The 60,919-nt window shown below is 37.7% G+C and overlaps 4 protein-coding genes across 4 annotated transcripts; 2 read left to right on the plus strand and 2 right to left on the minus strand.

Annotated features, from left to right (window-relative positions):
- Positions 1 to 3,156: 3,156 nt before the first annotated feature.
- On the minus strand, positions 3,157 to 6,068 carry LOC121737609 (golgin subfamily A member 7). The gene is made up of 3 exons (XM_042129269.1): positions 5,728 to 6,068; positions 4,557 to 4,709; positions 3,157 to 3,415 (listed from the first exon to the last, which is right to left on the minus strand). Exons 1-3 carry the CDS (start codon positions 5,878 to 5,880, stop codon positions 3,239 to 3,241), a joined length of 483 nt encoding a protein of 160 aa, XP_041985203.1. The 5' UTR covers positions 5,881 to 6,068; the 3' UTR covers positions 3,157 to 3,238.
- Positions 6,069 to 9,451: 3,383 nt separating this feature from the next.
- LOC121737535 lies at positions 9,452 to 10,896 on the plus strand. Its single transcript, XM_042129189.1, has 3 exons — positions 9,452 to 9,966; positions 10,092 to 10,238; positions 10,663 to 10,896. Exons 1-3 carry the CDS (start codon positions 9,486 to 9,488, stop codon positions 10,842 to 10,844), a joined length of 810 nt encoding a protein of 269 aa, XP_041985123.1. The 5' UTR covers positions 9,452 to 9,485; the 3' UTR covers positions 10,845 to 10,896.
- Positions 10,897 to 15,311: 4,415 nt separating this feature from the next.
- On the plus strand, positions 15,312 to 21,860 carry LOC121737534. Its single transcript, XM_042129188.1, has 9 exons — positions 15,312 to 15,418; positions 16,178 to 16,357; positions 16,507 to 16,624; positions 17,538 to 17,677; positions 18,890 to 18,995; positions 19,551 to 19,693; positions 20,180 to 20,321; positions 20,750 to 20,850; positions 21,533 to 21,860. The coding sequence occupies exons 1-9, from the start codon at positions 15,399 to 15,401 to the stop codon at positions 21,792 to 21,794; spliced, it is 1,212 nt and encodes a 403-aa protein (XP_041985122.1). The 5' UTR covers positions 15,312 to 15,398; the 3' UTR covers positions 21,795 to 21,860.
- A 2,555-nt stretch (positions 21,861 to 24,415) lies between these two features.
- Positions 24,416 to 50,800, minus strand: LOC121737862. Its single transcript, XM_042129593.1, has 10 exons — positions 50,383 to 50,800; positions 28,760 to 28,975; positions 28,208 to 28,458; positions 27,705 to 27,865; positions 27,003 to 27,100; positions 26,574 to 26,673; positions 26,195 to 26,270; positions 25,735 to 25,890; positions 25,155 to 25,327; positions 24,416 to 24,582 (listed from the first exon to the last, which is right to left on the minus strand). Exons 1-10 carry the CDS (start codon positions 50,798 to 50,800, stop codon positions 24,444 to 24,446), a joined length of 1,788 nt encoding a protein of 595 aa, XP_041985527.1. The 3' UTR covers positions 24,416 to 24,443.
- Between the last annotated feature and the right edge of the window lie 10,119 nt (positions 50,801 to 60,919).

Here is a 60,919-nt window from a genome sequence, read left to right on the forward strand (position 1 = left end):
ATTGGACCATCGTATTTGATAAACGGAGATCAAAATACAAAAAAACCATTACGAGCATTTAACATCTATGTATTGCAGTTATCTGGTTTAAAATTGCTATTTGATTGAATGACTAGTGAATTCATTGAATGAAACCATTTCATTTACAGTAAATACTTGACGAGTTGGCCTTTAGTAATTTTAAATGGTTTCATTCAATGAATTGACTAGTCATTTAAATTAAATAGCAGATTCAACCAGATGCCTGCGATGCGATATTATAATACATTTTATCATCACAACACAAACAAAAGCACACTCGTGATATTAATAGAATATTGACAAATATAAAATAGCAACTAGAAACGAATCCAATCATAGACATTTCATAGTAAAGACGTTAAGAATTTATTATAGTAAGTATAAAAGTGCCAGTTGGCAGCGGGTGACATGAAGCAACCGCGGACGACGTGTCGTCGCGACACTACTGGTTTGTATGTATTTCTATGAAACACCCTCCGCAGCTAGCGACACGAAGCTAGCGACACTTATACATAGTAACCGGCTACATGACGTTGCAGCAGACACGTCGTCTGCTGCAACTTCATGTAGCCGGCTTCCAACTTGTACCTTAAGGGTGAAGCCAAGCGAGCGTAATTTGTGAGTTGTGAGTCGCAGAATTTCTGCAGCGTAAATATCTTTTCATACAAATCATGACAAATTTACGAACCAAAATTACGCTCGTGTGAATCAAACAGGACTTTTGTATGAAACCGAATGCAGCAGGATTTCTGCCAGCCGAAATTCTGCGACTCACAAATTACGGTTGGCTTCACCCTAAGGCTGGATTTATATATGCGTCCGCGCGAACGTGCGGTTTGGCCGATACATCGCGAGATCACAAGCAGATGTATGTAACGATTTATTTAAACTAGAGATCGCCCAATGGTCGAAATCCGACCTTAAATTTAATTATCTTCTTCTTTTGGCTCCCCGTTTACAGTATTTTTTTTATTTTATTTTTATGAAATAAGGGGGCAAACGAGCAAACGGGTCACCTGATGGAAAGCAACTTCCATCGCCCATGGACACTCGCAGCATCAGAAGAGCTGCAAGTGCGTTGCCGACCTTTTAAGAGGGAATAGGGTAATAGGGGAGGGTAGGGAAGGGAAGGGAAGGGAATAGTTGAGGGTAGGGAAGGGAATAGGGTAGGGGTTAGGGGATTGGGCCTCCAGTAAACTCACTCACTCGGCGAAACACAGCGCAAGCGCTGTTTCACGCCGGTTTTCTGTGAGAACGTGGTATTTATCCGGTCGAGCCGGCCCATTCGTGCCGAAGCATGACTCTCCCACGTATAAAAGTATTAACTATTATTAAGTATTAACTATTTCAGATTTAATAAAAAAACAATCCATTTTTATTTTACAACAGACTTCAACCATAAACAAAAGAGTATAATTCGTATGTACAAGCTTGTCATTCAAAAATATGGTAGTGTGCACATTGTAGTGTGTGTGATATTTATTTGTTAAAAAAATGTATGATAAAAGCATAATTTCAAAATAATATTAGCTCGATGCACTCCTTCACCATATTATAAACTATTATTGTGCGAAATTTCATTCACCTATGTTTCCCCATTTTTTGTAAAAAGGGTTACAAAATTTTTCGCTCGCATCCATAAAATGGCTTTTCAAATTTGCTAGTCGCGCTAAAACTCGAAAACGGCTGAACAGATTGGGTTGATTTTAGTCTTAAAACATTCGTAGAAGTCCAGGGAAGGTTTTAAAGTGACACGAAGTTCACCGGGACAGCTAGTAATCTTATATATTTAAACGAGCAATTCTTGTATATATATAATTGGAATCTCGAAATCGGCTCCAACGATTTTCATGAAATTTAGTATATAGGGGGTTTTGGGGCCGATAAATCGATCTAGCTAGGAATCATATTTATAAAATGTCATTGTATTCGTGTTTTATCGAATACCGAGCAAAGCTCGGTCAAATAGCTAGTAGTATATTAATAGCGACGCAGTCACACTGTCATTTACATACAATTGCTTGTGATTTCGCGGTTTAGCCGCCAAACCGCGCGTTTAGGCGGACACATATAAATCAAACCTAATAATATTTTTTATGAAAATATCTAGATCTAGATTACATAGCATAGTAAGTATAAAGATTGAAAATTGTTCATAGATTAAACTCAGTCACTTTGAGCAACTTCTATTTCTAGTATTTTATTTTATATCCTATAATTATAATTTTATTAACATATTTATATACGACATATTAAGTATTGGGGCTTGTTTGTATTTACAATTTTAGAAATAGCATTTACTCGCTAGCTTTATTCTACAATTTATACAATATTTAAACTTAGAACTATGAAAAAGTAACGCCATTTCTATTTTCTATTGATGCGAGACAAAATCGAAGACATGTACTTCCACTCACAAACAAAGGGATTGTTTGTGAGTGGAAGTACATGTCTTAAGGCCGGCCGCAAATTGTCCGAAATTTCTGATAATCGCTAGATGATAAAATGTTAAAAATTCATATCTGGTCATTGGGCCCACTGGGCCTAAAAACCTTGGGACGAAACACCAGAGTACTCGTCCGATCGACGTCATCTGACACATAATGTCAGATGCCTGCCGGAACGCACTCTGCTCATATATTTTGTATCTGACGTTCGGTCCGGGTGAGTTGTCAGATGCCGTCTATCGGATGGCAGAAATTTTTAATTGCGTTCCGGCGGGCGTCTGACATTATGTGTCAGATGACTCAGGTGATGTTGATCGGATGTCAGTTCAAATGTTTCTGACGGATCGCGCTCTCTCTTACATTTTGTACTGAGCCGAGTGAGCTCGAACTCGCCGGAAGGAAATTTCGGATAGTGTGCGGTGTGGCGGTCCGGCCGGCGTTCAAATGTTTCGTATCAGAAATTTCGGACAATGTGCGGCCGGGCAAAATTGTCTATAATATACTATACATACGTACAGTCGGAATGAGGATGATGGAGGATTTCACCATTTTACCTACGGCTTCTTATCTCATTCACTCCCACTCAAATAGATTCCGATTTTCACAATATCCCACACATTCAAGTGGATCATTTACATGCCAAAAACTATCATAATGCGGACATGACCACGGGATATAGCTACACATATTCAAGGCCCAATACATTATATGTTCAGTATATAAATATTTTTTAACTGTTACATAAAAAACTCCCTGTTTTCGTATGGTGGTCAAGTCTGTCTGATCTGTGTGGAGTTGCCAGTCGGACTCTGACAGTTTGGTACGTCGATTATTGTTATCTCGATGACCCTTAACCCTCTGAGAATAGGGTCTGTTATGTGTATACCCCGTGGGTTGTACACTCTCTCATTTTGGGTAGCGATGAACTTGGAAATTTTCCTTAAATGCTGAAATGGAAGAGATTATTATAAGTATGTGGTTACTATGTATAATTATTTATTATAATTTATGTGATTACCATACATTGTTTCAATTCATTTGGATTTAAATGTAAACAGCTCAGTAGCTTTAAATTATAACGCTATCAATTTAAATGTCACATTTTAAGACAAGAAATAATATTAAAATTTTAAGTAACAGAATATCAGTGTATCTGTATTGAAAATAGTAATTACAAAAAAAATATGCACTGTTCTTATTTTGTAACCACTTAGGTACAATTATTATTATCATGTTGAAGATTTATTTTCAAATATGACAGTAATAATATTGCTATAATATTATGATCAACGAAAATATTACAACTTAATTTAGAAACCAGAGTGAACAAAACTATCATTAAGAATTTGTGTCACAACTAGCAAGTGCAACTTGAAATCAATTAAATAAAAATGTATGCATTGTTTTGACAATAAACAACTATTTACACACAAAAAAAAATTGGGGTCCACTTGTACTTATTATCAAATAAATACTCTTAGTATAATTATGAAGCCTGATTGGGATAAAACGGACTAGGACATGAACAGACAGATCCGATCTTATAGTCTCATCTCTGTGGTAAGTGATATAAACTGCTACTGCAGGTTGTTTAATCATATACCCTTATCACCTTTGCCGTCACACACACGCATTCCTGATAAAAATAAAGGTCTACAAGAATCTGATGGCAAAAAATGGAAAAAAGAAATTGACGCTGCCAATACTGGGAAAATTGGAGCAAAACATTTGATGCTTTTTTTCACATAGCGGCTGATTCTGTGTGTGATACATGCAAATGTAAAAAATATCCAATGATTAAGGATATTTTTTGAAAATCTCCCATCCAAATTTGCCATGAGATTCTGGTAGACCTATACCTATTACCTATACTGTACTAGGCGAAACAATAACGCGTAGTGCTCATTGACTCCCTGTCAAAAATTTGTCATTTTCTATATAAACCGTGACTGACAACATCTGACACTTCATTGTCAATCACGGTTTATATAGAAAATGACAAAATTTTGACATGGAGTCAATGACCACTACCGCCATGTTTTGCCGAGTACAGTATATAACTTAAAATATAGTATGGTTACTTCTTACCTTTTCATAGTGTGTTTCTGTGCAAATGTATATGAAGTATGCCGTGAGACACGCAAGACATCCCTCGCAGTATGTGCTACAGTCCGCCGTCTCTGCCATTTCAAAATGTTCGTTCAACCTCTCCATTGTGTATTCAAATGTTTGTCTGTCTATCTGTAATTTTAAGGTTAAGATTTAGGACACAAAATATTATAATAATTATAATATGTTAGTTTAATTAAATTTAAGAAAGTGTACATTGTGGTACAAGAATGATTCTAATTATCAATAATCTACAAATCTTAATATTTAAGCAATAATCAATTCATAATAGTTTTATAGAAATTAGTGAGAATATATAAAATACAACAACCAACCACTACAAAATATGTGGATGAACTAGACACATCAGTATTAAATATTTTCACAATAAGGAATTTAACCCATCAATCCTCAAGCGGCAGCCGGCTGCCGCATAACAGTTTAAAATCTATTGTGTCTGAGATAAACACGATCGAGGTGTTAACAAGGAAAACTATGATAATAACACAGACATATTATATCAAGATAGATACCACATGTGTATGTACTTCGCGTGCCATATCGCGTTCCCAAACAACGAACCATGCTCGTCTTTTGAAAGTCTGTTCTTTAGTCTGCTAGCAGAATCTGACGTCAATCGGAATTTTAAAAATGCCTAAATGTGTAAAAGTGCCGTACTGAGCTGCATAAATTAAAATAAAAATGTTGGCCTAGATAATGGACACATTTCTTATCGTTGGTACGTCACAGTGTTAGGAAAAAAGTGACACACTCGTTTTAATACAAAAGGAACGACATGCCGTATCTATAGATCTATTTTTGTGATGTGATAATGAGCATGTGATGATGAGTATGAAGTCCACTTGTTAAGTAATCTACCTATGGTTTTATTGTTTACACTTTATGTAACAACAAATCACGATAATAAAGTAACGCCCGCCTTTATCGCGCGGCAACCGTAAATTTTTCCTCAACACAAATTTCTATACACTTTCCTGTCTTTTGAAGTATTTCTATACCAAATTTCATTTAAATCGGTTTGGCCTTTTTAGACGTGAAGAACAGACAGACATACTTTTGCATATAATAATGGTAAGGAATTAAATTACAATCAAGGACGTTAGGGCGTGTTGACATAGCTTTCACTCACTCTGTCCTCCAACTCCGATGGAAACCGCGTTTGGAACTTCACTGCTGTCCCTTCTGAGTAATCCCTCTGGATGAATATCTTTATGCCCTGCTGGGTAGGAGTTTGTTGGCTTCCAGGAGTGTTAGGGCCTGAGGGAATCCGATTGTTTGCCATGGTCAATAGTTCTCACGAGCGACAATCACACACACATTTGCTTTCACAGAACACCGTATTAGCTTCAGGCGTATAACATTTTAGGACGGATAATTCGGTAAAAACTAAAGAAATTCTCAGAAACGGGAATTAAATTGCAATTTGTAGAAAATTCGTTCAGAATTTCGGGCTGTTTCTATCGGCGATGACGTTTATGTGCATTTTGATGTGCATGACGTTTGTTTGACGTTATATTTTTTATTGTCTTTACTAAAGGCGAATAACTTGAGGCAATACAGCCAATACAATAAAAAGTTAAAAAATATAAAAATTCACCAATAATTATAACCTATTTCCAACCTATTTACGCCATCCACCGTCCAACACACAAATAAATTTGATTAAAACTAAAAAAGTATTATCTGTCAAACTGTTCAAGCGCGCGAAATTTAAAATTTGCTCTCGGCACTATGTTAAATATATTTTAGTCCTTGTCTACGGTTGTGTATAAGTAGGTAATTCTCATATTTTAAGTGAGACATAATAATATTTAATTATAATAATATTATCACAATATGTATAATCAATAATAATTAAGTACTTTTCATACCTTTAGTACCTACATCTTTGTTGCATAGATTCGAAGGTATCAGCTAGATATAATTTTGTATTCATGCTGCGATTCAGGCGAAATCGTCCTAAATAGTTGTCTACAATCAAACACAAATCAATAGATAACAATTCATCATCTTATCGTTATTGTGTCATCAAGCGGTAGGTAATTAAAAAAAATCTTATTCATCAACAGCAGGTTACAGCAAGCCTAGCCAGTAGGGGGGATGGGGGGATAAAAAGGGACGCCAAATTTTGTCAGCACTATCAGCACCCTGGGCGCCTTGCCGAAGAAATCTCGCCCAGGGCGCTGGTAGTGCTAAAACCGGCCCTGAGCCCAGCAAAGAAGTAGTTAATGTCGACTGAAGCACAAAGAAGATAGATCCAGACTGTAGAACTTCTTTTATTGCCGCTTTTATTTAAGTTAGGATGAAACCGCACCAAAGGTGATCTTCCGAACCTCGCGGTAAGCGACCGCGACTGACAAAAAATAAAATGCCACTTTACAGTTTACGACCTAGGCTAGTTTTCATTTTACTCTACGTTATAATGACGTACGTATTTTGTAGTGGACCTATTAAGAAAATGAATCCTATTAAGTATAGCCCAGTACATGTAGCATTTTAGCTGATTTTTTTTTTAAATGTTTTATAAATCAGTGTCGTTTTTAGCCATAAAGCTCATAATAATATACTAGCGGAAAAGAGCAACAATCTCGAGCTGTGAAACGAAACCGAAATTTATTTACATCTGTGCGTAAAAATATGTGTAGGTACGTATACACTTGTCACTTACACAAGCATCTGTGTAAGTGACAAATGAGATTTCATGAAGCCCTAAGCGGCCGCATCCGGCCGCGATAACAATAGATAAGCTATTGTGTCTCGTTATTCCACGATCGATGGGTTCGTGCCGACGTTTGTCAACGTGCCGACAAGTGCCGACTGGACGTCAAAAAAAGAGTTCTGCTGTCATGTATCACACGTCTCTTTTTACCACGCAGTGTTACTGATAGTGACATCTCGCTTGCTCAGGCCTTTGTTTCTCTATTCCGCTAGGTATATTAACTTTATGGTTTTAGCACAACCAGCGCCCTGGACGACATTTCTTTGGCGCCCAGGGTGCTGGAAGAAGTAAGAAGTGGGTGCCTTAGGCGCCCCTTTTATACGGTGCCCTGGGCGGTCGCCTACCGTCGCCCCTCCTTACGCCGATACTGCTTTGCAGTTGCCACTTACCAGAAAAAAATCGAACCTTTTTGCCTAAACTCCTCTCCATAATCATAAGCCCTACCGTCCATAAGAATTTTTAATGATAGACCTATCCCTATTCCTTACATAAAAGAAAGTGATCGTATTTACGTAATGCGTGGTTTTCATATGAATTGTTGATTCAAATCATACGTCCAGAGTGAAAGATAGACGCTGAACGGATGCGACTTCGTGACTAGACTCTTAATTGAACAGCTGATAATAAATCATAAAGTTTTGGGTTAATGGTCACCGAATTGGGATGTAGTTTTGGTCTAGATTTTGTGGAGAGCTTGTCCTGAAAAAAAAAACACTAGTGCCCGCACTACACATTCCTACAATAGCTGCTTGAAATACTGTTTGCGTTTTTGGGTAATTTTTTTGCATGGTCCTCGTACAGGACAAGGACTGTGCAAAAAACTAGATCGAAAGTGGTAACCAACCACGAAAAGTTATTGATATAAGTATCATTTTGTGGTACACTTTACGGAAAAACTATCACGCCTATTGATTCGTACTTTAACAAACCTAGAAATTTTTATTTATATGTAGATTGTTATCATTTGTCAGTCAAGGGTGACGACGCGAGCCCTCCCAAAGCTCGGCTTTTAGCTAGTTATTAATTAATATTATTGTGAGTGAAAATATGCAGGCTAGTTTATACAATGTTGTGGTACCTAAGCTTAATCTATAGAATAGTTCCAAAAAAAAAACATTTCATTCAATTTAGAGATCTTAAAAATTCATTCATAAAATGAGCGAAACTAATACTCGTAGCGACAACTGAAATAAATAAGGAAGAAAGAGAAAACTCTTTCATATTGAAAGCATAATATTATGTTGATTTACAACACTAACATAATATTATGTTGATTTGAACCTATAGCTTACGTATAAAACCTGTCTAGGTTTTATGTAAAATATCATCTTATAATAAACAGTTTCCTCTTATTTAAATATCGCCAAAAAAGTTAAGCACCACTTAGAAAAATTGGCGAAATCGTGAACCTTTTGACCTTATACTTAAAGTAAAATTGACCATAACTCGAATAATTTAAATAATTTATCGTTACTATTAAACATATTTTTTGCGTACATACACTACGATTACAAAGTATAAATAGGATTATTTATATTTACAAGTATTAGTCGGTCTTCGGTCCGTAGAGGCTGCCAAGAAAGTATTAAAATTCGAGTCGGTGCCTTATTGTTATTCTTAAAATGTGCAATCAATATTTTGCACTAAAGAGGCTTATTTTCATAAAGACCTAGAATTTTAAAAGTGCAACATTTTTTTAGACATGTACTTAATATTATGTTATTGATCTTTAAAGAAACATAATAATTTTTAATCCCTCTGCTTAAAAGTACTTGGGAGTCTACGAATAATTGGGAGTGCGTTTTGGATCAAATTAGGTTACTTCACGTGTCGCGTCTATTCTATTATATAGTCGGTTATAAAGTTCATAACAAGATACAACTTGAAGCCTAGTAATTAGCTGGTTCATTTGCTTATTTTCTTTAAGTTTCTTAGCGTGAATATTCAAAATGCCTCCTGATAATGAACGAAAGAAATTCTTTATTAGTGAGGCGATAGTTTTCTAATTCCATAGCACCTTTGATTAAAATATCGGCCTTAGCAGCACCATGACAATGAAAGCACGTCACGTATTAATGCTGGTATATATAGCGAAGGCTGGACATCCTTGACAAACAGTGCCAGCGTTACGGCAGGAGGATACGCACTGCCGTCAGTGAAAAGTGAAAATGGTCAAACTTGTGGTTTTGTTGTACATAGCCGGGTGCGCTAGCGCGTACACGGCTTCAAACCTCGCGAGGAACATCTACAGCGAATGCCTCAGCCAATATTCCATCGAGTGCGTCAAGCCGAGAACACTGGAATGGATTAGCAGGGTCTCCAACGATGATGAAATCAAAATCACGGATAACCTCTCCATAGTCAAGACAGCTGTGCTCGAAGAGGACAATGATGTGGACCCCAGAATGGCGAAGGACGCCACTTACGCGATTTTCGACAAAGTTGACAGATTCCTCCAAACTCATTCGGTGAAAGTGAAGGTTCCTGCAGAAATCGTCAGCAGTGCGGCTTCGGAATACGTGCCGAGGTCTCTTCTCACCGACTTGCCTTCCGAACTAGATATGCCTTTGGATGGTGAAGAGGAGGTCGAGACCTTTGAGGGCAGGAAGAAGAAGATCAAGCTCCCCAAACCCTTGAGGATCAAGAGCAGTATGTGTTCTACTTATTTGGATTGATCATCATTGTTTTTATTCAGGATTTTTTGAGATATATCAGATTAAAAGTGTTTTTAGCAATTTTAGCGGAATAAATCTAATTTTATTCTCTTCTTTCAGAAAAAGGTTTTATCAAGAAGGTGCTCCTGCCTTTCCTCCTGGGTCTTAAGTTCAAGGCTTCCGTGCTGGTACCTCTGGCGCTCTCTCTCATCGCTCTGAAGACGTGGAAGGCTCTGACCTTGGGTCTTATCTCCTTGGTCCTCTCTGGTAAGAATTATTTAGCTCAAAATTTCAGACACTAAATGCCTCCACAGGATTATTATTTTTAAATAAGCTTCTTAGTTAAGTGACCTCAATTTTAGACATTACTAGTAGGTGATAAATAGACAAATTAAACCTTAAGTAACCTTTAAACCTCAATGATTCTACTTACCATTTCATTGACTACTTATTATTACTAACCTTATCTTTTACTGAGCTGGTTTTCTAAGACCTAAGACTAGATCTCTTACAACATGAAAATCTTCCTTTCGTTCTAGCTTTAAGGACACAAAACTTATTTCTTATGTTATCATGTTAACCATAACGAGTATTATCTAGTACATTTGCTGACCTTTTTAGCACCTGTTTCAGCTACAAGGACATTAAAATCTCTTCTTTTACCTTCACCTAACCTGTCCATCTCTTCCAGGGGCCATGGTCATCTTCAAGTTCACCAAGCCAAAGGTGGTCAACTACGAAGTGATCCACTACCCACAGCATCACGTGGAGCATCATGTAGATCATCACGCACCAGCGTGGGACGCCCACGGACCTTACCAGGCCAGGTCCTACGAGGACGCCCACGATATCGCCTACGCTGGCCAAATCTAGACCACGGACCGACTAATTTATTTATTTATTTATTCTCGCTTCTGTAAATAAATCTTTATCATATAAGTGTCAAGTAGAGGGGTCTTTCAATGCTCCTTGTCCTACTCCTTACCCTAAATAACAAAATTGATGCTGTGCTGATTTTTTTGTTTGTCTGATAACGATAAACGTATCAGACACAAACACAGCAGTTTTCTAATGGTTGAAAAGTTGCTTGGCAAAAAAAAAACATTTTCTTAAGAGCCTATGCCGTCCCACTTCTGTGCAAAGGCCTCCCCAAAATCTTCCTCCCGATCAAACGCAATCGTAGCCTAGTATGGATCATATCTATTGTTCAACTATTATTTTATTTTCTGTAAAGTGTGTGTGGCTTTAAATTAACGTGGGTGGGTGGGGGTGCTGATGGTAAAGGAGAACTTTCAAAAATTGCGTTTTTGTATGATGACAGCGTTAGTTATTTTTTTCGCCACGTTCATTTAAAGCTTTGTCGGGCTCTATTATAAACAGATGTTGGAGCCTATGATTAAACCGTCTATTATAAGCTTCCAAATGCTTGATAATAAGCTGAAAGTTATGTATTAAACTTAGCAAGTCTCGCTTTATTCTGTGTAGTAGCCCAAATTATTGTTACTTAATGATGAATCAATCTAGTAAGAAGCCTCTGCATGTGCTGCTGATGACGAATGATAAACAGGGCTATCGAATTCCTAAAACGATTCACTTTCTATCACATCCGCATTTTCTCTGCGTGCACTATGCATACAAATTTCCTGGCATACATAACCCTGATTTAGGGTGGCTAGCAGGACATTACATGCTTAATAAGTAATGTAAGAATGTTATTAAGGAGTCTAGATTTAATAGAGGCTTCAAAAATGTATGCTTGTCCGTAGTACCTTATAGAAATGATACCTTTTAGATTTAAATGCGGCAAACCCTAAATATAACCGAGTAAGTGTGTGTACTTGTTTACGCAAAAACTACTGAATGGATTCACGACTTGGACATGGTAGTCGTTTTTGCTCTGGATTTAATAGATCACTTTTTATTCTTTTACAGTGCGGTGTTCTAAATATAAATTTGAATTCAGTAGCTTAGTAAAAAATAAAGATACTCAAAAAATGTAACGACTGAGAATTCTTCTCTTCTAGCTTAGTCGTTTAAAATTTTAGCACAGTTATTTACTACAGCAGTGTTTCCCAAACTTGTCGGGACCGCGATCCATCTACAAGAAAGACCCATCCCATCCACCTTGCGTCATGAAGACAAAAAGCAGCGGTATGTTGCTGCTGCAGCATTCACCCATTTATTCTTATCGTAGTTCACCACCATATTGTCATCATCGTCAGCCTTACTTACTTACAATTACGTTTGCGTTCGAATGCCCCGCCCCTGTCCCGCACGCAGCCATGACGACGAACGAACGAGTAAATGACAATCGAACGAGTACGACAATCGTCCTATAGTTTCAGAGCCCACCCAAAATCTACCAGCGACCCACCAGTGGGTCGCGAACCACACTTTGGGAAATACTGTACTACAGTATTAAAATAAAGATAAATGAATTAAAGTATATTTTCACCCTAGTTTTAAAATATAACAACTTCAGCATTCACATATTTGTCCTTATCGGTGATTTCATTGTCCTGTACCTTATAAGCGCGATCATTATCAAAGTCTTCATCATAAAAAATCGTGTTTCTTAAATATTCTTCAGAATAAATCTTCAGTTCAGGAGCAGAAGCAGGATTTGTGGCTTTATTTCTATTGGGCATATTGTTTTCTCCTACTTTTCCATTATGATCTAAACTTGGATTTTTTAATCGGTTACCAGGAATATAATTCAAGGAGTCTAGGCTAGTTTTATTTAAATTCTGTGTTTTATATTGCGTTACATTTTTATTTCGAAATATATCGTTCTCTTGTATAATATTTGCATTTTGAGCTAAATTTTTAGACTTATCGTTCCTAACAGCTTTCACATTAGTCTTATTTTCAACATTTTCATATCGACCATTATTGTCATTCATAATTTCATCTCTTTCAGTTTGTGTTTTATTATTCCCAAGCAAATTTAATATATTCATAATCTCTGCACTCATAGTATCTAATTTCAAATTTAGATCGTAAATTAAAGAATCATTTCTAATCTTATCTTTTAGAATAGATAAAGTATTCTTATTATCATCTTTTCTGTTATCTACCACATTTGTTGTGGGTTTGATTTCTTTAGTTGTATTTACTTTCTTTTCTTCGGCACTTTCTTTTCCGTTATTATTCGAGTCAGGACTCGGCCTTGGTAAAAGTATTCGATCGGAGAATGATTTGAATACGTTCGACTGCTTCAAAGGATTCATTTTATAGAGATTGAGTAGAACGTTAAAATTATCATCGTAACCTCTTTTCTGTCGTATTAGATATGCCTGGACTACCTGGATGAGAAAAAAAAACTTTCAAATTATATTTGTTTTTTGTAGGTCACAAATATTTCTATATTATTTACCACAAGTATAAGTTAACTTTTTTCAGATCAAAAATGACTGTAACAGTCCCCACTATCTGTAAAAACCTAGGCTTTCTAAGAAATTATAGTAATTTTAAATTCTTACACAAAAAATAGCGACCAAACACATGAGCTCACTACATCGTCTCATGTTTAACAAACATCTACCATACACAATGGGTAATCGCTGTTCTGACCGATTCCAAAAAGAGGAATATATTTTACGTCATCTACTACGTTTTCTTAAAACACAGAACTACAAACATTATAATAATTATTACGTTTATTTAAAAACTTAATTAATTTAATCAATGAGTTTTTTTTATTGCGTCCCAAAGTATTTTCGAATACCAAGTTTCATTCAAATCGGTTGGGCGGTTTGAGAGACGTAACAAAAGACAGGCACACTTTTGCATTTATAACAAATCTACATGGTAGAGCCATGCTTCGGCACGAATGGGCCGGCTCGACCGTAGAAATACCACGGGCTCACAGAAAACCGGCGTGAAACAGAGCTTGTTTCGCCGAGTGAGTGAGTTTACGCGGAGGCCCAATCTCCTACCCTATTCCCTTCCCTACCCTTCCCTGTTCCCTTCCTTACCCTCACCTATTCTCTCTTAGAAGGCCGGCAGCTGCAGCTCTTCTGATGTTGCGTGTGTCCATGGGCGACGGAAGTTGCTTTCCATCAGGTGACCCGTTTGCTCGTTTGCCCCTTTATTGTATATATAAAAGAATATTGCATTGTCATAAATCGATCAAGCGAGAGTCCGAAATTCTTGGCAACATCTTCACTTGAAAAATTTTCAGAGACAAATATTTTGCAGAAACAAAATTCTTTTCGAACAATGGCAGTGTTGCAAGGTTTTGTTACTTTATTTCCCTACTAGATGACGCCCGCAACTCCGTTGCACCAAAATTCATTTATCGCGGAGGAACTGTACATTTTTCCAGGATAAAGAGTATCTTATGTCCATTCTCGGGTGTCAAAATATCCCCATACCAAATTTCATCATAATCGGTTCAGCGGTTTGGGCGTGAAGAGGTAACAGACAGACAGATAATATTAGTATGGAAGTATGGAAATGGATATTTGAGGATACCGAGATTTAAACCTATTTAAATGTATGCTTGTATTAATCTTTGCTACTGTAAATATAACCTTTAAGACCAAAAAGGGTAAGTATATAATAAGTACATTAACTAAGATACAGCGGACAATCTAAACACTAAAAAATACAATCTAAAATATACAAATATATATAAACTTAAAGTATAAAGCTACAAAAAGAAAAACTTGCTTGTATTAAATTCAAAATCTACTGATTGGGTTTGCAATAATCTAACACAACCTGCAGTTTTAATATTTTAGTTATCAAAAGTGGAAGGCCCATAATGTTTTCCACGTGCATACAATACATATTTTAAAAACCTTATGAAAACAGGCGCAGTCGCAGCCTGAAATTTGGGGGGGGGGGGGGGGGGGGGGTCACTCACTAATCACTACACTAATATATTTTTTTTATCTGCGCCCTCGGACGGTTCTGGGTTGACAGCTGTCTAAGGTCTAAGGATGCAGTGGTGGTCTGGGGTTAGCTAGCAATTTCCTTTTATTATTTGGTAAGATTTTGAGATTTTTCAATTTGAACTTAGATTTGGGGAGGGGGGTCATGTCCTCTGTGACCCCCCCTTCGGACCGCGCCTGGTTTAAAGGGCATACCTTAATTTTAGCTCTTTACTCTATATTTTTTTGTTCAGTTAAATAACTTGCTATCTACAAGTTGTACGAAAACTAAGTGATTATACTTTAGGGTGTGTATGTGTGCCTTGTATAGAGTTCACTGTGAAAGTAGCAGCGCTGAATGAGTATTTTTTTTGTGTCACAGTGAACTCTATATAGAGAACCCATACACACTCTTAAGTATTATCACTTAATTTCGTAACACTCTGTATTAAAATTGGGACAATTTCTTAGCTGACAACACTTGAATATTCTGCGAATTCTTTTAAGAGATTTTAAGGTTTCCCTACAGTCTGTGAATATCTTGGCAACCATGAGGACATTTGTCTGTTGGTATGTTTTAGACTTTAGTTTACACATTTACGATGATTTATATAGTATTTTTCAGAGCGAAGTAACCACTCCTCAAATACTATAGTGCATGGGACAAGATTTTTAAATGTCCGTATGGTATGCCCAAGCGCATACGGCATTCTCGCATCATAGTCGGCCTAGTCCAGAGGAAAGAACTAGTCGATACGTCTGGGACCAACTATGTGCGGGTTTCCTCACGATGTTTTCTTTCACCGTACGAGCGTCCGTATTATGTACTTGAGATCAGAAAATGTCTCATAGGTACACGCCTCCACCCGGGTTCGAACCTGCACCCTCTAGGAGTGCGAACCGAAGGTCTACCCATTAGGCCACGGACGCTCTACATTTATACAGAGTGTAACAAAACTAAGTGACAATACTTTAGGGTGTGTATGTGTAGTGTGTACTCTATATTATCGAGCTCGGTGTGAAAGTTAAAGTAGCAGCGCTGAAAGAGCATTTTTTTGTGATTTGTATGGGCAAGCACCCTCATGTCATGAATTTTTCCATACAAAGGTGAAAACAAAGTTTATCTTTCAGCGCTGCTACTTTCACAGTGAACTCAATACAAGGGACTTATGGAACACAACTTAAAGTATTATCATTTAGTTTTGTTACACCATGTATAAGACCAATAAGTAAATAAAGAGCTAATGATAGGTATAGATACCTATAACTAGATTGTTAAAAGTTGTGAAGCTTTTTTTAAAAATATCCTCCCAAATTAAATTCTTCCAGGTTCCTTCTTCTCCACGAGACCCTGGCCTACAGCGATTACTATCCTCTCCCGGAGCTGAAGGAGAAATTCCCTGAAGAGTACGAGCACAACTGGTTCTTCCACCAGCCCACTCTCTCTCCTTACCAGCCTGGCGCCGATGAGCCGCTGAAGGATAAGTTCTGGGAGAGTCCGGACTATAGGTATGATATAAATCTCCTTACAAGTCGATAAGAATTAATTAGTGTAGGTTATGTAAAACTTTAAGATCTGTGAGCAAAACTGGAGAAAAATGATGCGATGTTGCTGCAAATTGCGCATCGTATGGATATAAATTATAATCTTATTCCAGAATAGAGGAACCAGTATGGGTGCCCTGGTCAGATGGTACCAGAAGGGAGGAGAACCGACCCTACCGCATCTCCCCCAACTACAAGACCCTGTCGTGGCTGCATAGCAGAGCATCTGATGTAAGGAATCGCATATTATTTACATTCAATGAAAAATCCCAATTCCTCTTACTTAATCCCACAAACAAAATGCCTTCAAATCCGGATCTTACGAAACTGCAACATTTTTGGAGGTTTGATCGCAACGGACGTTGTATTGTTGCGTTGCATGTTGCTGTTTGCGCTCCGATGTACGTTTTACCATTCGTTATGACGTCATACCATATTGATGCATTGCATCGGACGCGGTGTATTGATGAAACGAAAGGCATATGGGAGGATGCTGATGAGTCGCAACGGTGCGACATGCGTTGCAACGCAACAGAAATACGCTCCCTCTTTAACTGGTTAGGGTGGGTCTGCTTAGGGTTGGTTATTGGTGAGAACTCTAAAAATCAATTTACTTGACGATTGGTTTACGTATGGTTTTTATTTTTATTTTGGGTAAACCAGCAACCGGGTCACTTGATGGAAAGCAACTACCGTCGCCCATGGACACTCGCAACATCCATGGGCGTATATAAGGGGGGTGTCCTGGGGGTCCGGACCCCCCCCATTACTATCCATCTTACTTGTCCAATTTCAACAATAACATATGTACCTCGCCGATTAAAATCGGTGCGGTACATGTATAAAAAAATATTTTTGATTTCCTAAACACGTTGCCTATTTGCTGCAGCGGAACCCTTGATAGGCGATTCCAACTCGCACTTGGCCGCTATTTACGTTAGGGACGCCATATATACGTCCGTGGCAACAATCATAAGAGTTGCAGGGTCGTTGCTGGCCTTTTAAGATGCGCTCTCTTCTTGAAGGTCGTATTGGTTCGGAAATACTGCTGGCGACAATCAGTTCCAGAGTTTTACCGTGCGTAGCAGTAACGCACAGTAAAACTTACAGTGGCTTTGCTCTTAATCGTGAAGGTTTCTTGCAGGAGAACATCCGGAACCTGGCATGCTACTGCGTCACGGTATACAAGCGGCTCACTCCGTTGGCGACTGGCGCGCTGATCACCACGCGACATTTGCTGACCACTGCTTCATCAACGTGGCTCGTATTGAAGGATAGAATAGGGTATGTCATATGAGTAGGAAATTAAAGAATACCTGGAAAGGTGGGCTACTTGGTAAGCCAGTATTCTGTATGACTAAAGATGTGTGGCGATACCCACGATTCGCCTATCAGTCCTGCATCGCGCTATCGAAGTTTTCTAAGTGTGTCGGTAAATATACGACAGCTGAAATATATCACGTGGGCTTCGGCCTGACCGAGCATACCACCTCGCTCGGTCGGAAGATCTTCCTTTGGCCATCACACACATATCCCACATTGGTGAGCCGCGACAAAACACGCCTCCTTCATCATCATCACTCCCCGCCCCTCCGCACTGCGCCAGCCAGCATCGCCTCATCGGGTACCTCGTCTACTAGCCGCAATGTACCGCGGCCTGAGCGACTCCGCATTGGCATCATCGGGCTTTCTCACTACACCGACCGGTCAGCAAGCAGAGCACATCTCTCCTGGTCAGCATGTAGCATCGGCCGCGCACGGCAGCTGGATCCTGTGCAGCAGCTTATAGTTCCGACTCACTGGGACTCACTGCAACAGTACCGACTCACTGGAACTCTCTGGCACTGGCGACTCAAGCGACCAGACTTCAAGATTCGACCTCTGGTCTTCGGGGGAGTGATGTGGCGATACCCACAATTCGCCTATCATTCCTGCATCGCGCTATCGAAGTTTTCTAAGTGTGTCGTTATATATACGACAGCTGAAATATATCACGTGGGCTTCTGCCTGACCGGGCATACCACCTCGCTCGGTCGGAAGATCTTCCTTTTGCCACCACACACATATCCCACAGATGCTTAGGCCATACGCATATTCACCAGTTGTAGCTGTCATTAAGCCTTTGTTTTTCATAGTCACATAAGCCATTCAATCTGTACAGACGCATTATTATTGGTCAACTTTAACAGTATCGTATTCTATTAATATAAGGCAAAAAAACTATTAAAAAGTGCATTTCGGCCTTACTGTTATGATTTCCTTAAAATACCTAAACCGATTACAACCAGCTTCATACATAAATGTACGTGCGTAACGTTGGAGGACCCCAAGGGCCAGGGGCCTCGTATAATTGATACAGCAGATATGGTGGTAACTACGCTCCTGCTGGGTTATTTACAGCAGGAGCGTAGCTTAGTTATAACTGGATCTATAGATCCAGCTATCTATAGGTACAGCACCCCGTACGAGTAAATAACCCAATTTAATCGTTTTTAGGTACAACACGCTAGAGAACATTCTCGGCTTCTGGTACGACCATTCTGCGAATACCTTCAACAGTTCCATGTATATGAGCGTCTCCAGGATACACTTCCATCCGCTTGTGAGTAGAGAGGAGTGATGATTTTGGCTTGTTATCATCTAAGGCTTCAGTCTCGAAATCAGCGGGCAGCGGGGTGGGAGCGGCGCGGCACGTGACAATGTAAAGATTTATATGGACAGGCCCCGAAAAACGAACGACGCGGCGCGCGGCGTACTACACGGTTCTGCCCGCTGGTTTCAAGACCGAAGCCTTAGAGAACGTAAAGAGCTACATAAAATGTCCTGGATGTATTGCAGTCAAGCTGATCTACAAATTAACTATAGAACGAGATCAGTGGATGTTCTTAGGGTAGGCCTGATTATTATTTTCTTACAAGAAAGATGAAAAGATCTCTCATCGCATCCGCATCCGACGCATGAATGCGTCGGATGAGCATAAAAAACAGCCATTAAATCATGCCGTATTATCTACTAGGTGCCCAAGTTGCAGAATTATTTTGTATTGCTCTGTACACATGGGCACTATACTCTTACACAGCTGGTTTCAATGAAGCCGGTGACCAAGTGGAAGCTATTCATGCATGATTAATTGATTGATTGATTGATTGTCCCCCAGTTTCACAAACCAGAGCACGTGAACCGCTCCCATCCGTTCCCGTTTACTTTCGACCTAGCGGTTTGGGCGACCACCGCCAACGTCTACGGTTGGTACCTGAAAGGGGACTCCGCTGTAACCTGCATGAGGGGGACTTCGCACTCGTGAGTAACATTAGGACTACTTGTGAGTAACTTAAGACTTGAGTGATGAGGATGCCAGTTAGAACCATGGAAGTAAAGTGAGTAACGTGTGGGTAATTGGCTTCTTATAGGGACCGGTGCCGTGAGGACTCCACTGCGAGTATTGTGGGACTGAAATTTTTGTGTCTGTCCGTCTGTCTGCTACCTCGTCATGCTTAAATCAATGAACCGATTTTGATGAAATTCGGTATGCAGATTGCAGACACTTTGAGTCCCGAGAGAGGGCATTTATAGTAATGTTCTCTTGTGATAAATAGTAATTTGTGCCTCAACAACTGAACCAATTTTATTGAAATTTGATAGCACTATGCAGATATTTTTAAGAGACGGGAAAGGGCAGATAATTTTTTGTCCCGGAAATATACGGTTTCCGAGCAATAAATAAGTTTTGTCGCAACGGAGTTGCATGCGTCATTTAGTTTACCTTAATTTCCATTCTGTCCGCAGTCGCGAACACCGTTCTCCGGTGCCAAGCGGCGAGGTATTCCACATCGTTGGCTTCCAATACATCTGGGCGTACAAGAGGAAACCCATGCCGTGGTTCAAGTATGACTATAAAACCTATGCAGCTGTCAACCCCTGCCCGAAGGTAATAGAAAATAAAGCACGCATCGACGTTTTACCATACATATTTCAAGACATTCTATTCCTTATTGATTCATGCCCAATGCACATTGCGTTTGACGCAACGCACGAGGTTTTTTTGTGATGTGGCGTACAATATGTGATTTCAAAGCGGCAATGTAACGCATTCTAGCAACGTGGCCTCGCTTTTTTGTAGACCACATGAGAAAGACAGAGAGAACAGAAACAGGGACAGAAAACCACGAAATCAGCTACATAATGATGCGGAAATGGGAAGCAAAGTAGAGATGAAGAAATATATATATTTTTCTTTTACTTCTAACTAGTAACTGCCTATTAGTCAATGGCGTAAACAGAACTGGCTTTATTTCTATTGCATTGTATATACTGCTTATTGCCGTAGAAATCAATCTCCCCATATATTTTTTTCAGGGGGAATGGGGCTGGTTCATATGCATAGAAGCAGACTACATTAGATACGGGATAGACAGCGGGGCGGGGCTACATCGCACCTTTAAAGGAACCAGCTGGAGGTAAAATCTGATTCTAGATAAACTGTAGCAAATACTAAGTCACCAAGTTGCTGGATTGACCAGATAAATACCATCTACTCACAGACGCAAATCTGTCTTATTCAAGCCAAAAGATAATCAACGCTTAGGCATCATTGGGTTCCCCGTTCACACCAATATAACGCTTAGGTACATTATTTCATGACAATAAACTTAAGCAAACGATGTGTCGCCACTCGCCTGACGCCTTCGTACCTACTGGTTTGTAAGAATTTTTGTGAATTTCTCTTGCTAGTTTTTTTACCACAGCGTTTGCTACAGCTTCACGTTGTTCGCTCCCAAATTATCTCATCGATAAAATTGATTCATAGGTAGATGGCGAATCTACGTCAGTTAGTCAAGCTATGTTAGCTACCACCAGATCACGACTTACGTCCGAAATCTGCCTACGAATCAACTTCTCTGATAGTGCCTTAAGGCCGGCCATAGATGGACCGCATTTTGCAGTCGAAACCACGGCGTACCGCAGTTTTTTGCGGATATGAATACTAAATTCATATCCGCAATACACAGACCGCTTGAGCAGTTCTTGAGCGGTCGTTGCAAATTTCAACGTGACCGCTCTAGAGCAGCCGGTCCCGACTGCAACTTGCCGTCCGTCTATGGCCAGTCGACGATATTAAATCGGAGTAATGCTTTACAGATGGGACGGGCTAGTCGGCTTGGGAGCGTTTTCCATGACGCTGCGTTCTTCCAACCTTACTCACTACTTCACCGTGCTAGACTGTCACGTTGTATTGGACTTCCTATACGACTCATACATCAATCGCCTCAAGCCAGTCTGGCTGGACAAACGCTTCCACGACACCCAGGGTGCAGCACCGAAGCCAAAATACTACATACCGCATGACTATTCCTTCGGTGTTGAAAACCCCTACCAGTATTATATAGGTATACCCAAGTAAGGGAATGTACAATCGAGATAGAAATGGGGAATAATTTAAATTATGATGATAATAATAATATGGATATTGGACTGAAAATGAAAGCAGTGATAAAAAAATAATGAAATTACTAAGATGAAGCTCCCTTTATAACTGATCAATGATCACACTCAAAATAAAAGGAAGTTAATCGATGAGATGATTTATGATGTATAAGTAATATTTGATCAACGAAAAACAATATTATTGTGCATATTCCCAATTTGCGTTTTGGTGCGTAAAAACAACTTTTGACCAACTGACAAGCAACTGCTTGATGTGGGTTTTATGAAATAAATAAATTCTCATTTTATACAATGTTTTATTAAAATACACATCTGTAACGCCCTAGTGACTCGATAGCTACAATCTAAAATCATCTTCACATTGGATCATAATCGCACCATGTGAAGATACCTTTTACCGACTAAAAGAGAGTGATCAGATGGAGTAAGATCTAATACAGGGCAAAAAGTTCTCTTACCTCAGAGTGGAGGCTCAAGCACTTACTCTTATCCCTCCTGATCGTATAATAAATAATTTAAAATAGAGCAACCATGCATTATTCATTTAAGGTACACTTAAAATATAGTAAACGTCAAAGAAAGTGACAAAATAGGCTAAAGTGAAAAGAACATAACTTACTCATAGTGTAAGTACTAACATACGGTTTTGCTCGATCGAGCAATCATGTAGAGTAAAAACCACGGCTCGGGCTTTCGTACACACATTTAGCATTGCTCGATAGTTTTACTCCTGCTCGAAGAAAATTTGCTACGAATAATAAAAACTAGTGTCAAAAAAATTGTCAAGCCGGCTCGATTCGAGCCTTCAAACTGGCTCGATGCGAGCCTTCGAGCTGTGAGTTTTGCGGTCCACACGGTGGTTTTTGCTCGATTTCGAGTAAAACTATCGAGCAAAACCGTATGTGAGTACTTAGCAATACAGTCACCTTTTTGAATAACAACAGTCTTTAAGTTGGTAAAGAAAAATCTTATTAAATTAGGTGTATAAATAAAATATGGCCTAATAATAAGTAAACAGTATTAAAAATGCAAAGAACAGTTTTTAAAAATCTATAAACAATAATAAATTATTCTTTACATTATTATTTATTACACTTACAGATATTATAGTGCTATACAAAATAAGACATTGAGTTAATCCTAAACCAAGCATAATATTACCTCTCCTTCAGTAAACTATACTTTTGATTATTTGAATTTAAATTATTCTTAGCCTTCCTCTTCTTAAATCTAAAATATTATCTTCGAATCGCCTTTAGCCGACTAATAAAATATAAATTAAATAAATAATCAACTTTAGCTTTGGGTAGCTGTACAATTTATTTTATTTATAACTTACAACTAATAATAAATATAAATGCATTTTGTCTTATTGTATCTAATTGAGCGCAAAATAATTTTGGTTACACGTACTGGAACCAAGTAGATTATTTACAAAACCTGAATACGATCTGACCAAGATTGAAGCCACATTGCTCCGTTGAGTTGCCGCTGCTACGAAGCTTCGACGTTTTACCATACATATTTTACGATTTTAATATTCCATGTAACGTTACCGCTGCGGCGAAGCTCCGACGTTTTACCATACATATTTTATGATTTTAATATTTCATATTAAGTGATGCGTTGCTTTGTCGCTCGTCGGAAACGATTTTTTGGACGGAACAACGGACAAGATTAAAAAGAGAAAGTGTTAGGGCGACCGCACATTGGAGACACGACAGTTTTTAGACAGACTATCGCATAATAAAAAGTACTAGACGCGCACATTTATTTTGAAACAAAACGTCTCATAGACAAAATTGTCTAACAGTAACAGTTTCGTCTTGGTATGCCCCGCGTGGTAGACACAACTGACTCGTCTATGTGAAACAAAATTGTCTAAAAACTGTCGTGTCTCTAATATGCGCTCTCTCTAAATGAGGTATCACACTGTCACTGTCTTGTAATGTGCTGTCGATCGTCGTCACAACTGTGCCAATTCCGCTTCGACGACGACACAACGCATCAGAGCAATGTGAGGTTTCTCTAAGTTGCTTTTTTACTACAGAAGACTGCGGTTAAAAATTATTCACCGCCAGCACAGACAAAGAATAAGTTAGATTCTGTATCCGCATTCCGCACAGGCGCAGACACAATGAGGTAGAAAGAGAATATACGTTTTCTTCTGCTTGTTGTCTATTCTCTCTCTATCTCTTACAGCTATTACAGACTTTTCTACATTCTTTTTGACGACCTCTGTGGCTCAGTGGTGAGCGCGTTGGTAGCTCAAGCCGGGGGTCGCGGGTTCGAATCTCGCCGACGGAACAAAAAGTTTTCAATGTTCCCGGGTCTGGATGTGTATTAAATATGTGTATGATATAATAAAAAATCTTAAATATATGTATAGCATAAAAGTATTAAATATATATCCGTTGTCTGGTACCTGTAACACAAGTCCTTTAGGTACTTAGCACGGGGCCAGACTGACGTGGTGTGAAGCGTCCATAGATTATTATTATTATTATTATTATTATTCTGAAAAATAGTCTCTAGTAGCAATGAATTATTTAATTTTGTAGTAGCTATTTGTTTTTTTTAAAGTGCAGTCTTTCAGCAAAACTATTTAGGCACCATCCGTAATACAGTGCGGATAGAGAGAGTGACAGTCCTTGTTCTCCTGTCCCTCTCTAGCGGCGGTGACGTATTTGTAGTAGCGTAACGCCATCTTGCTTTCAGCTGGTGGAACTAACTCGGAGGAGTCCCTGAAATTATTAAAAATATTTGTGAGAATAGAGTTGTAGGAACAAACGTAACGTTTTTATTTAATTCAAAGAAAAAGGGAGTTTGAGAGACTTTTGGCTCATAATGTAATGGATGAGTTGAATTCACTTAATGGCCAAAATATTTTAAACTAATTGATGCCTTCTCTTTAATAAATTCTATGAATGATAGTATTAATATAACATCTCATTCACAACCGAGACTTGATATAAGTGCACCAAATCAGTGCCCTGATTCGGAAACTTTATCCCGCGACATCCAATAAGCGCTAGCCGTACTAGGTACCAATGACCGCACGGTAAAGTTTTCGAATTCAAGTCAATTGAGAATATTAGTTCAAGCAGAGGGCTCTACTAGGAAAATATGTAATCTAAACAACATCCGACGTGTTGCACACGTCATATCAGAACATTGACAGAAACGTTATCAAACGTCGAATAAAACTTTCTGTTTACTGACTATTATGATGGTGCTGCCTCTAGTGTGAAAACAATGCAGTAGTATATCTTATTAAAGATCGTGAATACGCATAATTTTGAGGGTATTTACTTACTTGCTCAGCTCGTTCGAGACTAGATTGCTATATGGCGAGTGCTTGAAGGGGTCCTTGTATAGCGCGCAGATGGCTCTCTCCCTACACCCCGGCTCGGAGACGCCGATAGAGTTGAGTATAGCGTCCACCTTCTCTATGAGAGTGCCGTAGAACTTCTCAGCTGCTATGGAGTCCTGAAAGAATGGTAACGCCATCTATTAGGGAGTATTATGAACTAGGGAAAAAATTCTTGCCCTTAAAGATTTAACTAAGAACTTATATTTTAGGATTTATTTAATTTTCTAAAGTGGTATGATTACTTAATTTGTTTTCAGGTTTTCAGAGGACACCTATTAACAACTCTTATATCTAAAGCCAATGACAACCACTATTATAGCTTTTTAATCACCATCATCATACCCACTATCCTCAATGGTTATAACTGGTCCCATGTAGTGAATACTTACTCTCTATAAATCTTTTTTGATTGCTAGTCATTCATTAATGATCATCATAACGTTTGCCATCATATTAATATCTTAAGTCTAACACGCTAGATCCGTAGATGCTAATATCCTGTCATCATCAATACAATACTCACCGGATCCGTAGCAGCCAATATCTCCTGCTGCTGCCTCACCAGGTTCGTCTCGAGCTGCACTCGGTTGGTCTCCGACAACTTGGCCGCTGATACTCTCAGCAACTCGTCTCTGACTGCAGACGGAGGTGCTTTAGCCGCTAGCGCCGCTGCTCGGATCTGTAAGAACTCATGATGTGAGATGTTGATGAGATGGTGGACCTACGTAATTAGGTCGGGTTATGTGTAGTAAAAAGTTATTTTCAATTGTTTTGCGTTATATTATCAGATATTAAATTTAACGATTGTAATAAGTCACATTGTATTAGGCGTGCCTCAGGGATCGAGTATCACACCGTTTTTCGCAGTAGTCGATCACGTTTGAAACTTTACTCAAACCTAAATTATAATACAAAATTAATTAATTTAAGTAAGTAATACAATCACCACTTATACCTAACTATAGAGTGTACCATAAACCTACCAAAGCATCTTTCTCTGCTTGTGCCGGATCTCGTGACAATTTCTTTCGATAGTAAGGGTTCGGAGGTCCTTGTGGTCTGGAATGATAAACATTTAATTTAAATAAGTAATAATATAAGTTAGAAAATAATTAAATAATAATTTTATATGGTCAGATAGTTTAAGGAATAGGATGGACAATAAGTATAAGGTGATTAACACATGCAAAACCCCTAAAACTAGAAACCTTTGTACACGTGTTCTTCTTATCGTGTTACCTACACCATGAAATTAATTTGCAAATGAAGAAGAAAAAGCTATTAAAAAATAGGAAATAGAAGATATAAGTCAATAACCCTGACTATTCACACCTTAATATCTTTTATGACAGTACTTCTTACCTTCCAATATTACTGGATGATTTGCTGTTGGCAGGTGGTGCTGCCACGTTCGCGTTGATGGTGTTAGCGCTGGCATATTCACCAACGTTGACAGCTGGACCTGGAAAATGCAGCACATAATTTTAATAATGTTAAATTACGAATTTTAAACACAACCTTCGTTCAAAAACACGACTAGATGTCAGGAATGAGAATGCAAAATACTGAACCGATCAAATCACTGGAAGTTCCTAACATGAAGTAGATAAACCCAAAAAATTCAGCATTAAACAGGCCAATTATTAATTTTTGCTAAGAACACTCTCGATCATGAGCTTTAAACAAACAAAAATAGATCTTTTGATCTTGATCTAGCCGTTTGAATGTAACTCTCAGACACATACAACATACACCCTCATTTTTTGTTTCATGTTAAAATTGAAAGGATACCTGGTGGTAGACCAAGGCCCCAAGCGTTGATGTCATTCATGTCAGCCTCTTGCGGCTTGAAACTGGCGATTGCATTGCGGTGTATGTCCGATATGTATCTGGAAGACATTGTAAATAAGTATTAGTTGATGATATTCAAAAACTTTGTAATAATGTGGAAGTTCACAATATTGTTGACATCTGAATTTCTATGTCATAGGAAAGGGAAGAGATATTTTATTACGATTGCCGAAGCACAAACAATTTTGGCGCAACAAAGCTGCATCAGTATTAGAGTCTAGACAGGCCATTCTCAAAGTGTGTTTTGGAGTCTGGGCTTCAAAAGCCTTGTAGGGCTACGCGGGTAAAACATTAATTATTGTTATTACAAATTTTATCGGACACCAGCATGGAGAATGGAGACAATTCATAAATTACTGCTAATACAAATTTTATCAGATACCAACATGGAGAGTCAAGACAAAAAATTATCTTTTGGGGGTCCGTCAAAAATGACACTTTTTAAAAGGATTCCACCATCGTACATTTTTCACAAAATAGTAGCTTACGTCCTTCCCCGTGGTTTGATCTATATCTGTACCAAATTACATAAAAATCCAGTAGGTTGTTAGATCAGCGCAATCAAACAAAAAAAAACTCTCCAACTTCATCATAGAAGTATAGAACTATAATAGAAGTATAGATTTAAATAAGTACACTCACTCAGGTCCTAACCCAGGTCCGCTCAGCTCCCAATCCTGAGGGTAATGTTCGAAGGCTGGTGCTCCATTGTCAACGTGCTTTACATATGCCTGACCGTGCTGAACGTGCTGCCCATGTGGAGGACCGTATACTGGCGCCGGATGGTGCGAGTGATGATGAGGCTGTAAGGGATGATGATTGTAACTGTGATGATGATGAAATTTGTTTAAGCACTGATGGTAATGAAGTTGTTGAAGTCATGAGAATATTGATGATGATAATATTGATAAATATGAGGACATTGAGTTGTAGGTACAATTTATAATAGTTGTAAATAGACGCGACAATATTTAAGTTAATTTTTTATCAGATGAATCAAAGAAGCGTCTCTAATACAAGAAAGTTATAGCAAGTCTTCTAAGTTATAACACTTGGCGAATCTAAATATTTGAAATGCTCTATGTTTTAGTAAACTTAGAAAAACTGCATAATTTTAAAGAATTCTCATTCAAATAAAAACATACCTTATGATGAGTAATCAGATGATGGTGATGATGATACTTCGTCGTGTGATAGTTCTGGTGGTACCATGAGCAGAGTTTGAATATATGACTGAGGGCCGGGAACAGGAACAGTAGGAGTTTTAGGAACATCTTCTTGGCTGTTGTCATTCCTAGTATTATTGGTAGGATGAACACCACCTTCAGTGCTATCAGCTTTATGACCAGTATGATGGCCAGGGCTGCCATCACCAGTTTCTTCTTGAGGTATTTCTCTGGAAAGAGAAGAATGTGGGAATTAAGGCTAAGTTTGTCAAAAGCCTACCATGATTTGGTTTTACATATTATTCTTTTAGATTTTTATTTGCTTTTCCTTAGTTTACGGTACCTACCTGACAGAACATTACTAAATTAAATAAAAATTTGTATAGACTTTAAACTAGTGGGTTAAAAGTGCATTGAAAGAATTTATAGGTAATTAAACTATTGTTATTGGTTTTGTTATTGTTAAGGTCTTCTATCTTAATTCCCTATATAAATTCTTTCAACATAAAACAAATCATTTCAAATACTCACTAATCTTATTGAAGAATATTCTCCCCGTCTCCACTTCTTTCTTTGGTTGTAGTTCTATATGTACTAGAGCTCCGGTCTTCGTCAGCGCCCTGGGTGACACCTTGACCGTCGCTCCATCGAACATCATATTAGGTAGTGTCAGTTTCATGTCGTGTGTCATGAGGAACTTCACACCTTTGCCGTAGAGGGCATCCGTGACCTCTTCTAAAGGCGTTTCTGGAATTAGAATAATTTTGATTTAAGCATTATGAGTCATGACATTTTTAATGATTTATGATTATCTTTCATCATTATAAAACTAAAAATATACGCTTTTTTTTCTAGTAGGTACATCCAAATCCATACTTCCATATTAATATTATTTAAATTGCGAAAGTGTGTCTGTCTGTTACCTCTTTACGCATGAAGCACTGAACCGATTTTGCTGAAATTTGGCATGGAGATTGTTTGAGTCCCGGTAAAGGACATATGATACTTTTTATCCTGGAAAAATGTACGGTTCCCGCGCGATAAAAGAATTTCGTCGCGATAAATAACTTTCCTGCAAATTGCAATATTCAGTAAAAACTTCAATTTAGAAAATGTCGTCCCCAGAGGTTTCACCAAAGAAGACTAGTTTAAAAATATAAAATAAGTACCTAATCTCAGGAACTTTTTTGAAAACCACTATGTACATGAATTTATGGTAGCAGGCCCCGTAGACAAGTGGCAAAACGCTAACGCGAACGCTAACGCGAACGCTAACGCTAGCGCTACAAAATGTATGGATTTGACATTAGTATTCGCTAGCGAAGCGATGACTTATGTCAAATCGCATACATTTTGTAGCGCTAGCGTTATCGTTAGCGTTAGCGCTTTGCCACTTGTCTACAGGCCCAGTTCATCAAGGCCATAACAATATTATAATCACTTATATCTCTTCTTTTATTTAATGACGTAGACAGTTACGTCCATAAAAACTTATTATGTAATCAATAGAATGTACTTTACATAATATTAAGTAATAACATTGAAAAAATTAAGTAAGTATCAGTTATTAACGTTTTAAACAATTTTATGCGAATAAAATTATTAACAGCTAATTAAATGTGGTTACAGTAATTACTTTTAAATGCTTTCACCAACTTTTGCAGATTGTCTGGCGTAATTAGTAATATGAGATAATGATTTTGTTAATAATAATAAAAATCAGCCAAGTGCGAGTTGGACTCGCGCACGAAGGGTTCCGTATCAGCAAAAATAGGTAAAAATATGTTTTTTGTATGGGATAGGGCTTTCTTTCTTCAAGGGCTTCTATAAAGGTTTACTCGTTAAGTCATTACAAGACAGATAATATATTATATGCTAAGCGAAAAATTTATTTATCGTTTACGTTTAATTCGACCGTGATTATGTTTAGAAAATTTAGTTCAGCGTTTAAAATTTCTTGTCAGACTGTAGTTAAGATACTGTCCATTAATAAATGAAGGAATTTACAGCGATTTACGATCTTGGCCGCATTTGAATCCATATTATCTTAATTAATGGTGGGCAAAAACTTACTTATTACACACCACAGACATAGATCATGATAGATAGCGCATGTGTATGTACTTCGCGTGCCATATCGCGCTCCCAAACGACGAGCTATGCTCTATCTTGCGAAAGTCTGTTCTTTAGTCTGCTATCGGAATCGAACGTCAATCGGAATTTTAAAATGCCTAAATGCCTAAAAGTGCCGTATTGAGCTGTAGAAATTCAAATAGAACTTTTCTTATCATCGGTACGACACAGCAGCTATGAAAAAGTGGTACGCTCATTTTCATACAAATAGAGCGACATGCAGTATCTATCTTGATCTATGTCTGTGTTACAGATCATAAAATAAAGTTCCATTTTAATTCATTTCCTTCCAATCCAACACGAAGAAACCGGGATTGAGAGCTGTAAACCTAAATTAGTTTATGATCTATAAATGATCCATAAATGATCTATTTCACGTTTGTTAAAGCCTTTAATTAAGTGACGAATGACAATGCTAACTCTATGTTTTCTTAACTATACACATGGATTTCATAAGTTTAAAACTAAGGGTATTCTAAACACACGAAAAAAATAATAAGAAAAAGTAACGCTATAAGGCAAGCACACGTTTTCCGTATACGGAAATCCGAATGCATAGAATCAGTAGAAAATACATTAAGGGCCCAACCCACACGTACCACAACCACACCACATCGCAACGACAAAATGTCGTCGAGAAGGTTAGAATAGAATAGAATAGTATTTATTTCCAGGAAATTTGTTTAACAATAGTTCTTAATATTTATGTATGGTATCAAAATTTCTGCCTCATTGGCGTGGTAATATTGTCTAATTATTATTTCAAAACATTTTCTTTAGATCTTATTCTAATTAACATGTTACGTGTAAATGGTGTCGCTGCAGCTTTTTGTAGTTGCTTTGTGGTACCGACAAATTGCCGACGTAGTTGCGTTGTCGTCAGTACCTAGTTGCGATGTGGTTACGTACGAAAGTCAATGAAACGGAGGGGGGAAGAACGCGGGCGGCGCGCGGCGTGCGTGCACTGTTATTGCATCGACGCAACGTTGTGGTTGCGATGTGGTCGGTATCACACAAGTGGTCGACAACGACTGCAAAATGTGTTACGTGTGAATGGTCCAGTTCCTTTACAATACGAAACATACGCCCGACCACGTGGTGTGGTAGTGGTTGTCTGGCTGGTTGACTGGCGCACACGTTCGCTTTATGCTTTTTGTGAACAAATTTCCGCACGTACGTGTCAAGTGCAAAACGGCGCGTCCGCGCGTGAATAAATTGAATGTTTGCTCTAGTGCGGAAAATGAATTCGGAAATCTAATACGATAAACGTGTACATACATGCGTTTTTCGTAGGACCAGCCTAAAAGACTAGACGCGTCACAACTGCATGAAAATTAAGAAATACTTATATAATTTTCTGTACACCAAGAAAATTATCATTAAATTAATATTATCTAATCATTTATTATCAAAGTAAAATTATTTAAATGGGATAAAACTATCGGCTGTCATATTATTAAACCAACTAGCTGTTACCCGCGACTTCGTCCGCGTAGACTTTATAGTTGTTCCCGTACATCGATTGAGTCGTTTACGCGCAAATCAGAAAAGTATATTGTGTGGGAACCGCACATTTTTCCGGGACAAAAAACATTCCTTGTCCCAGATTCAAATTAGTATCTCCAATCTCCATGCCAAATTTCATCAAAATGAAAATAGATTAAATAGTTTAGGCGAGAATCATAAAAGTTTATTGTGCGGGAACCGTATATATTCCGGAATAAAAAGTATCCCTTGTCCTTTCCCGAGACTGAAAGTATTGCCATACTAAATTCCATCAAAATTCGTATATTGTGCAGTAAACAGTAATTTTTCCGGGACAAAATGTATCCTATGTTCTTTTTCGGGACTCAAAGTATCTTTATACCGAATTTCAGCAAAATGGGTCCAGCCGTTTACGCGTAATATCGTGACCACGCGAAATATAACGTTGCGCGCAGCTTCGCCCGCGTAAATTAAATATTTCACAGACAAATTAGTCCACAAAAATAGCCTATGATCCTTCACGTGGTCTAATTCTTACCTGTGCCAAATATCAGAAAAATTGCTCCAGTAGTTCGTGAGATAAGTCTTTCAAATAATTTTCCCAATTTTTTCCCAATTTTTTCCACATTTTTCTCTATTTCTTCGCTTTCATTAGTCTTATCATGATAAAATGTAACCTATAGCCTTTCTCGATAAATGGGCTATCTGACACTGAAAGAATTTTTCAAATCCGACTAGTAGTTCCTAAAATTAGCGCGTTCAAATAAGCCATTTCAAATAATTTCTCCCGTTTTTTCCACACTTTTATCTATTTCTTCTCTCCTATTAGTCTTAGCGCAATAAAATATAACTTATAGCTTTTCTCGATAAATGGACTATTTAACACTGAAAGAACTTTTTAAATTCGACTAGTAGTTCCTGAGATTAGCGCGTTCAAATAAGCCATTTCAAATAATTTCTCCCGTTTTTTCCACACTTTTATCTATTTTTTCTCTCCTATTAGTCTTAGCGCAATAAAATATAACCTATAGCCTTTCTAGATAAATGGGCTATTTAATATTGAAAGAACTTTTCAAATCTGACCAGTAGTTCCTGAGATTAGCGCGTTCAAATAAGCCATTTCAAATATTTTCTCCCGTTTTTTCCACACTTTTCTCTATTTTTTCGCTCCCATTAGTTTTAGCGTGATAAAATGTAGCTTACAGCCTTTCTCGATAAATAGGCTATCTAACACTGAAAGAATTTTTCAAATGGGTCCAGTAGTTCCTGAGATTAGCGAGTTTAAATAAGCTCTTTCAAATAATTTCCTCCCGTTTTTTCCACACTTTTCTCTATTTCTTCGCTCCTATTAGTATTAGCGTGATAAAATATAGCCCATAGCCTTCCTCGATAAATGGGCTATCTAACACTGAAAGAATTTCTCAAATCAAACCAGTAGTTCCTGAGATTAGCGTGTTCAAACAAACAAACAAACTAACAAACTCTTCCGCTTTATAATATTAGTATAGATTAGTGTTACCTCTAAGGCTAAAATTAAAATATATGATCTTTATGATCTCAGAGACTGATATTAATAACTTAACTGTAATTAAATGAATAGTTTGACATAAGACCTTGTCCCTTACATTATTTGTCAAACTCTTCAGTAGAACCTCCATCGTGGGAATCGCAGACACAATATATGTCAAATTGTTATGCGGCAGCCGGCTGCCGCTTGGGGGTTGATGGGTTAAATTGACTTAATCATCACTAATTATTATGTCTCTGATTGTGGCAGTTAGATTTGATTTCTACAGGTGTAACAAAATAAAGCGAGGCTAAGGTTTACAAACCTAACCCAATTTTTGGTAGTAGTATGGGTTGAGGAAGGATGTTTTGGGTGAGATAAGCCTGCGTACCACTTCCACCCCCGGAAAACACCCCGCTTAGGTTCTCCTAAGCGGGGTGTTTAATTCGCATTTTAAAATTTCCGAAAACTTGAGATAAGGTCTTATGTTTTCTGGTGTTTACGAGTTACTTACTAACTAAGTATTTTCAAGGCATCGTAAGGCTGTAGCCTGTAGGGAGTGGGGACGATAATTTATCATCCCAAAAGTATTGTATATATGTTATAGGCAAACTCCGAAGCTCCGGCGCTCCTAGGTTGGACTGGTCAATCCTCAGGTCAGACTGAATGACTTAGTCAAAGCCCAAACAAATGTAAATTTTCGGCCTTTGACTAAACAATTTTCGTCAAACCTGGGAGGGACTAATTTGGTCAGGCAAACGTCAAAACACAATTTTATTAAATCGGGGTTTGACGAGTCAAACTCCGATATAGGTATGAAGTGTCTTATCTTCGTATATTTGGAAGCATTTTATCATTTAAGCAGCTTTCAAGTCTTAACCGCTTAACTCTGCCAGTTCTGACACCTGATTGGTCAGCTTACGTGATTTTCACTTTTATATTTGAGATGCTTTGAGAGAATGCCGTGTGGCATTAGGCCCGCCTTTTGTACGATGTGCAATAAAGTATAAAATAAATAAATAAATGCTTTGGAATATACGGAGGTTAGTTTGTAAGATTAGGTAAGTATAAAAAAATAACATTTTTAAAATTTTGATGTTTATTGTTTTAATAATTTCTTAAGTAATTAAAATGGAAAATTAATCATTTTTCTGACACGGTGAGGCATTAACTTTAATGTTAATTGTTTTAATAATTTCTTAGGTAGTTAAAGTGGCAAATTAATCATTTTTCTGACATGGTGAGGCATTGATGTTAATGTTAATTGTTTTAATAAAGCTTCTTTATCCACGTTTTTAGTAACAACAACACCGTTTGGTTTGATTCACTCATCTTCAATTTTACACAATTACACGCCCGCACGCTCAATGAACGAACATGAAATGACAAAACAATCGGTCGGAACACCGCGAGAGACATTATGAACCTGTTTAAACATGTTCAGATCAACGTTTAACCGAGTTTTGCAGTCGCTTCTAGGATTGACTAGGCCAAAACCGAAACAGAATAATTTACTTTCGTCGTTTGACTGAAAAGTTAGGAGCTCCTGGGTTTGACTAAAAATACTTCAGGCAAAGGGCGAAATTGAAATGTATTTCGGGGATCGCCTGACGGCTTTGGCCAAACCTAGGATAAACCAGTCCTTCCGCGAAGAGACTGTGTATCGGACTTTGACTATAACATATATACAGTATAATATTATAATTCTTAGGTAATTAATAGCAATGTTGGCCCAATACGACTTGATTGGGTTAGGTTAGATGGCTAAGGCGGGAGCGTAGTGCAGCGAAGCAAAGACTCCGTTGACTTATAATAATTATTGAACGAAAAAAATTGGGCTAGGTTTGTTTTTGTTGTTTGTTAGGGGTTTCCCTAAAGCGATAATATTTTAGGGTGTGTGTGTGTGTGTGTGTGTGTGTGTGTGTGTGTGTGTGTGTGTGTGTGTTTATAAAGAGTTCACTTTTAGACGTGGGAGAGCCATGCTTCGGCACGAATGGGCCGGCTCGACCGGAGAAATACCACGTCCTCACAGAAAACCGGCGTGAAACAGCGCTTGCGCTGTGTTTCGCCGAGTGAGTGAGTTTACCGGAGGCCCAATCCCCTACCCTATTCCCTTCCCTACCCTCCCTTATTCCGTTCCCTTTCCATCCCTACCTTCCCCTATTACCCTATTCCCTCTTAAAAGGCCGGCAACGCACTTGCAGCTCTTCTGATGCTGCGAGTGTCTATGGGCGACGGAAGTTGCTTTCCATCAGGTGACCCGTTTGCTCGTTTGCCCCCTTATTTCATTAAAAAAAAAAAAAAAAAAACTGAGAGAGCAGCGCTGAGAGAGCATTTTTTTGTGTTTTTTTGGTAAGTGCACCAGCGTCAAAAAAAATGCTGTTTCAGCGCTGCTACTTTTACAGTGAACTCCATATAAATGAAACATACACAGCTAAAGTTTTATCACTTTGTTTTGTTATGAGTTATGACCCTCTTTAACAACATTTACAAATAAATATAGAAATAAACCATAGAATAGGACTGTTATGTCACCTTATTCTCATGGCTATCTTAAATCTCTCGTTTATACCAAACACGCGAGCTTGAGACCGCTATCTTAAATGTCTTTAATAATCCATAGTAAATTGACCAAAATAATAAGCAAGACCAAAGAATACGTAAAAAAATACGTGAGTCGGACTCGCGCACGAAGGGTTCCGTACCGTTATAGAGCGGAAGTTGGCATTGGAACTTCCAATTTGGTAGTACAGTACAGACTTTTTAAGACTATAGTTTGTCATAAAGTGGCATTTTAATTGAATGTTTGGCGGTCGCGATTAGCCGCGGTAAAGATCTGAACGGCACCTTAAGTTTATGTCCACAGTTTGTCTATACTTTCGCATTTCTACTGGTGGCCATGCTAGGGCTACTGGTGATGTTGCCGTTTGAAATTATCCGTTTATATTTTCTTCTCAACAATTAAAATTATCCGTAGGAAACGATAATATTATCATCAACAATACTTACAAAACGTAATACCGCAATGCACACGTTATCAAAATTCACACGATCCAAACAAAGTGATATTAAAAAGTAAAACGCATGCAAAAATTGTGTACCAACTTTTGTTCTCACGTAATATTTCAAAAGTGTCATGCAATTTTTTTTTTTTTTATGAAATAAGGGGGCAAACGAGCAAACGGGTCACCTGATGGAAAGCAACTTCCGTCGCCCATGGACACTCGCAGCATCAGCAGAGCTGCAGGTGCGTTGCCGGCCTTTTAAGGGGGAATAGGGTAATAGGGGAGGGTAGGGATGGGAAGGGAAGGGAATAGGGGAGAGTAGGGAAGGGAATAGGGTAGGGGATTGGGCCTCCGGTAAACTCACTCACTCGGCGAAACACAGCGCAAGCGCTGTTTCACGCCGGTTTTCTGTGAGAACGTGGTATTTCTCCGGTCGAGCCGGCCCATTCGTGCCGAAGCATGGCTCTCCCACGTATAAAAGTTTTTTCTCCCACGTATAAAAGTAAAAAAAGGCAAATTCATACTTACAACAATTAGCAAAATTGTTGTATGAATTTTTAAGTGCGATTTGTTTTATTTTATTTTCTACAATAGCAACCGTAAAAGATCATAATCCATTCTAATATTATTATAGATTCGAAAGTGTGTCTGTCTATTTGTTACCTCTTCACGCCCGAACACCTGAACCGATTTTGCTGAAAGAACAATGGCCAAATCGTACTAGATGATAAAATGTGGGCGGTGGCGTCCCGATATGCCATTGGTAGCAAAAATTCCCAAATATTTTAAGGCATCGAAAAATATTAGAAATGTGTCTGTCACAAAAAAGATCAATATATCGCACATCCTCTAAAAAACTGTCATAACACAAAAAAACCTAGTATTAAGATAAAAATACAGTTTGATGCATTTTTTTCCCTCCTATCGCTCAAGAAAACAGCCATAACATTAGTGCAAATATTAATCAAAAGATGGCGGTAGTGTCGGTTTTTTACGGAGCGTAATCCCGCGCCCCCCGCTCCACGACAGTGCCGCATCACGGCTTGTGACGGGTGGACGTGTGCTAGTGCTGGTGAAAGTAGTCATAAGCTGTGTTATAACAGTATTGTGGGTAAGTCGTTTTGTCATTATTATATATTAATGAGTAAAAAACAGTCGTAACACATTTTACGACTGTTTTTTAGAAACTTAAACTAAAAAATACTTACATGCCTATCTAAAATAGTGCCACATTAAAGGTTATGACATAATTTGTGTTCAGCTTAGTCTAAAAAAATGTCACATCATAGGTTATGACGTTATCGTTGTCAACTTTGCTGTTGATTTGTAATTTATTCTTCTAAAAAAAGATTGTATCATATATTGTGTCACTTTTTTACTATTCAATCCTAGATTTTTGTTCACTTGCAATATATAAAACGCAAATAATATACTAGGTTAGGTTAGGTTCACCTTTCAATGTTTTACTGATAAATGTTTAATATAATTAGCGCCGCCAATTGGTGTAACATTAATAGTACTTATAAAATAAAAAATGACTGCTAAACTTGATTCCATATATATCGTTGGATTTAGTACAGATATATGAAAACATATCAATTGGTTGCGCTAGTTCCGCTTGCTAGTTACCTAAAATATTTGGCAGTTTAATACCACTATTTAAGTACGCTTATTTTAGGTAACTTTGAATTGCGGTTAAACTTTGAACAATACAATAATGTATTGTTCAAAGTTAAACCGCAATTCAAAGTTGCCCAAAATGACGTTAACTTTTAGTTTTCTTTTTTTAGGTATAAAATGGCTAGCCAATTTAAAGAAGGTCGAGGCAAGCGGTTACTGCAAATGTGTGGAAATGATAACAATAAAGAAAATAATAACATGAACCGCACAGGTAAGTTTTAAAAAATACTTTTCTACTTGCTATACCTACACGCATCTTTTGGTTGTTCTGTATATTGCTTTATTTGCTAACTCATCTACATTGACGTCTGTTTCTTAGTTCTCATATTATAATACTTATATAAATAATATTAATATTACTACTTCTAACTAATACTAATATAATTTGCTAAATTATCATAATATTGTATATTCTCTTTTTTAAGTATATAATTTTTTTGCAGATGATTTAGTACCCACCACCAGTAGTATAAAACCAGGCATTGATGTATCAGACGATACCGGAACAATTAACGATGACCTTGAACAGACTCTAAACTCGGAATATTTTTCTGAAGATGATGACGATTCGGTGAAGGACCCTAACTATTCGAGTAGTTCTTCCAGTAGCACTTCCAGCGGTTCTTCCAGGAGCTCTTCCAGATCTTCTACGGTACAGCATGTAATCCCACCAACCAGTATAAATGACCCAGAAGTGTTAGGCGACCAAAACTTAAGACAATCGAGCCCTCAATATGAAGAGAAGAATGAAGTTAGTGAAAGTGACCAAAACATTGACTTACCCATCCAACAATCTGTACAGGAGAACAAAGATGAAGAAGGTGTCCAAGATATCCAACCACCGTCACAATCTGTACAGGAGAGTAATGAAGAAATTACTCAAAACATTAGACTACCGTCACAATCTGCACAAGAAAATATAGATGAAGAAGCGGCACAAAATTTGACTGAAATGGAGGACAACAGTAATGTTAAGAAAGGCAGAAAACGTCTAGCAAGAGTTGATGAGTGGCTAAGTGTCAAAGCAAAGAAATTACGTAATACCGGTCAGTCTTATGTTTCGAGATCTAAAAAAAAGAAAACTGTTCCTGCACGGGCCATGAAACCACCATGTGAAATTAATAAATGTAAAATGCAATGTTCGGTAAAAATTCAAAGTCAAGACAGGATGAGAATTTTTAGTAAATATTGGGAATTAGGGGACATTAACTTGCAACGAAACTTTATAAATAACTGTACCAAAGAAATTATGCCTGCAGTTCGTTTTACGGGGAAACAGAAGCCTCGCAAACACAATAATGCCTATTATTTTATCGTGAATAATGAAGAAATACGAGTGTGCAAAAAGTTCTTTATGGCTACCTTAGATATTAACGACCGAGTTGTAAGAACAGTTTTTAATAAGAGAGAGCTAGGTTTTGTTGAGGTAGATAAAAGAGGAAAACATGGCAATCATAAAAAAATTGATGAATCCATTAAAAAATCTGTCAGAGATCACATACAGTCGATACCACGAATAGAAAGCCACTATATTAGAAAAAATTCTAGCCGAGAGTTCATCGATGGTGGTAAATGTATTGCAGATTTATATGAAGATTACAAAACAGAATGTTTAAAGCAAGGTCTTCCAGCAGCACACCACGAAATGTACGCAAAAATCTTTAACCAAGAATTTAACATAAGCTTCTTCATACCTAAAAAAGATCGTTGCGAGTTATGTGTTAGTTATGAAAATGCCGATAGCTCTGGAAAAGAGAAATTGAATATTAAGTATACAACGCACTTAGAAGAAAAAGAACTGTCTAGACTCGAAAAAGAGAAAGAAAAACTTAATGTGAGTGCTGACTATATTGTTGCAGTGTATGATTTACAGGCTGTGCTGCAAACGCCAAAAGGAGATGTTTCCGTATTCTATTATAAGTCGAAATTAAATAATCTAAATTTTACAATAAGTGAACTTGGATCTGATCATACGGAATGCTATTTATGGCATGAAGGAGAAGCTAACAGAGGCGCAGACGAAATCGGATCTTGCATACTTGATTTTATAGATAAGAAAATGGTAGATTATGATGGGCCAGGGATTGAAATAGTATTTTTTTCAGACAATTGCTGTGGCCAGCAGAAGAATAAATTTATTTTTTCAATGTACATTTTCGCTTTGTTAAAGTATCCTAAGATAAAATCAATAACTCATAAGTACCTCATCACCGGCCACACACAAAATGAAGGTGATTCTGTACATTCCACTATAGAAAAGGCTATTAAGAAAAACCTTAAGTCTGGCCCCATTTATGTCCCCAGCCAATATGCACAAATTATCAGAACCGCAAAAAAAAAGGTAAACCATACCACGTGAACGAAATGAGCTTTAAAAATTTTTTTTCAATGAAGAGTTTATCAGAAGACATCGGCTTCAATGCGAAGAATTTGAAGACTGCTGATTTGAAAGTTTTTAAAGTGACCCAAGGCGAACCTAACAAAGTTTTTTATAAACATTCCTATAAAGATGATCATTTTAAGGAGGCTGAAATCAGCCGAAAACAAATCAACTCCGAAAATATTAACATTAAAAGGGCGTATAGATGTCGCCCTAAAATAAAAGAGAATAAAAAAAAAGATCTCTTAAGTTTATTGGAGAATAATCACATTCCCAATTACTATTCTTCTTTTTATTCCCAACTTTAAGGAAACTAATTAAGTTATTAGTTATGTGTTGCACAGAGGCTATTGTCATGTTTTTTTATTTTTATTTTTGTAATTTAAAGATACTAATTAAGTTATACTAATAAGTATACTAATTAAGTTATACTTTGAAGAATCAAGAAGGTACTAATTAAGTTTTTACGATGTAAATGGTGGGTCAAAGATAATGTAATATTTTAACGTAGCTTAATATTATTTGTGATTTGGAGAGTTCCTTTAAAATAATGCTTAGATTTTGTTGGTTATTTAGAGTTTTTGAAATTATTTTCCTCGCTTTATTGTTTAAGAAGTAGTATTTTATTTTAATATCTGTTGCTAAGTAATGTGAAAAAGAGTCACATTATGGGACACATTTTCTTTTTTCTTTAATAAATTTACATATTTTCTTATAGAGTGTTTTTTCTTTCTTTCTGTAAACAAGCTTAATAAATTCTTCACTTGTTTCTGTTTTTGAAAGTTGCAAATCAATAATAATAAATTAGTAATAACACAAATAGTTAAAAAATATATTTAAATCGCGTTTTTCTCAAAACTTGTTTTTTTGTGATATGACACTTTTTTAGAGGATGTGCGATATTTTAGTTTCGTTATGTTCTCAGCCGGCGATCATTCGCATTTGGGTAATACTCTAGGAAAAATTGAAATATTTAGAAACGAGATCGCCGAATATACACTGTAGGCCACACCGCAGTCGGGAAAAAGGTAGTTCTTAAGTCTAACCTCAAAATAATTGTTAACGTTATTAATTATTGTAAAAAACCATGGCTATTTAGACATCATTCTTAAACGGAATTATGTTTAGAGCACAAGAACAACCAAATCTAACTATAGTTTTTTTTTGAGACATCAAAAATAAAAGTCGAGTCCAGCTCCTATACAAATTTGGCCATGATTCTTTGGTATGGTGATACTTTGATTCCCGGGAAAGGGCATAGGATACTTTTATCCCAGAAAATGTACGGTTATTGCGCGATATACGAGTTTTGGCGCAACGGAGTTGCGGGCGACATCTAGTTTGATTATCCTTTTTTAGGGTTCCGTACCAAAGGGTAAAAACGGGACCTTATTTCTAAGGGTCAATTCAGACTGCAACGCGACGAGGCGAGGCGCGGCGCGGCATTTTATATGGATTTGACAGATTTCAATTGCGTTAGACGTCTTGCGAATCTGTCAAATGCATATAAATTTAGAAATGCATCTACGCGTCACATTGCGATCTGAATTGACCCTAAGACTTCGTGTCTGTCCGTCTGTCTGTCTGTCTGTCTTCAGGCTGTATCTCAAGAACCGCTTCAGCTAGACATCTGAAATTTTCACAGATTGTGTATTATATCTGCAGCTATAACAACAAATACTAAAAACAAAATAAAATTTATATTAAATGGGGCTCCCTTACAAAATTGTGATTTTTTTATTGATAACGAGCAAAGAAGGCTTTGCTCGTTATCAATAATGGCAACTCAAACTCAATTTATTTTATTCAGAATACATTTTTGCAAATATTCTCTGGACGTCTGCGTCTGCTGAACGTCTCCACCGGTTCGGAAACTAACACAGCGAGAAGAACCGGCGTAAGAAACTCGCACGGGCCCACTTTTTACAACAGTTATGCACTTAATATTTTCACAATGGCCTTAATTATGTCTACTTTTTAATAATTAGTAATTATAACATAAAAATAAAATAAAAATTTAAGGTGGGCTCCCATACAAAAAACTAAATTTTTGGTCTCTCTTTGCACTTTATCAGTACGGAATTCGTGTGAGAGTTCGACTCGCACTTGGCCGATTATTATCCATGACCATTTATCATCACAACAATTAACTTCCCGTACCTTTTGTGTAGCTATTAGGGCTGTCTGTTTGTCACCTTTTGTCATGTGTAGAAAGCTAGTGAAGTTTACATAGAGTGTAGTGTATAGACTATAGACAATGAGTATGCGTATGCGCACACGTTCGCTTGTGGGTTTAATAGGTTTTACTTTGGAGTTTCTTTGAAAGTGATCCTTTAAGGCCATCCCTTGACCATACATTTGCCGCGTTGCCGAGATCGCACCAAAATCCTATTTTTTTACTTGTCTTCGTTCAAAATTGACCTAAAAAACTCAAACGGCGAATATGTAGTTAGTGAAATTGTCGATCTATTGGCGTGTGTTTCAAATAAACGTAATTTGTAAATACTAGGGAGATACTGAATTTAGGCTTCAATTGAAATAAATTGGTATTAAGTACTTTGGAAGCTGATATCATGAGTATAATAAACAAAAATAGGAAAATAATAACGGAGAAAGGAATGTTCATATGCTGAAGATTATTGCTGTATTTTTATTATAATTTAGTAGCTTTCAAATTATGACTTAATAGCGTAAAATTCGGCATATATCTGTAGGGGGAGCGTCTTAAAAAGATTTTTACTAATAATTTCCCTATTTTACAGCTTCACTATAATGGCCGGTTTCCATTATTACAATACAGTGATCCAACTACCGCTGGTTCCTAGCTCATTTACATAACAGAAATAACTATGTACTATCAGAAAAGTTGATACCTAGGCAGATGGCGGACCTACGTAATTTAGTCGCGTTACGTCAAACCTAACCGACCGATATCTTAGAATTGACGTAACCAATGACGTAGGTAGGACGTAACAAATGACGTAGGTCCGTCAACTATGCCTATGAATATGCCTATAAAAATATGCTAATCGAAAAACATGACGCGTCACGACTCACGACTCGCTACGCTTCGTCTGCCCTAGTGTGAGTTGACCCTTAGGCTGTCATAAGACTGTCGTGTTCATGTCGTGTCATTAAAATAGATGAATGGGCTATGACTGTGCATTTATGAGACAATCTTTTTTACAGACTACAGAGTATAAGCAGTTTTGACTGTGACCTAAAAATATAATATTATGTTAAAAACTTCTGTATTAATTGCGGCTACAGCTCGACAAGGCTATAAAATATAAAAGAACGTTGCGAAAAAATACAGACGAACATAATATAACCTCCTCCTTTTTGGAAGTCGGTTAAAAAGGAACTAACGCTGCCATCATACAAATTTAACGTTATTTTTGACAGTTCTCCTTTACCAGCAGCGTCCTCGCCCACGTTCATTTAATGTCGGCACTACATATAGGCGAACGCGTTGGCCGACGCGTTGGCCGACGCGTTGGCCGGCACGCTGGCCCAATGTGTAGCACGGGCGTTCGCGTGTTGGCGGTAGGTATTACGCCTGTTCTACACATTGGGCCAGCGCGCCGGCCAACGCATCGGCCAACGCGTTCGCCTATTATATTATGTAGTTCCGACTTCTTGTCGCACTTTACCTATTAAACGCCTCCCTGTGTCCCTGGATGATATCCCAGAACACGGTTCCCGCGCGGTAAACTGATTTTGGCACAACACAGTTGCGAGCTTCATCTAGTATTAACATAAATGCTACCCCTTCCGCTGCAACTCCTCATGACCTGTACGCAGTGCCGTAAATAGGGCGATGCCACCGGTGCCCAGGCACAGGGCGTAGACTCTGGGGAGCGCAAGAATGGCCATACCAGGCAACTCTTATTTTTTTGAATTGCCCCCGATAAAGTACTTCGCTGCGCCCCAGAGATGTTTGCCAATGTAGTAAAAAAATCCACAACCGAACATATAACCTTCTCCTTTTTGGAAGTCGGTTAAAAAACAAAGGTGCAGTTATATAAGCTCGCACAGGGCGCAAGAAAGGCTATTTACGGCACTGTCTGTACGTATCTTAAAGATGAATGAAGTGAAAGTAAACATTTTGTTTACTGAACCGTCATTAACATTAATATATCAATCGTGCTATCAATTTTTGATTAGTGAACCATGTTTGTTTTTGGTTAGGGTCGGCCCTTTATATTGATCGAAACAGGTACTTCGATGGAATGTGGATTAGAAATTTTGGTGGAATATTCCGTTGATGGAATATTCTGTGGTGTTCCAAATTGAGCATGCAAGCACGTTGATAAATATATATTTCGGTTTAGCCGGTTTGTAGCATTGTATTGTTAACGCATAACCTATAATAGGTCATAACTCATAATATTTAAATTAGTCGCACTTTAATAGATTCGTCACAACTTACAATGGCTCGATTAACATGTAAATTGTAATCCATGTCTTATGTCCTTTCCTAGGACTCAATGCATCTATAATAATTCTTTACGAAAATCCGATCAGCAGTTGAAGCTTGAAGATTGAACTGACAAGTGGACAGAAACACTTTGTCTTTATAGTATAAACGAGCTTTTGTCCGCGGCTTCGCTCGCGTTAAGAAGTATTATTATATACAAACTTTCATCCCCTATTTTAACCCCTTGGGGTTGAAATTTATCAAAATCCTTTCTTAGCGGATGCCTACGTCATAACATCTACCTGCATGCCAAATTTCAGCCCGATCCGTCCAGTGGTTTGGACTGTGCGTTGATAGATCACCATGTCAGTCACCCATGGACACTCGTACCATCAGAAGAGATGCAGGTGTGTTGCCGGCCTTTTAAGAGGGAATAGGGTAATAGGGGAGGGTAGAGATGGGAAGGAAAGGGAATAGGGGAGGGTAGGAAAGGGAATAGGGTAGGGGATTGGGCCTCCCTGCCTACCTAGCATACGCCAACGAGATATCTCACTCTACATGTTTTCTCGATGTTTGATGGTTTGTCTCTTCATCTCTATTGACCCTAGCATGACAAACATTTTTTCTCGCGTAGATCTATCATCGAAATAACACATTTTTATAGAGTTTGGTCGAGATAATGTCGAGATTTTGACATTATGAGACGAGTAACTACTCGTCTCATAATGTCAAAATTTAATTATCTCGAGAGTGAGATATCTCGTTGGCGTATGCTAGGTAGGCAGTAAACTCACTCACTCGACGAAACACAGCGCACACCGCTGTTTCACGCCGGTTTTCTGTGAGAACGTGGTATTTCTCCGGTCGAGCCGGCCCATTCATGCCGAAGCATGGCTCTCCCACGTCTAAATATGCAGGTCGTCACCCTACATAAACTTGAACTAAAAATTGTGTCATAGCCAGTTCACTTTCCTAGACAGGAATGACTGGTAGTTAAGCCGGTCTTACACAGGGCCAGCGATTAACGTAATTGAAGTTCAAATACTTGTAGCTGGCCTACTTTTTATCCGAGTGACGTAGATGAGTATGTTTTATTTAGTGCTATGCAGAAGTTCGTAGGTAATCGTGCATTTTGCCGCCAATAAAACTATCCTTTAATTTCTCAAGTTTATAGTTACTTATTTCTTTACTAGGATCTAGTAAAAATGACTTTAATAATTAGACGGTGCCAGCAAAATCGTTCAGAAATTCGTGAATATTTTTTTTATTTTGCCATCATGTCATTTCTTAAAACAAAGTGTGCCCTTTCAGCGCTGCTACTTTCACAGTGGACTCTATATAAGGGACACATACACCCTAGAGCATTATCACTTTATTGTGTTACACCCTGTATACACAGTATATTTTTATGAGTAAGGATCATAATCTTTCAAGGTCAGAGAAACGCAATAAGCATAAAGAAAGTTGGTCCTTCTAGGATATTTTAATCCTTCAAATTACCATATTTAAAACGTTTAGAACCAAATATAGGAATTTGGCACATGCGGTAGGTGTAAGGTACCTACTTAATGAGAAATCGAAATATCCAAAATAGCTAGATCATCTATAAAATTATAGCTGTTGTAAAATTGATTTAGCGCTCATAATGTTGATCTTCCTGTTCCAATTTTGAATGTCTTGTCAAATCAAAATGTGGCCATTACTTTAAAAGACGCGTGCGGGGGAATGAAACTCAACTCTATAATATATTTTTGAAGGTGTTTTGAATTTTTGACAAAGCGCTGGGCTTAGTAAGGAAGTATTTAATACGTATTTGACACGTCGCGTAGGGTCTAGAAAAGAAAGTAAGGTACACAGTTGGAATGCTAACAAGGACTTCAACTTACACAATACAAACATACAGAATGCTAACTGTCAGTAAATAGAGAAAGGTCACATAATATGTGCCGTCATGTCACACTAATTTGAACCCTATGACCGCGAAATAAGATATCATCTAAATAACTAGCACTCTCGATTTCAATGACGCCTCGAAAGTTGATCAATATTCTATTAGTTTTCTCCAATTTTGGGTTAATCGTACGGGTTTTTCCTCTTTTTAACTGACTTCCAAAAATAGGAGGTTATATGTTCGGCTGTATATATTATATTTTATTTTACTTTGACTTTGGTAAAAGTAAGAGTGGAATCTACACTTTCGTGTTCGGAGAATGTGTGTTGCGTGTGGGGAGAAATCATTTACAATGTTAGAACTAAGAACACTGAGAAAATAAAAGAATGCCATCGAGAGTATGACTATACTATATTGGGTAAGTCTAAAAAACTTACCGCCTCACTCAGAGACGAGTATTAATTACCTGTAATGTGGTCTACCGGAGGTTCCGGGGGAGACTGCGGAACGAAGCGAGCCACGTGGCCGGCAAAACGTGATAGTGTTAGTTTTTAAGTAAATATAAAATATTTATGTTAGTTTTAAGGTATTTATTGTATAATTTATGCCTGAAATAAATGATTTGATTTGATTAAAATTAATGAAGATTTTGACATAAGCCTCATTCATTATCAGTCAAACTAAATTGAAGTTTGGTCATCAGTCATCACAAATTGTCTCTGAGTTCGACCATCACCTATTAATCCATACTTCCTACTAATTTTAAAAGTTCGAAAGTCCGTTTGTTCGTTACCTTTTCACGGTATGGTGACACTTTGGGTCCCGGGAACGGACATGATATGATACTTATATCCCGAAAAAAAAATAGCGTTCTTGCGCGATAATAAACAAACTTTGGTGCTATGGCATTGCGGGCGTTATCTAATATATTATTATGTCTCCTCCAATACGGATCATCGCACTTGTCAGACAATCAAAATAGTAAAGAACATTTCACCAACGCGAGAATTGCACCTACGACCTTCGGGATCAAGCGCCACGTTATAAACCACTGGACCACGTAGACGTTTAAGTCTGGACTGATTATATTATAATTATTTAATCTTCTGAATAAAAACAAATTTTAAATTTGATTAGTCCGCTAAAACTCGAAAACGACTGAACCGATTTGGCTAATTTTAGTCTTGAAATATTTGTGAAAGTCCAAGGAAGGATTATATTAAGAGGAAAGGTATTCACCGGGTAATCTAGTTTCTAATATCTTAAGCCCCGACAAAACAGAGTCATAAGTTTGCATGTTTGTCCGTCTGTCCGTAGCATTGTAGCGTCGAAACGGGTCGACCAATATTTTAAAATATCTCAATTGAATGTCATTGCTAATTACATAACTTTTACCTTTTCTCAATTCATTTTCTTCAACAATGACCCCATCGGAAAATCGTTTTTCCTGTTGTCTCAATAATACACGCTCCAGTTTCAATACAATCAATATTTTCACCAGTACGGAAGGGTTTTTCATTACGGCATATGGGAAATTGACTTTCATAAGTAACGCTTACATGTCTTGACACTTTTTCTATTTATCTATGATGATATATTAATGATTTTCTCCATTCATACTTCCGCATGTTTTGTTGACAGTTCACACTTCACTATATTATAATAATGAAAGATGTAATTGTCTATTTGCATTCAATTGGTTCATTTATATTCTCTAACCTTTTTGTTTAACAACTCTATTGGTACCTTTGCTATATAAATTTTCTAATGTCTAATAATGACTTGTTTCAATTAGTCTGGTAGAGAATTCCCAACAACTTATGTGACCTAAGTTCCGAAACAAAACCCAGTGTACTTTTCAGTGCTCAAGACGTCATAATATTGTATTTTACGTCATATTTTACTGATGTGACAAGTATGAGTTATGACGTATTATGTGCTAAGTTCCGAACTGAGATCAATTGTGTCAACTATAAAATAAAAGTAATATTTTATTAAATTAAATAAGTTTCAGAATATAACTAATTAATAAGGCAACTTCAATAAAAATTGTAAAACAAAACATTGGTGAAAAAAATTCAAAATCGGCTGTCCCATTTAGACGTTACGAGGTGACAACCTCCGTTTTCGCCATGGTAAAAACAGTTAACATCTAATATTAAATATTAATTTATTTGCTGAAAGTAAAAATAGACTTCCTATACTTAATTGGAATAATCTTGAAATATTTAATATTTAACAAAACTTAACGTAACTAACATAATAAACTTATAAATAAATCTTATAATATATAAAATTCTCGTGTCACAATGCTAGGCCGCGTACTCCTCCGAAACGGCTTTACTGATGTTAACCAAATATATGCATATTCAGTGGGTCTGAGAATCGGCAACTGGGTACCTATTATATTGATAAGTGCATTTGTTGAATAAATAATAGTAAATTATTACAAGTCGAGACTGACAGAGACCATTGTTTGTGCGACGGGATAGCGATGGACGTTGCCATGGTGACATACTCACTTCAATAAAATAATACGGGCGAAATACTTTATATGGCAAAAAAACGTTCACCGGGACAGCTAGTAAGATATATAAATAAGATATTTATTTAAATTGTACTATATTTTTCACGCAACTTGGTGGTATATCAAAATGAATAGGATACATTTCTGCAATGTTTTCACGCTAGAGGCAGCACAGGCATAGACAGTAAACAAAAAGTTTCGTTCGACGTTTGACAACGTTTCTGTCAATGTTCTGATATGACGTGTGCGACATGTCAGATTGTGGTCGGATTATATTTTACTGTACGTGCTAGTAGCGACGGACCTTTGCGTAATATTTTACGTTTAGAGTTATCTCAATTTTTACTCAAAAGTGAAAAAGAAAGATTCGTAACTTTTAGTGATTAGAAAACCAAAATGTCATAGAAATTATTATCAATAGTCACGTACAAATTACAAATAATAAATGTGGGGCGCACGACAAAAGAATTGGCAAAACGATGCATGAACTGTAAAACCATGTGTGACAAATTGTTCATGTGAAATTTCTACGTGTCACACCTTACGGCCATTCCCAATATTTGATCTATCTCTGGTTTTGCCCTACTAGAGATAGGAATAGCTCACAATTGACATAAAATATATGTCTCTAATGTCTAATGTGAGCTAATCCTATCTATCTCTAGTAGGGCAAAACCAGAGATAGATCAAATATTGGGAACGGCCGTTAGTGTTCCAGTAGCTACACTCAGAGGCATATTTTGGTGATTAATTAGTTGATTTAATGAGAAGTATAAAAGAATATTTATGGAGTCTGTGTTCATTTAAAATATAAATAAAAACAATCTCTGGAGCCCCAGCTTCCATTAGCACATAATTTTATAGATCATAAGTATATTTGTTTCATCGTAACGTCTAACTAAATAACTAAGCCGCTTTAACGGCTAATATATTAAGCTTCGTTGTTCAGTTTTTCAGTTCCGATTAAATGTTAAGACTTGAGTCCTATCAAAAGTAGCTAATTACTTTAATGGCTCAGCTACTTTAAAATTTTCAGTTAAATTCATCTCAATCCTACGATTGGTAAGACGAATAGGCTTCTAATATATAGTTGCTATTATAATAGTTATTAAAATTAAATATTTACCTGCTTCCTCATCATCTGGTATCTCATTCTCTTCATCCAACGATCTCTCTTCGTTCTTCCCGCCCGTCAAGTATATGATATTCGCTTCCTTACTATACTTGTTCATATCCACATTATTCTTCTTGAAACACACACCACCTACGTTCACTTCACCGGAATCTAGACTCTCGTCCAGATACGAATAGAAGTTCTTTTGCAAACAACTCATCGATGGTTCCAACGCGCACTTATTCAGTATATTATCCCACAACGAATTCCCTGTCCGAAAAGTACCGTTACTGTACATATCACCGAAGCCCCTACCTGCAACTGCTTCTAGAAATTTCAACTTATGTGGTATTTCGTCTTTGACATCAGTAACATTGTCACCACTCACTACTGTCACCAGAATCAGTACTATACACTTTAATACAGCCATTGTCACATCACTAAGGTAGTTTGTGTCACAAATGTCATGTCACACACATTCGTGTTCAGCAACCGTAGACGGGTCCATTCTGTGACGAAATCTCAGTAGAAAGTGTGCTTGCTCCCGAACGGAAAATTTCGATGTATCTGAAAAGAGAAAACCCCAAATTAGATTGTTTTGATATTATCTGTAGACAAGAGTCATAATTTTAAAATCATTACTTGTCTCTTGTGAGTTATGAATCATAGACTCGTTCTATTGACGTCAGAAAAACTGTTATATTGTTATGTATACTTTTTATACTTTTACTATTTCTTTATGTTGTCTTCATTGGGCGTTACTCGTAAATTGTTCCGTGCTAAAACTTTTGTCGGTCCGTATGTCTGCTCACCTTTTAACTACTAATGCTCAAGCCGCTAAAGATATTTTGAGTCCAGGAAAAGGACATACCTAGGATAGTATATAGGTACTGCGGAAAAATGTACGGTTTCCTAACATATCTGCGAAAACGAAGATGCGGCCAATATCTAGTGCATAGTGTGTATTATATTATTTATTAGTGATTGGTGAATAATGACTCAAAGATTCTAATCTTAAGAATACATCTCTCGGTTGACGTCATAGAAGTAATTAATAATGATATTGATAATATCTACTTTTTCAACATTCTGATTTAGATTTACTTTAATTTTGGAACGTAGTTCCTTATCGCGCGTTGCGGTTTGAGGGGGCTAGACCGAAAAATTTGTAACGACACTTTTTTATTAGTACCTGCATGGTACAGAGGGCGTTGATAGTATTCCTGTGCGTCAACTAGATGGTGGTTTTCGAGAATATACAGCTACTTGTTCTTAGTATTCCTGGGCGTCAAAAGATGGCGTTTTTTTTAAATATTTTTTTTTAGTGTCTAATATGTATACAGGTTTTTTTGCACATAAGGAATAACTTCGTTCCATTCGGGTGTCCCTTGACACCTCTCAAGTTTTAGTGTCACCAAGATCGCAGAAATTGAATTTCAATCATGTACGGTTCCCGTGTGATAAACGTATTGTGCGACTTGTTGCGGGCGTCAAGTCATAGTAATGGTCATATTGTGCTGTAAACAATTTACGCTGTTAACTCCCTTGAGAGGCTAGTACTACGCCTAGAGTTGTTAACGAAAATTAATCAAGCAATTTGTGGGTTAGGCTCTCTCGGTCGCTTTTTACCGTTCAGTCTTGAGACACTTCTTTTGAGGCAGTAGCCGATCAAGTACTTGAAGATAAAATCTATACTTAAATATTATTAAGTTTGTAATGTTTAGTACTTAGACAGTGGTGGTTTTGGGATAGAAAAAAAATGTTAAACTTAAACTTTTTAATCGGGACTTAACGCGACTTATTTAAGTAGTAATGCTACTACGAGTACATACTTTTTCTCGACGTTTCGGCCGTGTTGCAACGGCCGTGGTCACGAGGGGACTCAAGTCAGTCCCCTCGTGACCACGGCCGTTGCAATTAAAAAGTTTAATTATAATGCAACGCGAAAGTTTAAAATGTTATAATGTTAAACTTGTATCAGACTCGACACACGTGATCTGATCGAAATTTAAAGCATAACCTATATTTTGAAGCATATAATATCACACTCTCTTTCTTTTGAAATATATGCTTTAATGCTGCTGCTGTTAATGTATGCGATTTGACATAAGTCATCGCTTCGCTAGCGAATACATTTTGTTCGCGTTTACGATAATCGCTTGACACTTGTCTAGTAGGCCAGGAGTGCCTGTACAAATGTAGGCCCTGCTCTGGAATGTAACCCATAATGGCCAGTTTACATTATTCCAATCCATTAATCCAATCCAGGAATGTACTTGAATGTACTGAATTACATTCATCTTTTGTTGTCATTGACACACACTGGATTGGATTGGAGTAATGTAATCCGGCCAATATTAATAATAATAATAATATTTATGGACGCTTAACACCACGTCAGTCTGGCCCCCTGCTAAGTACCTTAAGGACTTGTGTTACGGGTACCAGACAACGGAAATATATTTAATACTTTTATACAATACGAGCTTTTGCCCGCGGCTTCGCTCGCGTTAAGAAATATTATTATATACAAACTTTCATCCCCTATTTGAACCCCTTGGGGCTGGATTTTATCAAAATCCTTTCTTAGCGGATGCCTACGTCATAACATCTACCTGCATGCCAAATTTCAGCCCGATCCGTCCAGTGGTTTGGGCTGTGCGTTGATAGATCACTATGTCAATCAGTCAGTCAGTCACCTTTGAGTTTTATATATATAGATAGACATATATTTAATATTTTTGTTATCTATAGTAGTCTATACTATACTATTATTAATATTATAAATGCGAAAGTAACTCTGTCTGTCTGTCTGTCTCGCTTTCACGCCAAAACTACTGAACCGATTGTAATGAAATTTTGTACACAGATAGTCGAAAGCCTGAGAAAGGACATAGGCTACTTTTTAACTGGAAAAGGGGGTTGTAGGGGGGTGAAAATGCGTAAATTTGGTCAAATTAAGTTAGTTCCAAAAACTCAAAACAGATGGCGCCAAGAGTCCCCTAGATCGCGCTATTGCTTGCTCATGCGTATAGGAATAAGAGGTACCATGTTAAGTTTGAATTTTTGATCCTTTCAGTTGTTATACACGTTACTAACTACTAACTCATCTACCAACTTAGATATCAAATTCAAAAACAACAGCGCCAAAACTACTGAATCCATTGTAATGAAATTTTGTACACAGATAGTCTAAAGCCTGAGAAAGGACATAGGCTACTTCTTACTGGAAAAAGGGGTTGTAAGGGGGTGTTTATGCGTAAATTTGTTCAAATTAAGTTAGTTCCAAAAACTGGAACAGATGGCGCCAAGAGTCACCTAGATCGCGCTATCGCTTGCTCATATGTATTTCTATAAGAGGTGGTACCATGTTGAGTTAATATTTCGATTCTTTCGATTGTTATACATGTTATTAAATAAGTCACGTACCATCACATATTATATCAGAAACAACAGTCTACCAATAATAAAAACTAAATAGTTTATGGGTATTGGGCAAAGCTAAAGTTGTGTAATGCATTATGCAGCTAAGTTGTGTAACGCTAAATAAGCTTCGTATACAAAAGTTTAATTTAAAAAAAATCATATTATACTATATACAAGGTGTAACAAAAATAAGTGATAATACTTTAGGGTGTGTATGTGTTCCTTATAGAGAGTTCACTGTGAAAGTAGCAGCGCTAAAAGACCAAATTTTTTTTTCACTTTTGTATGAGGAAACTCGTGACGTTCGGGCGCTTGCCCATACAAAAGTGAAAAAATTTTTGGTCGTTCAGCGCTGCTACTTTCACAGTGAATTCTCTATAAGGAACACATACACACCCTAAAGTATTATCACTTGTTTTTGTTACACCCTGTATACTACACAGCTGTTTTGGGTATTTTGATTTAAGGGGTACCAGGTTTCGAAAAAGCTTTTGACACCAATTTTATTGACACCGCGCGCTATAAACTGAAGTCCACGCGGACGAAGTCGCGGGCAACAGCTAGTATATAATATGATACACATATTTAATACACACCCATGACCCAGGAACTTTAAAAACTTTTTGTTCCGTCGGCGGGATTCGAACCCCCGGCTTGGGCTACCAACAGCCCACCAACTGCGCCACAGAGGACATCATGATATGTACTGAATTACATTCGTTTACATTATTCCAGTAGCAATCCAGGGCTGGATTGGATTGGATTGGAATAATGTAATCCGGCCAATATTAATTATGATATAACACTATCTCTACTCTCACTAACAGCTGCCACTTTCTTCTGCGTGTGTAATCTATTCAAGCTAATGAGACGAAATTAGCTGAACGTGCTAAGCTAAGCCTTACACAAAGTCAGAATAGTAATGAGAAAAAGCTAGGGCTTCATGAGGTTCTCTCTAAAATATATATATTTTTTTAATGAAATAAGGAAGCAAACGGGTCACCTGATGGAAAGCAACTTCCGTCGCCCATGGACACTCGCAGCATCAGAAGAGCTGCATGTGCGTTGCCGGCCTTTTAAGAGGGAATAGGGTAATAGGGGAGGGTAGGGAAGGGAAGGGAATAGGGGAGGGTAGGAAAGGGAATAGGGTAGGGGATTGGGCCTCCGGTAAACTCACTCACTCGGCGAAACACAGCGCATGTGCTGTTTCACGCCGGTTTTCTGTGAGAACGTGGTATTTATCCGGTCGAGCCGGCCCATTCGTGCCGAAGCATGGCTCTCCCACGTATAAAATAGTAATGAGAAAAAGCTAGGGCTTCATGAGGTTCTCTCTAAAATACTTTAGAGTGTGTAATGCGTATGGAAGAGTTCACTGTGATAATAGCAGTGCTGAAGGAGTTAATTTTTTATCTTTTACATAGGGAAATTCTACAATGGAGATAAAGGATAGCCATGCTTCGGCACGAATGGGCCGGCTCGACTGGAGAAATACCACGTTTTCACAGAAAACCGGCGTGAAACAGCGCTTGCGCTGTGTTTCGCCGAGTGAGTGAGTTTACCGAAGGCCCAATCCGCTACCCTATTCCCTTCCCTTCCCTCCCCTATTACCCTATTCCCTCTTAAAAGGCCGGCAACGCACCTGCAGCTCTTCTGGTGTTGCGAGTGTCCATGGGCGACGGACGTTGCTTTCCATCAGGTGACCCGTTTGCTCGTTTGTCCCCTTATTTCATAAAAAAAAAACTACAATCGGGCGCGGGCCCATACAAATTACAAAAAATCGCTCTTTTATTGCTGATACTTCCACAGCCTCAAGTATTATTACCAACCTTATTTTGGTACACTCTGTATAAATAATCTTTAAGAGAAGAGCACCCTTGGATGGAGCGCAGTGGAATGGGCAGCATTTTCTATACTTACAAAAATGAAAAAGTGTTCTTAAAATGTATGCAGAAAATGCACAGCGTCCAAAGTTCTATCATTCTCTATCTATGCTCATCTTTATGTATTGCGCACATACTGGGGCACTATAAAGATACAGCTTCATCGGCGACTTGACCTAAACCCAGATGTTACACTTAGCTTAGTGCTTAAGTACCAGCGGAACTAAGTCATTTGATCGGGTTATGACAATTCAAAATTAGTCGTCGTTGTTTGGGTTTTATGCTTTGTTCAAACCTACGCGACCACGCGACTGCGAAGCGGGAGCGTCAATACAAAACACACATTTGACAACTCTGCGAAGCGGGAGCGTCAATACAAAACACACATTTGACAACTCTGCGAAGCGGGAGCGTCAATACAAAACACACATTTGACAACTCTGCGAAGCGGGAGCGTCAATACAAAACACACATTTGACAACTTGTCAAATGTGTTTTGTATTGACGCTCCCGCTTCGCAGTCGCGTGGTCGCGTAGGTTTGGCCTAAGCCTTACATAACGTGACTAAATTACGTAGGTCCGCCATCTGCCTATCAACTTCTCTGGTAGTAGTTTTCACTAGTTTTTCACTGATTTTCCTCTGAGGAAATTGCTGTCTGATCACGCACACTGAAAGCGATAAATGTCTCGCTCTGATTGTTTCTGATCATCCGATGAATTGTTTATTTTGATAATTACTTTTAGTGGTTATCAATTTTATTAGCAAGATAATTATCTATACTAATATTATAAATGCGAAAGTTTGTCTGCTACCTCTTCACGTCCGAACCGCTGAACCGATTTTGCTGAAATTTGATAAAGATATACTTTGCGTGCGGAACAGGACATTGGATAATTTTGGTTGCGGAAATTGTACGGTTTCCGTACGAAAAAACCAATTTAGGCACAAGGTACTTGCTTCACAGAATCGTACAATTTTCTGGGGTCAAAACTAATTTTTTTATGAAATAAGGGGGCAAACGAGCAAACGGGTCACCTGATGGAAAGCAACTTCCGTCGCCCATGGACACTCGCAGCATCAGAAGAGCTGCAGGTACGTTGCCGGCCTTTTAAGAGGGAATAGGGTAATAGGGGAGGGTAGGGATGGAAAGGGAAGGAATAGGGGAGGGTAGGGAAGGGGATTGAGTGAGTTTACCGGAAAACTCACTCACTCGGCAAAACACAGCGCAAGCGCTGTTTCACGCCGGTTTTTTGTGAGAACGTGGTATTTCTCTGGTCGAGCCGGCCCATTCGTGCCGAAGCATGGCTCTCCCACGTATAAATTAAAACGTATATATTCTTTATCCTTTTCGGGGACTCTAAGTATATCTATACCAAATTTCAGCAAAATCGGTACAGCGGTTTGGTCATGAAAAGGTAACGTACAGACAGACACACTTTCGCATTTATAATATTATTATGGATTATGCGTTTAGTTAAGAAAATTATATTTTGGGCTGCTAGAAATTCTAACACCCGGGTTCAAAGCATGCCCTGTTAGACATTTTTTCTCTTATTAATTTCTTCTTTCTATTCTTAAATACTAAAACACCAAGACAAGCTCAGTCTCCCTGGATGTACTAAGAACTTATGTATCTGATAACTGCAGTTCTCCATTGTTTGTTAATACTACTCCACTTATATTTCCTCTTATTCAACTGTTTGCTATAAATTGATCAGTCAACAGACATACAATGTTAACTGTATTATAAGGGTCAATTCAGACAGCAACGCGATGCGTAGATGTATTTATAAATTTGTATTAAATTGACAGAAGTCTGTCAATTTAATACTTTAGCAATGCATCTACACGTCTCGTTGCGGACTGAATTTACCGTAAGTGTCTAAACACTAGACCGAAACAACGCGGCCGAAGTTCGGCATGATTACGTTTGATTGTACTTTAAATTTCTGATGACACACCATGCCGAAATTATGTCGCGCTATATTGTATGCGTAGCGCATTGCAAGTGTAATCATGTCGAACTTCAGGCGCGTATTTTCAGCCTAGTGTGTTAAATGTGTTTAGACACTAAGTCATAGCTATGGCACGCACGCATGGCGTATGGCATGGTATGGCATGGCGCATACGCACTTAAAAGTCCTTCGGATATTAAGGACGATGGCATCCACTCCTTTTTCTAATTAATTGTAGAGCCGATCCATACTAATTACTACTTAATATTGTAAATGCGAAAGTGAGTCTGTCTGTTATTTCTTCAATCTAAGGGCCTGTTTTACCACTTCCTGATAAGATAATTCCTTCCCTACCCTCCCCTATTCCCTTCCCTACCCATCCCTGCTCTCCCCTATTAAATAAATAAAATAAAAAATAAAATGTCTTTATTTCAGGCATAATCAATGTACCCATACAGATTATACAAAATATTATGTAAAATTAAAAATAAAATAATGTTGACACTGTAAAGGGGTGTCCAGTCATAAAATCACTTCTTGTTCTTGTTATAATACATAAGATTATTGTAGTAGTCTATTACCCTATTCCCTCTTAAAAGGCCGGCGACGCACCTGCAGTTCTTCTGATGCTGCGAGTGTCCATGGGCGACGGAAGTTGCTTTCCATTAGGTGACCCGTTTGCTCGATTTTTTTCATTAAAAAATAAAAAAAATTGCAGATTTTTTTTTTGTAATTTCTTTTTGGGCAAGCGCCTCAGCGTCATGAATTTTGCCATATAAAAGTTATATAAAAAGCTACGCTTTCAGTACTGTCACTTTCACAGTCATGTCTATAAAAAGGACATACACACCCTAAATTATTATCACTTAATTTATTTCACCATGTTCACTTAAGGGGAAAAAAGTCAGCTGTTTTATAGTACGTCAGTACGAATTGCCGATCTCTTGTTAAAAATTTGGTATAAAAGAACTGACTTTTCCCGTCAGTTGTTTTATACCAAACTTTTACGAAGAGATCGGCGATTAGTGAACCATTCAGTCAGATGGCTGAATCATGCATATGTAATAACACATTCCACGGACTGACCAATAGACACACTTAGAGAGCACACTTAAGACTGTTCCTTATGACACTGATGGGTTATAAAATGTAGATCATTTTGGTAGGGTTCCGTACCCGAAGGGTAAAAACGAGACTCTATTACTGAGACTTCGATGTCTGTCCGTCTGTCCGTCCATCTGTGTGTCTCCAGGCTGTATCACAAGAACCGCTAAAGCTAAACTTCTGAAATTTTCACAGACTGTGTATATCTATTGCCGCTATAAGTTATAACAACAAATACTAAAATCAAGATAAAATTAATATTTAAAGGGGGCTCCCATACAACAAACCTTAATTTTTGGTGTACGTTAGTTTTTGAATGTACGGTTCCCACGCAATAAAAACTTCACTTTCCTAAAAAAAAGTAATTTTATTTTATCATATTATCATTTAAAAATAAAAATATAAAACTTATCTTTATATTTCCGTGCTTTTGGGCAATCGTTTCCTATTATTTTAATAACTTACTTATTATTAATTTAGTTAATTAAACAGTTATTACTTTAAGTTTATTTTATACGTGGGAGAGCCATGCTTCGGCACGAATGGGCCGGTTCGATCGGAGAAATACCACGTTCTCACAGAAAACCGGCGTGAAACAGCGTTAGCGCTGTGTTTCGCCGAGTGAGTGAGTTTACCGGAGCCCCAATCCCCTACCCTAATCCCTTCCCTACCCTCCCCTATTCCCATCCCTACCTTCCCCTATTCCCTTCCCTTCCCATCCCTACCCTCCCCTATTACCCTATTCCCTCTTAAAAGGCCGGCAACGCACCTGCAGCTCTTCTGATGCTGCGAGTGTCCATGGGCGACGGAAGTTGCTTTCCATCAGGTGACCCGTTTGCTCGTTTGCACCCCTTATTTCATAAAAAAAAAATATAGCTAAGAATTTAATATTTAATTTTCTAGAAAACAACATCTGTCATTTATCTTGTAACTTATTATCTTCTTTTATTGAAATGCCACTTTCATCAGGTGAAAATGTGTCCCGTTGAATTTATCTGCTATTGTCGTGAAAATGAACACACCGCAATGCGTTCCATCTGCATCACTAGAGGATGCGCAGGTGCATAATAATTCAGAATAATACCCCTCTGTTATGTCTAACTGTTGTTAAAATATGAAAAGTTTTCCTAAAGATGAAAGTTAAATATTATGTATTTTAATATATAAAATTCTCGTGTCACAATGTTAGTTACCGTACTCCTCCGAAACGGCTTTACTGATTTTAGCCAAATTTTATATGCATATTCAGTGGATCTGAGAATCGGCTACTGGGTACTTTTTATATTGATAAGTGCATTTGTTGAATAAATAAAAGTAAATTATTACAACTCGAGACTGCGGCGATCAGTTTTGTGCGACGGGATAGCGATGGACGTTGCCATGGTGACATACTTATTTAGTCACTTCCACTATATAATACGGGCGAAATCTATACTTATAAAATTACATGTCCTGACTGACTGACTGACTGATTCATCATCGCTGAGCAAAAACTGTAAAAGTTACAGCCACGAAATTTGGTGAGTAGGGTTGTTTTATTAAGTAGACACCCACTAGGGAAGGAATTTTAAAAATTTTACCCCGAAGGGGGTGAAATAAGGGTTGAAAGTTTTAATGAAAGTCCGTCATTTCTCGAGTTAGAAACATGAAACTTTATTTTTGGGTTACTGATTAAAAATGAATGGATACGTATTTAAGCGTTTTTGGAAATTCTACCCCCAAGGGGGTGAAATTGGGGTTGAAAGTTTGAATGAAAGTCCGTCATTTCTTGAGTTAGAAACATGAAACTTTATTTTTGTACTACTGATTAAAAATTAATGGATACGTTTTTAAGTGTTTCTGGTAATTCTACCCCCAAGGGAGTGAAATTGGGGTAGAAAGTTTCAATGAAAGTCCGTCATTTCTTGACTTAGAAACATGAAAGTTTATTGACGTTTGCGTTTGACGTTTGCTTAAATAGGGTCCGTTTTTACCCTTTGTATAAGGAACCACAAAAACAAAAAGGAGAAAACTATCCATCTTTGTTATTATACTATGTTAACACGGATGAAGTCGTGGATAACAGCTAGTACTTTATATGGCAAAGAAACGTTTGCCGGGACAGCTAGTATTATTATAAAAATATGTTACCGGAGGCTCAATCCCCTACCCTATTCCCTTCCCTACCCTCCCCTATTACCCTA

Source organism: Aricia agestis, chromosome 21 (genome assembly GCF_905147365.1).
Source record: "Aricia agestis chromosome 21, ilAriAges1.1, whole genome shotgun sequence".
Lineage (NCBI taxonomy): Eukaryota > Metazoa > Arthropoda > Insecta > Lepidoptera > Lycaenidae > Aricia > Aricia agestis.

Excerpts from the sequence above, each read along its gene's own strand:
- LOC121737534 (XM_042129188.1), top strand. The coding sequence starts at position 15,399 with ATGAGGACATTTGTCTGTTG. Across the intron at positions 16,358-16,506 it reads TGGGAGAGTCCGGACTATAG|AATAGAGGAACCAGTATGGG; the intron begins GTATGATATAAA and ends ATCTTATTCCAG. Across the intron at positions 20,322-20,749 it reads CTGTCAACCCCTGCCCGAAG|GGGGAATGGGGCTGGTTCAT; the intron begins GTAATAGAAAAT and ends TATTTTTTTCAG.
- LOC121737862 (XM_042129593.1), bottom strand. The coding sequence starts at position 50,800 with ATGGCTGTATTAAAGTGTATAGTACTGATTCTGGTGACAGTAGTGAGT. Across the intron at positions 26,674-27,002 it reads GGGCCTTGGTCTACCACCAG|GTCCAGCTGTCAACGTTGGT; the intron begins GTATCCTTTCAA and ends TGCATTTTCCAG. Across the intron at positions 25,891-26,194 it reads AAGCAGAGAAAGATGCTTTG|ATCCGAGCAGCGGCGCTAGC; the intron begins GTAGGTTTATGG and ends GAGTTCTTACAG.
- LOC121737609 (XM_042129269.1), bottom strand. The coding sequence starts at position 5,880 with ATGGCAAACAATCGGATTCCCTCAGGCCCTAACACTCCTGGAAGCCAA. Across the intron at positions 4,710-5,727 it reads CATCGGAGTTGGAGGACAGA|ATAGACAGACAAACATTTGA; the intron begins GTGAGTGAAAGC and ends TTAAAATTACAG. Across the intron at positions 3,416-4,556 it reads CAGAAACACACTATGAAAAG|CATTTAAGGAAAATTTCCAA; the intron begins GTAAGAAGTAAC and ends CTTCCATTTCAG.
- LOC121737535 (XM_042129189.1), top strand. The coding sequence starts at position 9,486 with ATGGTCAAACTTGTGGTTTTGTTGTACATAGCCGGGTGCGCTAGCGCG. Across the intron at positions 9,967-10,091 it reads ACCCTTGAGGATCAAGAGCA|AAAAAGGTTTTATCAAGAAG; the intron begins GTATGTGTTCTA and ends CTCTTCTTTCAG. Across the intron at positions 10,239-10,662 it reads TATCTCCTTGGTCCTCTCTG|GGGCCATGGTCATCTTCAAG; the intron begins GTAAGAATTATT and ends CATCTCTTCCAG.